This window comes from Erythrolamprus reginae, chromosome 3 (assembly GCF_031021105.1).
Source record: "Erythrolamprus reginae isolate rEryReg1 chromosome 3, rEryReg1.hap1, whole genome shotgun sequence".
NCBI classification, from domain to species: Eukaryota; Metazoa; Chordata; class Lepidosauria; order Squamata; family Dipsadidae; genus Erythrolamprus; species Erythrolamprus reginae.
The window spans coordinates 8,025,716-8,097,804 of record NC_091952.1 but is presented as its reverse complement, the minus strand read 5'-3'; positions in this window follow the sequence as shown (position 1 = coordinate 8,097,804).

The window sequence follows — 72,089 nt, the reverse complement described above, 5'->3', positions numbered from 1 at the left end:
TCATTCATTCATTCATTTATTTATTCATTTATTTATTAAATTTGTATGCCGCCCCTCTCCGTAGACTCGGGGCGGCTCACAGCAGTGATAGAAACAAAGTACAATACAAATCTTATAATACGAAGTTAAAAACCCATAATTTAAAAAAACATGCACACAACACACCATACATAAATTATATAGGCCTAGGGAAGATATTTCAATTCCCCCATGCCTGATAACAGAGGTGGGTTTTGAGAAGTTTACAAAAGGCAATCAGGGTGGGGGCAATTCTGATCTCTGGGTGGAGTTGGTTCCAGAGGGCTGGGGCCGCCACAGAGAAGGCTCTTCCCCTGGGGCCCGCCAAACGACATTGTTTAGTCAATGGGACCTGGAGAAGGCCAACTCTGTGGGACCTAACCGGTCGCTGGGATTCGTGCGGCAGAAGAGGGTCCCGGAGATATTCTGGTCCGATGCCATGAAGGGCTTTATAGGTCATAACCAACACTTTGAATTTTGTGACTGGGAACTTTGTCTCTGTTATTTGTCTCTGGCCCTCAACTACATGAAGATAATCAGAACTGCAGAAAAAACAATGGCTGCCAACCCGTCTTCCATTGTGGACCTATATACTGCACGAGTCAAAAAGAGGGCTGTGAAAATAGTGTCCTCTGTCCTGGTGCTTCTTGACCTTTCAGCGGCTTTCGATACCATCGACCATGGTATCCTTCTGCGCCGACTGGAGGGGTTGGGAGTGGGAGGCACTGTTCTTCAGTGGTTCTCCTCCTACCTCTCCGGTCGGTCGCAGTCGGTGTTAGTGGGGGGTCAGAGGTCAACCTCTAGGTTTCTCCCTTGTGGGGTACCTCAGGGGTCGGTCCTCTCCCCCCTGCTATTTAATATCTACATGAAACCGCTGGGTGAGATCATCCAAGGGCATGGGGTGAGGTATCATCAATATGCGGATGATACCCAGTTGTACATCTCCACCCCATGTCCAGTCAGCGAAGCAGTGGAAGTGATGTGCCGGTGCCTGGAGGCTGTTGGGGACTGGATGGGTGTCAACAAACTCAAACTCAATCCAGACAAGACGGAGTGGCTGTGGGTGTTGCCTCCCAAGGACAATTCCATCTGTCCGTCCATTACCCTGGGGGGGGGGGAACTACTGACCCCCTCAGAGAGGGTGCGCAACTTGGGCATCCTCCTCGACCCACAGCTGACATTGGAACATCATCTTTCGGCTGTGGTGAGGAGGGCGTTTTCCCAGGTTCGCCTGGTGCACCAGTTGCGGCCCTATTTGGACAGGGAGTCATTGCTCACAGTCACTCATGCCCTTATCACCTCGAGGTTCGATTACTGCAACGCTCTCTACATGGGGCTACCTCTGAAAAGTGTTCGGAAACTTCAGATCGTGCAGAACGCAGCCACGAGAGCCATCGTGGGGCTTCCCAGATTCACCCACGTTTCTGCAACACTCCGCGGCCTGCATTGGCTGCCAATCAGTTTCCGGTCACAATTCAAAGTGTTGGTCATGACCTTTAAAGCCCTACATGGCATTGGACCAGAATACCTCCGGAACCGCCTGCTACTGCACGAATCCCAGCGGCCGATAAGGTCCCACAGAGTTGGCCTTCTCCGGGTCCCGTCGACTAAACAATGTCGTCTGGCGGGCCCCAGGGGAAGAGTCTTCTCTGTGGCGGCCCCAGCCCTCTGGAATCAACTCCCCCCGGAGATTAGAACTGCTCCCACCCTCCTTGTCTTCCGTAAACTACTTAAGACCCATCTATACCGCCAGGCATGGGGGATTTGAGACACCTTTCCCCCAGGCTTATTATAATTTATGTTTGGTATGTATGTGCTGTTTGGTTTTTTAAATTGATAGAGTTTTTAGTTTTTTCTTAATATTAGATTTGTGCCTGTACAATATTGTTTTATCGCTTGTTGTGAGCCGCCCCGAGTCTTCAGAGAGGGGCGGCATACAAATCTAATAAATTATTATTATTATTATTATTATTATTACCGACCCGTCGCATCTTAAATTGTTTTAACTCCTATCCTCAAAACGTCGCTACAGAGCACTGCACACCAGGACAACTAGACACAAGGACAGTTTTTTCTCGAACACCGTCACTCTACTAAACAAATAATTCCCTCAACACTGTCAAACTATTTACTAAGTCTGCACTACTATTACTACTAGTTTTTTCTCATCATTCCTATCACCCATTTCCTCCCACTTAGGACTGTATGACTGTACCTTGTTGCTTGTTGTATCCTTAAGATTTTTTATTAATATTGATTGTTTCTTCATTGCTTATTTGACCCCTATGACAATCATTAAGTGTTGTACCCCATGATTCTTGACAAATGTATCTTTTCTTTTATGTATACTGAGGGCATCTGCACCAAAGATATTGACAAAATTGAACGGGTCCAAAGACGGGCTACAAGAATGGTGGAAGGTCTTAAGCATAAAACGTATCAGGAAAGACTTCATAAACTCAATCTGTATAGTCTGGAGGACAGAAGGAAAAGGGGGGACATGATCGAAACATTTAAATATGTTAAAGGGTTAAATAAGGTCCAGCAGGGAAGTGTTTTTATAGGAAAGTGAACACAAGAACAAGGGGACACAATCTGAGGTTAGTTGGGGGAAAGATCAAAAGCAACATGAGAAAATATTATTTTACTGAAAGAGTAGTAGATCCTTGGAACAAACTTCCAGCAGACGTGGTTGGGAAATCCACAGTAACTGAATTTAAACATGCTTGGGATAAACATATATCCATCCTAAGATAAAATACAGGAAATAGTATAAGGGCAGACTAGATGGACCATGAGGTCTTTTTTTGCCATCAGTCCTCTATGTTTCTAAAGGCAAATTCCTTGCGTGTCTAATCACACTTGGCCAATAAAGAATTCTATTCTATTCTATTCTATTCTATTCTATTCTATGTCATCTCCACCCATCAAAAGCTCCTGGATATATTATTTGTACACAGAAAGCATCAATCATTCCCCTCTCAAATGGACATCATTTGTGGAGTCTTTGGTATACTCTGGGATGATTTGTCTTCTTGCAAACATTTCATTACCCCAGTAGGTAACCTCATCAGTGCTGGAAAGGAGTGGGGTTTGCTCTCCATTTAGATACAAGTGGCTTGGTCAAATCAAGGAACAACCAGGGATACTTCCACCAACCTGAGAAAGCCAAGCCTATATTGAGGCAGGACATAAAGTGAAGCAAGTTATAAAGTGAGAACTCCAAACACTTGAGACTTTCGGGGGATTGGACTAGATGGCCTACAAGGTCCCTTCCAACTCTAATAAGTAAAATAGGTCATAAAGCTTTGTGGACTTTAAGAGACTTTAAGAGATGTGAAAAGTGCAGAGGAAATGGAAAATGTCAAACCACAGAACTCACAACTAGTGATGAGCAAACCCAACGTAAAACTTTACGCAAAATTCGGCCGAACCCGAACTCGAACCCGAATGGGGAATCCCTCCCACGAAGAGATTCTGGGGGCAGAGCTTTGACATCACCGGCAGGTTGCTAAGGATGCCAAGGTGATCACTTCCTGGATTCCATGGAATCCAGGAAGTGATCACCTTGGCGTCCTTAGCAACCTGCCGGTGACGTCAAAGCTCTGAATGCCGAACACAACCCCGAACTTTGCCCAAAGTTTGAAAAAATTTCGGGTATGTGTTCGGCATACCGAACACCGCAAAATTCGGTATGGACCCGAATTGTGCAGGTTCAGTTTGCCCATCACTACTCACAGCTTTTCAATTGTAGGCTTAAACACAAACGAGCTACAAGAAACTTATATGCTTTTGCAAGAGACTTGTGAATTTGTCTACAACTAGAAACGGAGGCAAAATATGCTCGCTTTCTTTTAGTATAGCAACCAGGGCTGATCCCTATTGTAACCAATCATAGATGTTTACGTGCTTACTGTGGAGGACTATATAATTATTTGCTTTTCCTTGAGAAGCTGTTCAGATGCTCAGACGTGATTTTCTGCTTTATTGCTCTGAACCTATTTGCACAAATAAATCAAACTTATCTTGACTCCGTGGTCTGAGCCTTTTCCTTCCTGCAACAATATAAGCCTGGCGAAGGACCTTCTCAACTGAATGTCTCTCACTTTCTAATTCACCCATATAATACGTCCATTACAATATTAATCAGGTCAATGAAATTCAGGCTGCTCTTACTTATATTTTAGGCCAGCAGTGTCCACCTTGCGCAACTTAAAGTGGACTTGTGGACTTCAACTCCCAGAATTCCTCAGCCAACCATGCTGACTGGAGAATTCTGGGAACTGAAGTCCACAATGCTTTAAAGTCGCTGAAGTTGGACACCCCTATTGTAATTAGAATACCAGGTGGGATTTTCCCAATTTGTCTAGATCAGTGAAGGGCTGCAAAATTTTTTACTACCACACTGTGGGCGTGGCTTATTGTGTGAGTGTGGCTTGATGGTCATGTGACTGGGTAGGAGTGGCTTGCCAGCCATGTGACCAGTGGGAGTGACTTGACAATCATGTGACTGGGGTTGGCTTAAAGGTCATGTGACTGGGTGGGAGTGGCTTACCAACCAAGATAAGTTTTCAAACTCTTTTTTAGTTGATTTAGTCCCATTATTCGAAGGGCCAGAAAAAGGACAAACGATAGACAGCATTATTTGGTGAGGAGCACAGTAACATTTTAAAGGTTTTCTACTGAACCCTTAAGGTTCAGTATGATAACAGCTTAGGCAAATAGCTCAATTTTCTTGAATTGCTATAAAAGTTCAATTCTAGATTTAAATGATTACAGTGTTTATAGGTAAAAACATACTATTTAATTATTTCCTATTTTAAAAGTAATTAAGGATCTAGGCACTAGAGAAAGGACAATTAAAAAAAACCTATTGAGTATTCAATAAATAGTGCATAACTATTATTACTACCTGTCACAAATAACTTACTACCCCCCCCCCTGCGTGTGTCCCCCAGTGGGGGCAGCAGCCCATTACTGGTCTAGATAGGAATCGGAAATGGTCCTTTAGGGTCATGGTGCCTTCAAACCCCAGACCCAACATGTTTTTTTTATTTATTTATTTATTTATTTATTTATTTATTTATTTATTTATTTATTTATTTATTTATTTATTTATTTATTTATTTATTTATTTATTTATTTATTTATTTATTTATTTATTTATTTATTTATTTATTTATTTATTTATTTATTTATTTATTTTATTCATTTGTCCAATACACAGATACATAGGAAGAAAAATAGACATGTGATAATATAAAAGAGGATGAAAGTGAACTTAGAGGAGAGGATCTATGAAAGGAAGAGAATTTATAAGATAGGTGAAAGAAAGGAAAGACAATTGGAGTACTGTGTTCAGTTCTGGAGACCTCACCTACAAAAAGGTATTGACAAAATTAAACGGGTCCAAAGACGGGCTACAAGAATGGTGGAAGGTCTTAAGCATAAAACTGATCAGGAAAGACTTAATGAAATCAATCTGTATAGTCTGGAGGACAGAAGGAAAAGGGGGGACATGATCGAAACATTTAAATATATTAAAGGGTTAAATAAGGTCCAGGAGGGAAGTGTTTTTAATAAGAAAGTGAACACAAGAACAAGGGGACACAATCTGAAGTTAGTTGGGGGAAAGATCAAAAGCAACATGAGAAAATATTATTTTACTGAAAGAGTAGTAGATCCTTGGAACAAACTTCCAGCAGACGTGGTAGTTAAATCCACATTGACTGAATTTAAACATGCCTGGGATAAACATATATCCATCCTAAGATAAAATACAGAAAATAGTATAAGAGCAGACTAGATGGACCATGAGGTCTTTTTCTGCCGTCAGACTTCTTTGTTTCTATGTAATTGGACAGGGGACAAAAGGCACACCAGTGCACTTACGTACGCCTCTTACAGGGCTCTTAGGAACCTGGAGAGATCAATCGTGGAGAGTCTAAAGGAGAAATGTTGGGGGTTAGGGGTTGACACAATTGAGTCCGGTAATGAGTTCCACGCTTCGATAACTCGATTGTTGAAATCATATTTTTTACAGTCAAGTTTGGCGCGGTTCGTATTAAGTTTAAATCTGTTGCGTGCTCTTGTGTCATTGTGGTTGAAGCTGAAGTAGTCATTGACTGGTAGGACATTGCAGCATATGATCTTGTGGGCAATACTCAAATCGTGTTTTAGGCGCCATAGTTCTAGGCTTTCTAGGCCCAGGATTGTTAGTCTATTTTCATAGGACATTCTGTTTCGAGTGGAGGAGTGAAGGGCTCTTCTGGTGAAATATGTTTGGACATTTTCAAGGGTGTTGATGTCTGAGAGGTGGTATGGGTTCCAGACAGATGAGCAGTAGTCTAGGATGGGTCTGGCAAAAGTTTTGTAGGCTCTTGTGAGTAGAGTGAGATTGCCTGAGCGAAAGCTGCGTAGGATCAGGTTCCCGAGATCTCTTGGGTAAAAAAACAGAAGGAAAAGAAAGGCAGACACTACAAATAGTGAACAATTATGGGGCATGGCAGCTGGTTGATCAAGACTTTCTGATGTTTTCCCCCTCAAAAGATACCTTTCAAGAGTAAAGGAGGATTGCAGAAATGCTTAGATGGATCGGATCTCTCCTAAGTTTTATATTCTCTCTATTATACCTCCAAGGGTGCTATCTCCATGGGGAGGAGAGGAAAGTGCATATTTCTGCATTTAATTCTTTTTTGTTTTGTTTTGTTCATTCACTGCCTCACCACCTGCGCCTCCTTATGATAATCTGAAATGTCTGCTTATGCCCATCAATATATTCATGCTACAATGCTTGAAAATATCTGCAGCCTCCCCATTGTTCACCTTAATTTAAAAAGCCATTGCTCACAAAAAGTGATTCCTTTTCCCAATCTTTCTTCCTCCCCACCCCCAACAGCATGATTTTCTAAATGGCATAATCACAATTAATCAAAATGCCAAAAGACGCCTGGGAGAGCTCTAACCATCAGAATGTACAACAAGTCCATGTTACTCGGGAACGTTTCTGGCATTGGCAGGGTTGTTCTGAGCATTGAAATGTTGCCAACCTATCTGAAAAAAAGGAAGTATAGGTGGTATATTGCTCAACAGTTGTAACTGCGAGAGGGATCTTGGAGTCCTAGTGGACAACCATTGAAATAGGAGCCAGCTGTATGCAGCAGCTGCCAAAAAAGCCAACACAGTTCTAGGCTGCATTAACAGAGGGATAGACTCAAGATCAGATGACGTGTTAATATCACTGTTGTGGTTAGCTCTGGCCCAGCTCCTGCCCAAAGGACTGTGGGTGTGGGGGAGACATCCACATGCTGCAGGCCTGTTTTGCCCCCGGTGGAATCTGCTGATGAAGGCTCCTCTGACCAAGAAGACATGAGTGACAGGGAGGAGGAGAGGGTGGCAGACAGCTCAGAAGGAGATCAATTCTCTAGCTCCTCCTTGGATTCAGAACAAGAGTTAATGATACAGCCACACATGCGGAGAGCGATGCATAGGCAACAACAACTGAGAGAGTATTATCAAAGAAAATGAGGCCACCTGTGGTTGGGTGGGGCTGTGGTAATTAGTGAGGCTGCTATAAATAGCAGCCTGTGGGTTTGGCCATTGTGGAGGATTATCTGATCCTTGTGTTTCGTGCCTGCTTTGCTGACTTTGACTTTTTGTGTGCTGATTTTCCTCTGCTTTGGAACTAAACCAGAGCAAAGTGTGTTTCACTTTGTGAAAGAAGAAGGACTGTGAATTGCCTCACAGCTGCAAGCTAAGTATCACAGAACTGATAAGGGACTTGTACAAATTACCAGTTTGTTTGGAGATGAGTGCTCTTTGCTATACCAAAAGAGGGCTTGGTTTAAGTGAATGTTCATTATAAAGAACATTGCTTTGAATTTTCAAACGTGTGTGTGTCTGAAATTTGTACCTGTGAATTTTTTTGGGGAGTCTACCAGAGAGCCCGACAGAACAATCACTATACAAGGCCTTGGTAAGGCCACACTTGGAATTCTGCATCCATAAGAACATAGGAAGAGCCCTGCTGAATTGGGGCAAAGCCCATCGAGTCCAGCATTCTGTGTCACACAGTGGCCCACCAATTGTCCATGAGGATCTTGAGTAGAAAGAGAAGGCAAGACCCTCCCTTTCCCTTGACCCCCAACAAATGGTACCCAAGGGAATAATAATAATAATAATTTAATAATTTATTAGATTTGTATGCTGCCCGTCAACCAACATAGAGGCAGCACATGGACATCCATTTCAATAACCACCGATACAGTTGGCATCCATGAATCTGTCTAATCCTGCCTTGAAGCTATCAAGACTGACAGCTGTCACAACTCAGAGATGGGGATGTTGTGCACAGATGAAAAGTAAACAACGTGCTACTGTACTGAGCCAATCAGGCTCTGGAATACAAAGCAGCACTCTCTGGTTGGTCATTTCTCCATCAATCAACCAATCATGTGTTGTTTACAATCTCATGTCGGCAAGTAGCATCTCAGGTCAGCGAGTTCTGCAGAAAACCCGCGAAAATCCACAATATATTTTTTCCATTCATATTTTATAAAAGCCCGCGATGCACTGAGTCCGCGAAAGGTGAAACGCGAAGTGGCAAGGGATCACTGTACAGTGGTACCTCTACTTAAGACCTTTTCTAGACAAGAACCGGGTGTTCAAGATTTTTTTGCCTCTTCTTAAAAATCATTTTCCACTTAAGAACCCGAGCCCGGAAAAATTTCCCAAGAAATTTGAGAGCGGTGCGAAGACCCGGCCAGTTTCCTGTCATTCCCCCATTTATCCCGGCCATCTCGGGCTTTTGTGGGCTGTCAGAGGAGCCTTTCGATGGCCCTTAAGGAGGCTTTGGCAGCCCAGAGCTTATGGAGCTTTTTCCTTTCTCTGGGTGCTTGGAGAGGGAATAAACCTCTGCCAGCGCCCAGAGAGAAAAGAAACGCTCCCTTCGCTCTGAGCAGCGACTGTCCTCCTCCTCTTCTTCTTCCTCCTCCTCCTCCCACCCCAATTCCATGCTTTTATTTCTTTCCTAATGGGTTTGCACACATTATAGAAATATAGAAACATAGAAGATTGACGGCAGAAAAAGACCTCATGGTCCATCAAGTCTGCCCTTATACTATTTCCTGTATTTTATCTTAGGATGGATCTATGTTTATCCCAGGCATGTTTAAATTCAGTTACTGTGGATTTACCAACCACATCCGCTGGAAGTTTGTTCCAAGCATCTACTACTCTTTCAGTAAAATAATATTTTCTCACATTGCTTCTGATCTTTTCCCCAACTAACCTCAGATTGTGCCCCCTTGTTCTTGTTTTCACTTTCCTATGAAAAACACTTCCCTCCTGAACCTTATTTAACCCTTTAACATATTTAAACATTTCGATCATGTCCCCCCACCCTTTCCCTTCTGACCTCCAGATTATACAGATTGAGTTCATGAAGTCTTTCCTGATCAGTTTTATGCTTAAGACCTTCCACCATTTTTGTAGCCCGTCTTTGGACCCGTTCAATTTTGTCAATATCTTTCTGTAGGTGAGAACTGAACACAGTATTCATTATTTGCTTTTACATTGATTCCTATGGGAAAAATTGCTTCTACTTACAAACTTTTCTACTTAAGAACCTGGTCATGGAATGAATTAAGTTCTTAAGTAGAGGCACCATTGTACTACCAATATGTACTTGACTAAATCAATCAATCAATCAATCAATAATCAAATTATCACAGATAATCCCCACTATGTTAAAGACCTTGGTATACTAATAACAAAAGATTTAAGTGCCAAAGCCTACTGCAACAATATAGCCAAGAAGGCTTCAAGAGTTGTAAACCTAATCCTATGTAGCTTCTGCTCTGGCAATCTCACACTACTTACCAGAGCTTACAAAACTTTTGCCAGACCCATCCTCGAATACAGCTCATCTGTTTGGAACCCATATCGCATCTCAGACATTAACACCCTTGAAAATGTCCAAAGATACTTCACCAGAAGAGCTCTTCACTCCTCCACTCGAAACAGAATACCCTACAAGATCTAAGTATTGCCCACAAGATCATATGCTGCAACGTCCTGCCTGTCAGCGACTACTTCAGCTTCAACCACAACAACACAAGAGCACACAACAGATTTAAACTTATTATTAACCGCTCCAAACTTGACTGTAAAAAATATGACTTCAGTAACCAAGTTGTCGAAGCGTGGAACTCATTACCGGACTCCATAGTGTCATCCCCAAACCCCCAACACTTTACCCTTAGATTATCTACGGTTGACCTATCCAGATTCCTAAGAGGTCAGTAAGGGGCGAGTACAAGTGCACTAGAGTGCCTTCCGTCCCCTGTCCTATTGCTCTCCTACATCTCCTATACCTTTCTTCTATTCCTATATCTCTTCTTCTATTCTTTCATTGATATGTTCTATTACTATATCTTCTTTTCTATTATTTCTTAGATATATTTCACTATGAGTATCTCCTCTATAACCTTCATCATGTATTTTACTATGTGTATATAGATATATACCCACTAAAACCCTCATTGTGTATTGGACTAAATAAATAAATAAATAAGTAAATAAATAAATAAATAGATAGATAGATAGATAGATAGATAAATAAATAAATAATTGAATGAATGAATAAATAAATAAATAAAACAAATAAACAAACAAACAAATAAATAAATTAAATAGATAGATAGATAGATAGATAGATAAATTAAATTAATTAATTAAATAAATAAACAAATAAACAAATAAATTAAATAAATTAAATAAATTAAATAAATTAAATAAATTAAATAAATTAAATAAATTAAATAAATTAAATAAATAAATAGATAGATAGATAAATTAAATAAATAAATGAATAAATAAATAAGTAAATAAATAAATAAATAAATAAATAAATAAATAAATAAATAAATAAATAAAAGGTCCCTTAGCCCTTGGACATCCAACTAACCCTGTGTGCAACAGGGCAGGCGTGCAGGGCGGGGGAAGGACCCCAAAACCACACGCTTGTCACATTGGAGGCCAGCTCTATGTAAATGAGTTGAGAATTGTAGGTTCTCTCCACGGCAGATGGCTTTGGAAATAATGAAGGCTAAGAAATGCACGCCGGTCCCCTTCCCCTGCCAATCCCCCCTTCTCCTCCCTGTCCATGTTCCGGTTGCCATGGCAGACCATGAGGCTGGAATGGATTCTGCTTATTAAATTTGCAAGCTCTTGTGTACTCAGGATGAATGGGGGCTCAGTGGTGGAGAGAGGCCCAGCAGCCTCCGATGACACTCGGGCTAGTATTATTTTTTTTTATCTTAAAAAAACAGGCACTGCAAACAAAGGCCGCACAGGTCTTATTAATCTATTAACAGCGACCTCAGACAGTTCAGATCTGGGGCCTTTTTAAATCAGAGGGCTTGGTGTTTTTCCAGGAATGCAAATATAACCCAGGTTCTTCTGAGGAGAGTTACCACCAGGAGATGGTTATTTACCAGAGCAACAAGAGGGGGGGGGGCAATAGATTTTGCTTGTTATGAGATAAGTGGAATGGCCTCCCCCACCTCCTCCATCTCTCTCTCGCTCCCTCCTTTAAATATGTCATGCTCTGAGATGCTCTCAAGGAAGTCAAAGGAAATCTTCATAATAGGAAAAGAAGGTCATGCCTTTCCCCGGGTTGTTGAGAAGGTACATTTATTTTATTTTATTTTATTTTATTGGTTTGATTTATTTGTCCATCAAGTATACAGGACAGTAGTTTATATGAGGTTAGTTGGAGGGAAGATTAGAAATAAAGTGAGAAAATAATATTTGACTAAAAGAGTAGTAGATGCTTGGAACAAACTTCCAGCAGACATGGTTGGTAAACCCACAGTAACTGAATTTAAACATGCCTGGGATAAACATTCATTGATTGATTCATTCATTCATTTATGTATTTATTAGATTTGTATGCCGCCCCTCTCTGATGACTCGGAGCAGCTCACAAAAACAAAACAGTATAAATCCAATGATTAAAAAAACAATTTAGAACCCTTAATATAAAAAACAGTCATGTTTATTATATTATTAAAAAACATGTTTATTTTTACGTGAAAGGACCGCCCTTTGCTTGCAGCACCGCTGCGGTGTCCTTTCACGTAAAAATAACAATGTTTATTTTTACATGAAGAATTCCTCCCACGAAGAGATTCCGTGGGCGGAGCTTTGACGTCACCGGTAGGTTGCTAAGGACGCCAAGGTGATCACTTCCTGGATTCCATGGAATCCAGGAGGTGATCACCTTGGCGTCTTTAGCAACCTGCCGGTGACGTCAAAGCTCCGAACGCCGAACACGACCCCGAACTTTGCCCGAAGTTTGGAAAAATTTCGTGTTCGTGTTCGGTATACCGAACACCACAAAACTCGGTACGGACCCAAATTGTGCAGGTTCGGTTCGCCCATCACTAAAAATAATATTTGACTGAAAGAGTAGTAGATGCTTGGAACAAACTTCCAGCAGACATGGTTGGTAAATCCACAGTAACTGAATTTAAACATGCCTGGGATAAACATTCATTCATTCATTCATTCATTCATTCATTCATTCATTCATTCATTCATTTATTAGATTTGTATGCCGCCCCTCTCTGATGACTCGGAGTGGCTCACAAAAACAAAACAGTACAAATCCAATGATTAAAAAAACAATTTAGAACCCTTAGTATAAAAAACAGTCATACATCTCAGACAAACCATACATAAAACATATATCCATCCTAAGATAAAATACAGGAAATAGTATAAGGGCAGACTAGATGGACCAGGAGGTCTTTTTCTGCTGTCAATCTTCTATGTTTCTATGTTTCTATATATACATAACACATAAAGTAATGATAAAAGAAGACAATAGGACAGTAGGATAAGGACGGTAGGCACAATGGTGCGCTTATGCACGCCCCTTAAAGACCTCTTAGAAAAGAAGGAGAGGTCAACTGTAGACAATCTAAGATTGAAGATTTGGGGATTGGGGGAAGAAACAACAGAGTCAGGTAGTGAATTCTAGGCGTTGATCACGCTATTGCTGAAGTCGTATTTTCTGCAGTCTAGTTGGGAGAAGATTAGGAGAATGAACGCCAAACAGATAAAGAAGAAAAAACACGGATGCTACAGCTTAAAAAAGAGAAAGAAAAGTTCAGGATCTGACAGGACCTACCTGAACAATGGGCCCTATCCAACAAAATGAAATTTAATATGGAGACAAGCACTTAGCCAGGAAACCCCCCCCCCAAGATTTAAGTACAGATTAGTGCGATCTGATTCAAAAACAGTAGAATAGAATAGAATAGAATGGAATGGAATGGAATGGAATAGAATGGAATGGAATGGAATGGAGTGGAGTGGAATAGAATAGAAAATAGTATATAATAGGTGTTGTGATTCCGTCTGAGGCTCCTCAGGGAACGGCTGAACCTCTGCCGGCTCCCTGCTCAGAGGGGGGGGATGAGGAACAGGAGGAGGAGGAGGAGGCCCAGGCAGACGGGGAGGAGGAATATCAGGCCAAGGGAGAGGGAGAACAGCCTGAGTCCCCCGGGGTGGAGCTCTCCCCAGCAAGCAGCCTGGAGTCCTTGGATGAAAATGCTCAAGCCATCATCGATCACAGGCAGAGAAGAGCAGCACAACGAAGGGGACAATTAGCCAGGTACTTCCAGTCCTAAATAGGTAACAGCTGGGTTTGGGTGTGGTTCTCCCCAAAAAGGCTGAAAAGGCAGACCCACCCTTCCTGTATTGTGGAGTATTATCTTTGGGAGTCCTGGGACCTGGCTGTGATCTTTGGCGTCTCTGATTCTGGCTTGTGGCCTTGAAGGCTGAAACCTTGGGGGAAAAGGCGTGGGGGCTTATTCTCTACAGTGGTGTGTGTGCCAGCAAGAAGTCTGCTGTATTGTCTGGCCGTCAGGACTCTGCTGTGAAGCCTCATAGCCTGCCTGTTGGGAAGAACAGGTTTTTCTCTGTGTTTATTTTTCAAACTATAAAGTGCTTTTGCTTTTACCAGCGTGTCTGGCTGTTTTTTCCAGTTGGTGTTGAAGTCTGGGGGCACCCAGACAGAACAATAGGACAGGACAGTTTTGGTCATCACAATGCAAAAAGGATGTTGAGACTCTAGAAAGAGTGTAGAGAAGAGCAACAAAAATGGTTAGGGGACTGGAGGCTAAAACATATGAAGAACAGTTGCAAGAACTGGGCACGGCTACTTTAATGAAAGACATGATAGCAGTCTTCTAGTATCTCAGGGGTTGCCACACAGAAGAGGGACTCAAGCAATTCTCCAAAGTACTGGAGGGTAGAACAAGAAGCAATGGTTGGAAACCAAACAAGGAGAGAAGCAACTTAGAACTAAAGAGAAATTTCCTGACAGTTAGAACAATTAACCAATGGAACAGCTTGCCTCCAGAAGTTGTGAATTATCCAACACTGGAAGTGTTTAAGAGTCTACGGAGAGGGGCGGCATACAAATTTAATTAATTAATAATAATAATAATAATAATAACAACAACAACAACAACAACAACAACAATAATGTTGGACAAACATTTGTCTGAAGTAGTGTAGCGTCTCCTGCCCAAGCAGGGGGTTGGACTAGAAGACCTCCAAGGTCCCTTCCAACTCTGGTGTTGTTGCTGTCATCATTATCATTATAACTATCATTATTATCATTATTATCATTATTATCATTATTATCATTATTATCATTATTATCATTATTATCATTATTATCATTATTATCATTATTATCATTATTATCATTATTATCATTATTATCATTATTATCATTATTATCATTATTATCATTATTATCATTATTATCATTATCATCATTATCATCATTATCATTATCATCATCATCATCATCATCATTATTATTATTATTATTATTATTTTTATTATTATTATTGGAATAGAATAGAATAGAATTCTTCATTGGCCAAGTGTGATTGGACACACAAGGAATTTGTGTTTGGTGCACATGCTCTCACTGTACATTTAAAAAAAGATAAATTCGTCAAGAATCAGAAGATACAACACTTAATAGCCGCCCCGAGTCTTCGGAGAGGGGCGGCATACAAATCTAATAAAATAATAATAATAATAATAATAATAATAATAATAATAATAATGCTAGTCTGGTACATATTTTGGCACCTGAATCAAAAAACGTTCACCATCACTCTTATAACACTAGGTGGTCTAATTTGGGTTTTATTTTTAAACCTCAGCACGTTGGTTCCCAACCTTGATCATCTTAAGATGTATAGACTCCGCTTCCCAGAATTCCCCATCCGGCTTTGATCCTTCTGGAGTCTAATTCTTTGCTAAAGGCAACATCTCCCCTTTAAAAAAGAAAAGGAAAGGAAAAAAAACCATTAGAAAGTCGACTGGGAAAATGAAAGCTGTCTGGGAGTTACCAGCGGGACGTTGGTGCACCTTAACAGCACACCAGGGACTAACAAGTCTCACGCCATATAGTGCAGTTTTCATTAAGTCGAATAAATGAGCAATACCCAAAGGCAACAGAAACAAAAGAGACAATTGAAAGAAGTTGGACTTTGACTTAAAATTACTCATTTATTTTAATTGTGTGTTTTTTGCCTCCCCTGGCAGCCTGTGCAATGCAGGTACACTCCTGGGATTCTCGGAGATAGTCTGAATAAGAATTCCATTTTCCTTTCTGGACTTGATTTTATTTTGGCTGTTTCTAATTTTCATTAAGTAGTGTTTTCAGATTGTAGCTGTCGTACAAACAGGCAGTACTTAAAGCTAGGTGATCCAGTACTTAAAGCTAGGTGATTTTGGGCAGGACATTAGGAGACATTGAGTTGTAATTCTGCCTTAAGAATGAAAGGTGACTAGGGAACTTTGGGCCAATCACCAGGAGACAGTGAGTTCTAGTCCCGCCTTAAGCATGGGAAGCCGGCTGGGTGACTTTGGGCCAATCATCAGGAGACAGTGAGTTCTAGTCCTGCGCTAAGCATGAAAACCGGCTGGGTGACTTTAAGCCAATCACTAGAAGACAGTGAGTTCTAGTCCCGCCTTAAGCATGAAAGCCGGCTGGGTGACTTTGGGCCAATCACCAGAAGACAGTGAGTTCTAGTCCCACCCTTGGCATGAAAACCGGCTGGGTGACTTTGGGCCAATCACCAGGAGACGGTGAGTTCTAGCCCCACCCTAGTCATGAAAACCGGCTGGGTGACTTTGGGCCAATCACCAGGAGACGGTGAGTTCTAGTCCCGCCCTAGGCATGAAAACCGGCTGGGTGACTTTGGGCCAATCACCAGGAGACGGTGAGTTCTATCCCCGCCCTAGGCATGAAAACCGGCTGGGTGACTTTAAGCCAATCACCAGGAGACAGTGAGTTCGAGTCCTGCCCTAGGCATGAAAATTGGCTGGGTGACTTTGTGCCAATCATCGGAAGATGGTGAGTTCTAGTGTAGATTTTTGCAATCCAGGCAGACTTGTAGGTTCACCTTAAGAGAGTTAGTGTGCAACAGAAATAAAGTAAGATTGGTCCTCTTAGCTTTTTTAAAAGTATAAATGTTTGTAATGTTTGTAATATAAAGAAAAATCCCCAGTTTGAATTGAAACTGACAAATCAAGTCCACATCTTATCATACACAAGCTATTACTACATTAGCCAAATTCATCCTTGGTTTTATGGCTGCAGTGTTTAAACTTCCCAGTATCAAATCTTAAATTCTGGTTTCTTGTGAATGCTTCTATCCATGCTTCTTTTGAGATTTCCAAGTAATTTTCTATTTCTAATTGTTCTGTACTTCTTTCAATTTTTTTAAAAAAATCTAACATTTAACTCTCAAATGCAAAGATCATCTAGGTTTGACTTACTTATTAAATTTCTGTACCACCAATCACTCTTGCATGCCTCTGAAGGCTTTTACAGAGGCGTTTACAATTTAGAACAAACTTTTAATCAAGAAATATTCCCCCCAATAGTGTCCCACTTTACCAATGTTAAAATCTGGTCATCTCAATTTAGCTTGGTCTAGGATGCTCACAGCTTTCTAGTCGAAATTATGGTAAAGTCTATCCACATGTGGTGCAATTCAGGAGTTTTCATAATGCTGTTCTCAGCTTGCATACAAATTCAACTTAAGGCCTTTTCAGCTGATTGCATCAGTTGCAGCCCTACTTGGACAGGGAGTCATTGCTCACAGTCGCTCATGCCCTCATCACCTCGAGGTTCGATTACTGCAAAGCTCTCTACATGGGGCTACCTCTGAAAAGTGTTCGGAAACTTCAGATCGTGCAGAATGCGGCTGCGATAGCCATTGTGGGGCTTCCCAGGAGATTCCTAGATAGGTTCCACAGAGGCTTCTCCCCGCCTTTTCCAGCCCTGTTTCCTCCCAGGGGATCCCTAGAGAGGCCCCACAGAGGCTTCTCCCCACCTTTTCCGGCCCTGTTTCCTCCCAGGAGACTCCTAGAGAGGCCCCACAGAGGCTTTTCCCCGCCTTTTCCGGTTACCGTTTCGGAATCTTGGGTTTAGAAAAAGGTTCTTGAGAAGAGGCAAAAAAATCTTGAGCATCCGGTTCTTATCTAGAAAAGTTTGTAAGTAGAGGCGTTCTTAGGTAGAGGTACCACTGTAAATAAATAAATATAAGTCCAATTAATAAATTAATAAATAATCTCCGGGGACTACCTGCCTTTTTCTTTCTCAATTTCCTGGTTTTCCTGCTTGGCCTTGAAACCGCCTCACTTTTTGGTCTTTGGAGTGACAAGGCAGGGCTGGTGTGAGTCTATGGCACCATTCCATCAACTCCCACCCAATTAGAATAACAATGAAGTTTGCCACACTTCTGGGAGGAGATATTTGCACTTGCAATTCCCCCCCCCTTCCCAGACTGCTGTCATTAAATAAGTGCCCACAGCTAATAGGCTTTCGAAACTCAAAAGACTGAGCTTTTCTAAGTCCAGCTGTCAATTCAACAGAGTGTTAAAAAGAGAGAGAGAGAGAAAATCTCCTGGTCCATTTTAGGCCCTTTCTCTTTCTCCTCCTTAAGGGGGGGGGGGAATTAAGCCCTTGAAAGAAGAGGCGAAAGGACTCAGCCTTGGTGCAAACGAGTGTGCAATTAATGTGAAACAAAAGGAAATGAATCTATAGGGCTAATTATAGGGGGGAGAAGTCTAAATGAGAGGAGCTGAAAAGAGGGAGGTGGACAGGGTGGGGGGGGGGGGAAAGCCCGGAAGGGGCTACAGCCTTGAAGAAAAGGAAGTGAAAGAGCCAGGATGATTATTTATAAATTTCTAAAAGCAACATGAAGAAACCAAGGTGGAATGGGAGGTTTTTTAGGGATGTCCCTGAAGAGAGATGTTCTTGCATTAAAAACAATTGGATATACAGTGGTACCTCATGATATGAACCCCTTGCCATACGAACAACCCGAGATACGAACCCGGGGTTCGGATATTTTTTGCCTCTTCTTACGAAAGTTTTCCATCTTACGAACCCGCCCCCGCCGCCCGGCTGTCGCTTTTTGAAACAGCCGGGGGGCTTCTCGGCGTCCTCCTGAACCCGAATGCCAAACCCGAACTTCCAAGTTCGGCATTCATGAGGCCGCCGAGAAGCCCCCCGGCTGTTTCAAAAGACGACAGCCAGGTGGCAGGGCTTCTTGAGGGCCTCCTGAACCCAAACTTTTGCCGAACTTCCGGGTTCGGCGTTCAGGAGGCCGCCAAGAAGCCCCGCCGCCTAGCTGTCACCTTTTGAAACAGCCGGGGGGCTTCTCGGCAGCCTCCCGAACGCTGAACCCAGAAGTTCGGGTTTGGCGTTAGGGTTCAGGAGGATGCCGGGAAGCCCCCCAGCTGTTTCAAAAGGTGACAGCCGGGCAGCGGGGCTTCTCAGCGGCCTCCCGAACCTGAACTTTTGCCGAACTTCCGGGTTTGGGAGAATGCTGAGAAGCGCCCAGCTGTTTCAATTGAAACAGCCAGGCGGCGGCGGTTTTTTCCGGGTATTTTTTGTTGCACGGATTAATTCATTTTACATTGTTTCCTATGGGAACAATGAACTTTTCACCTTACGAACCTCCCCTGGGAACCAATTAGGTTCGTAAGACGAGGTATTACTGTATTTCCTCTTTTGCCTTCTGCCTGCATAAACAAAAGAGCTTACAGAATAGAAATTCTTCTTTTCCCCCTTGCTTTTCCTGGGAGGAAAATAATAGGCGTTTCCAAAGCTGGGCCTGTCTTGCAGAGCGTTGACCAAAAAATTGGGAAACTAAAGGGAAAGCGTTTGTTATTTTTTATATCTTTACTTTGCATCCTGGACATAAACTGTTTCAACCTCTACCCTCAAAATGTCGCTACAGAGCAATGCACACCAAGACCAACTAGACACAAGAACAGTTCTTTCCCAAATGCCATCACTCTGCTAAACAAATTTTATTTTATTTATTTATTTATTTGTTTGTTTTGTCATGTACATATTGGTGGTATACAAATATATAATCTCTATATACTATACATGATACTAGTAAAAGAGAAACATTAGGACAAGGGACAGAAGGCACATTGGTGCACATATGCACGCCCCTTATCTACCTACCTACCTACCTACCTACCTACCTACCTACCTACCTACCTACCTACCTACCTACCTATCTATCTATCTATCTATCTATCTATCTATCTATCTATCTATCTATCTATCTATCTATCTGGATTTATATGCCACCTCACTCCCAAAGGACTCTAGGCATCCTTATGTCCCCATGTTGCACTTTTGTGAAGGACAGAGATATTATTATTATTATTATCATTATCATTATCATTATCATTATCATTATCATCATTATCATTATCATTATCATTATCATTATCATTATCATTATCATTATCATTATCATTATCATTATCATTATCATTATCATTATCATTATCATTATCATTATCATTATCATTTATTGGATTTGTATGCCGCCCCTCTCCGTAGACTCAGGGCGGCTAACAACAGTAATAAAAACAGCATATAACAATCCAATATTAAAACAGTTAAAAACCCTTATTATAAAACCAATCCTACATACAGACATAACATGCATAAAATTGTAAAGGCCTAGGGGGAAAGAGTATCTCAGTTTCCCCATGCCTGGCGGCAGAGGTGGGTTTTAAGAAGCTTACGAAAGGCAAGGAGGATGAGGGCAATTCTAATCTCTGGGGGGAGCTGGTTCCAGAGGGCTGGGGCCGCCACAGAGAAGGCTCTTCCCCTGGGTCCCACCAAGCGACATTGTTTAGTTGACGGGACCCGGAGAAGACCCACTCTGTGGGACCTAACTGGTTGCTGGGATTCGTGCGGCAGAAGGCGGTCCCTGAGTTAATCTGGTCCGGTGCCATGAAGGGCTTTATAGGTCATAGCCAACACTTTGAATTGTGACCGGAAACTGATCGGCAACCAATGCAGACTGCGGAGTGTTGATAATCTGAAAACTTGGAGAAGATGGGGGAAAAGGAGAGAAAAGAAAAAGAGGGAAAGAAAGAGAACTCCGCCCTAGAAGCCGGCTAATTTTATAGCAATAGCATTTAGACATACACCGCTTCACAGTGTTTTACAGCCCTCTCTAAGCGGTTTACAGAGGGTCAGCCTCTTGCCCCCAACAATCTGGGTCCTCATTTTACCGACATTGGAAGGATGGAAAGCTTGAGCCTATGGAGATTCAATCAGCCCAACTGCTGGCAGCCGGCGAACAGCAGAGGTAGCCTGCAGTACCGCACTCTCACCACTGGGCCATTGAGGCTCTTCTTTTCTTGAGGAGCGAATAAAAAGATAGGCAGGGAGTGTTTATTTTGCTCAGGTGATAATCAACACACATACTTTGCATTCTTCTCCGGATCCACCGCAGAGTTCAAGAGGTAGAGTCAATGCCAGCAGGCTTTGTAATCTGCCTATACTTCAGGATTTCAATTAGTGCAACAAAGGTGTGTCTATCAACGTGGAGAAACTATGCATTTCTGCAGCCAACGTGGAATGTTGTTCTCTGCCTCTAAAGCTGCCATGTTTCTCCCAATGATGGAGACACCCAGAATAGCAATTATCACTGCAAATCACTTTTGGTTATAAATGGGGGCCTTTCCGTATTGCCATTGTGCACGGGGGTGGGGAGCAGGCAGGATGGGGTGGAAGGCAGTTTCCCCAGCAGGAATTTATTTATTTAGAAGATTGAAGATTGACAGCAGAAAAAGACCTCATGGTTCATATCTATAATATAAATGTAATCTCTTCTTTCTTCTCTTAAAATTTTTTTATATAGAATTTTATAAACTTTTATATACGTTGATTTTTAGTATTTTAAAATTGATAATTTTACATACTCTATAGATGTTAAATAACAAAATACTTCTTTTTTTCTCTTTTAAAATTATAATGATGACTTCCAATTTGAGCGGAGCGACTGTAGCTCCACTAAATGTTGTATGTTATCTTTGTCGTGTTTGTTTTTTGAAAATTAATAAAATATATATATTTTTAAAAGACCTCATGGTTTATCTAGTCTGCCCTTATACTATTTCCTGTATTTTTATCTTAGGATATACGTTTATCCCAGGCATGTTTAAATTCAGTTACTGTGGATTTACCAACCACGTCTGCTGGAAATTTGTTCCAAGCATCTACTACTCTTTCAGTAAAATAATATTTTCTCATGTTGTTTTTTGATCTTTCTCCCAACTAACCTTAGATCGTGCCCACTTGTTCTTGTGTTCACTTTCCTATTAAAAACACTTCCCTCCTGAACCTTATTTAACCCTTTAACATATTTAAATGTCCCCCCTTTTCCTTCTGTCCTCCAGACTCTACAGATTGAGTTCATGAAGTCTTTCCTTCTCCTTCTCCTTCTTCTTCTCCTCCACCCTCCTCCTCTCCTCCTCCCCTCTTCCTCCTCCACCTTCCCTCCTCTTCCCCTTCCCCTCCTCCTCTCCTCCTCCTCCTCTTCCTCTTCCCATCCTCCCCCTCCTCCCCCTCTCCTCCTCCCTCTCCTCCCCCCTCCTCCCCCCAGGTTCTTACAAAGTCTCATTAAGCAGAAAAAAGGCAGTTAGATTTACAACATCTTGGAAATGTGACATATGTGTACTTTAGCCCCTGCTTTATCAGTGAGTACATTAAGGTAGGGTTGTCTTGATGTGTTTGATCCTCATTCTCACTTTCTCTCGATTTGCGTGGGAGGATGCTAGCCGTTTAGGAGATGGGAACAGAAAGTCCATCTGTTCTTCTTCTGCAGTATTTTGCAAATGTCCTTTCTGAGAGTATCCCATTATCTTCTTATTCTCCGGCTAGCTTGCTTGCATGAAAGGCTACCAAAATGTTTACTACCACACTGTGGGCGTGGCTTATGCAGGACGCCCTACATTTTCTTTCAACATCTTACGAAAAGAGACTGAGGGAACTGGGCATGGATAGCCTAGAGAAAAGGAGGGCCAGAGCGGACATGATAGCAGTCTACAAGTATACCGGGGGGATGTCACAGAGACGAGGGGATCACTTTATTCTCCAGGGCACCAGAGGGCCGGACGAGGAACAACGGCTGGAAGCTGACCAAGGAGAGATTCAACATGGAGATAAGGAGGAACTTCCTGACGGTCAGAGCGATCAACCAATGGAACAACCTACCAGCGGATGTTGTGAACTCCAACACTGGACATTTTTAAGAGAAGATTGAACTGCCACTTGACTGGTGTACTATAGGGTTCCTGCTTGGGCAGGGGGTTGTACTCGATGGCCTTCATGGTCCCTTTCAACTCTAACAATAAATAAATATTTCAGTGCAAATTGGGTGCTCTGGGGTGGAGCTCCATTTTCGCTACCCCACTGTGTGCCCCCCCCCCCCCCCGGTCTGGGCAGCAGCCCACCCCTACTTGTATGGAGAAAGAATAGATGGAGTCTTATAAGATCAGGGGACTTCAGTCTAAAACAGAGTTTCTCCAAACGTGATGATACAGTTCTACATAAGAAATTATTGAGTCTATTATCTGCACCTCTATAACGGTCTGGTTCGGTTCTCCAATCCAACAGGACCGACACAGACTTCAGAGGAGAATCAGAACTGCAGAAAAAACAATTGCTACCGATCTGCCTTCCATTGAGGACCTATACACTGCACGAGTCAAAAAGAGGGCGGGGAAAATATTTACTGACCCCCGGAAAAACATTGAGCGCAAGTAAGATTTCTGTGATTTTTTGCCAATGTTTTTCCTTCCGTGCATTTTTTTCTAATACTATATACATTCTATTTCACTTTTTAATTTTTTTTTTAAATTTTTATTTATTTAAAACAAAACAGAACATTAAAAACAGACAAAAACTCACAGATATAAAAAATAGATACATGTATCTCAATTTCCACCAGAAGCACATATGGAGTTGTTACATCCGAATTGTTGTGGTTAGCTCTGTCCCAGCTCCTACTCCAAGGAATGTGCAGGTGGAGGTGGGGGAAACATCCACATGCCGCAGGCCTGTTTTCCTCCCGATGGAATCTGCTGACGAAGCCTCCTCTGACCAAGGAAGTGTGAGTGACAGGGAAGAGGGAAGTTGGCAGACAGTCCAGGAGGAGATCAATCATCTGTATCATCCTTGGATCTGAACAAGAATTAATGACACATTCACGCATGCGTAGAGTGATGCATAGGAGACAACAACTGAAGGATTATTATAAGAGAAAATGAGGCCACCTGTGGTTGGGTGGGGCTGCTGTAATTAGTGCCTACAGATAAAAGTGCAGCCTGGTGTTTTAGCCTCATGGCAGTTTATCTGATTCATTGTTTCGTCAAGATTGTGGTTTTTGTGCTGTTCAAGATTGTGTGTGGACTCTCTGGACTTTAGAATTGGACTCAATTTCCCAGTCATTGGGTGAGCAATTGGATTGCATTTAACCTGCGCCTTGTGTGTACCAGAAAATCCCTTTGACATTTAAAAAGGGATCTGTTTCTGTTTTTCTTTTATAAAAACTTTTGGGTTTTCCTTTTATCGTGTGGTGTGTGTCTTCATGGACTAATTACCCTGTAATTATGGGTGGTTGAAACACACCGGCAGAACACATATTAGAACATTTAAATCTATATTCGCTGTCAAAAGTGTACACTTTATAGAATAAAAAAGGGAAAAGTTTTAGTAAAACAATATTTGGAAGACACAAATTCACATACCTTCAAATTAGAATACAATACAATATAGTATCAATTGCCAAATTCTTAATCCAAATTCTTATTATTTATCTTTTTTCGGTATACATCACTTATCTTGTGCTACCTCCTTTTCTAATTTTGTCATTCTGATTTCAAAGATTGTTTTCTGTTCTCATTCGGGTTCAAAATACTTTTAGCTATCAAAATATATCTTGTCTGTTTGCTTTTTTCGACCAAACTATGCCATCTTTCTTCAGTCCATTTCTTATATTCTTACTTATTCGTGTTTTTTAAACCCTCATTTTAATATAACTGCCCTTTATGAAGAAAGTTCCAAATTCACAACAAAGAAAAATATATATATATTAGTTCATATTATGCCTTAAATCTAATTATAACAATAGCATCTCCATTTTTTTCTAACGGATCGCCAATCTCACCTGTACCGTGTGGAGCCCATCGCTGGATTTACAGCCTTTAAAGAGAAGATGACCAAAGACGGGACTCTTGAGCTCTTGTTTGCGTTCTATAGCCAGGTTGACCTCAACTTATGACCTTCTGAGGGTCTCTGAGTCTGAGACAAAAGGCGGACCACCAACCTTGAGGGACAAATAGGCAGCACTTTTGTTAGATATGAAAACAGATTTGCCTCCAGCTTTGTTCGCCTTGGGGCCTGGAGAGGCCATGATATGGTTAGTGTGTCGAGGTCAAATCTTCATTCATGGGGTTTTATTCTTGTGAACTTCCAAGTCCTGGAGGAGAGAAGACAAAGGCCATTAGTCCATGAGGGACTCACACTGACTGACCTTTTGTAGCTTGTCCATCACAATCTGACATCCTTTAAAACGTCCTCCTTGGACCAAAAGAGAGAGAAAAATGCTGAATGAACAGGAACAGTCACAGAACGATAACAAGCGCCCAACAATATGGTCCAGTCAGGGAGGGGAGGCTTTGAAGTTGAACTTCTCAGGAAGCGTCCACTGTGTTGGTCATCACCTATAAAGCCCTTCATGGCACTGGACCAGAGTATCTGCGAGGCCGCCTTCTGTCGCACGAATCCCAGCTACCGGTTAGGTCCCACAGAGTTGGTCTCCTCTGGGTCCCATCAACTAAACAATGTCATTTGGCGGGATCCAGGGGAAGAGCCTTCTCTGTGGCGGCTCCGACCCTCTGGAATCAGCTCCTTCCAGAGATTAGAACTGCCCCCACCCTCCTTGTTTTTCGTAAACTCCTTAAAACCCACCTCTGCCGTCAAGCATGGGGGAATTGAAACATCTCCCCCTGCCTATGTAGTTATTTGTGAATATGACTCTATGTATGTTTTTATATATTGGGGTTTCTTGTTTTTTAGACTTTTAAAATGTATTATTGTTATTTTAGATTCTAACTATTAGATTTGTTATTATATATTGTTTTTATCATTGCTGTAAGCCGCCCCAAGTCTACGGAGAGGGGCGGCATACAAATCTAATAAATAATAATAATAATAATAATAATAATAATAATAATAATAATAATAATAATAATAATAACAACAACAACAACAACAAAAACAACAAAAACAACAACAATAATAGTAACAACATTGCCAAAAAGGCATTAAGAGCTGTTAACCTAATTTGGTGTAGCTTCTTTTCTGGTAACACTGTACTGCCAACCAGAGCATTTGCTAGACCAATTCTCGAATACAGCTCATCTGTCTGGAACCCACACTGCATATCGGATGTTAATACGAGGGTCGCCCAGAAAGTAATGCACCGCATTTTTTTCATCAACAATTATTTATTGAACACAATGAAACTTACATGCAAGAATGAATAATGTTTCTTCTATACTCCCTATTTTTTCCACGTAATTTCCATCCCATTCTATGGCCTTCCTCCAGCAAGACACAAGGGTGTGTATGCCCTGTCCATACCACTCCTTGTTCTGGTCACAAAGCCATTTCTGCTCTGCCAACCAGTCTTCTAATGGCCTCACCCTCTGCGCTGAGTGACTAACCATACTTCTGTCGACTGCAGGTTCTCCATATATTGTACACAAATGTTTGTGAATGTTCCCAACAGTTTCTTTCTCCGCAGTGAGAAATTCAATGACACACTGCTTGTAATGTACATCACTTACAGGCGCCATTTCAAAACACTGCTGCGGCTACGCTATCTGTCGGAAGAAATGCTAAATTTACACATGCAATCCTGACAGTTCAAATAATGTATATCTAAAGTTTTGCATTTTTATCATTGCTGTAGACTGAGGGGGAAAAATGGTGCATTACTTTCTGGGCGACTCTCATATTTTGTGTTGTGGTTGGCTCTGGCCCAGCTCCTGCCCCAAGGACTGTGGATGTGGGGGAGACATGCACATGCTGCAGGCCTGTTTTGCCCCTCCGGTGGAGTCTGCTGATGAAGGCTCCTCTTACCAAGAAGACATGAGTGAAGGGGAGGAGGAGAGTGGGGCAGACAGCTCAGAAGGAGATCAATTATCTGTCTCCTCCTTGGATTCAGAACAAGAGTTAATGATACAGCCATGCATGCGGAGAGCGATGCGTAGGCAACAACAACTGAGAGATTATTATCAAAGAAAATGAGGCCACCTGTGGTTGGGTGGGGCTGTGGTAATTAGTGAGGGTGCTATAAATAGCAGCCTGTGGGTTTGGCCATTGTGAAGGATTATCTGATCGCTGTGTTTCGTGACTGCTTTGCTGACTTTGATCTTTGTATGCTGATTTTCCCCCACTTTGAAACTAAACCAGAGCAAAGTGTGTTTCACTTTGTGAAAGAAGAAAGACTTTGAATTGCCTCACAGCTGCAAGCTAAGTATCACAGAACTGATAAGGGACTTGTACAAATTACCAGTTTGTTTGGAGACAAGTGCTCTTTGCTATACCAAAAGAGGGCTTGGTTTATTTGAATTTTCGGTATAAAGACCATTGTTTTGAATTTTCAAACGTGTGTGTGGCTGAAATTGTATCTGTGCATTTTTGGGAGGAGTCTACCAGAGAGCCCGACAGAACATTTTGGAACACTACAAAGAATAAAAACCCTTCCATTGCGCACCGTTCAGCCAGAACTGAAACAGCTTCTTGGGAGAAAAGTACAGTGGTACCTCGACATACGAGTTTAATTCGTTCCAGACCCGAGCTCGTAAGTAGATCAACTCGTATCTTGAACGAATTTTCCCCATATGAATTACAGTGATCCCTCGAGTTTCGCGTCCTCGAGCATCGCGAAAGGGCTATATCGCGAGTTTTCAACCCGGAAGTAAACAACACCATCTGCGCATGCGTGCCCTTTTTTTCTATGGCCACGCATGCGTAGATGGTGGAGTTTCCCCAGCTGGGAAGCAATAAGAGCAACGGGGTGGGCGGGGGGAAGGCCGGGCGGCACGCGCGCGGGGGCCGCTTCCCAGGTGGGAAGCAATAAGAGCAACGGGGTGGGCGGGGGAAGGCCGGGCGGCGCGCGCGCGCGGGGGGCCGCTTCCCAGGTGGGAAGCAATAAGAGCAACGGGGTGGGCGGGGGAAGGCCGGGCGGCGCGCGCGCGCGGGGGCCGCTTCCCAGTTGGGAAGCAATAAGAGCAACGGGGTGGGCGGGGGGAAGGCCGGGCGGCGCGCGCGCGGGGGCCGCTTCCCACCTGGGAAGCAATAAGAGCAACGGGGGTGGGCGGGGGAAGGCCGGGCGGCGCGCGCGCGGGGGCCGCTTCCCAGGTGGGAAGCAATAAGAGCAACGGGGTGGGCGGGGGAAGGCCCGGGCGGCGCGCGCGCGGGGGGCTGCTTCCCACCTGGGAAGCAATAAGAGCAACGGGGTGGGCGGGGGAAGGCCGGGCGGCGCACGCGCGGGGGGGCCGCTTCCCAGCTGGGAAGCAGCGAGAGCAATGGGGTGGGCGGGGCGAAGGCCGGGCGGTGCGCGGCGCGGACAAGTGGCAGCAGCGAGGCGGCGGGGAAACCCCAATCTTCGGCTCCTCGTTGCTACGGTGGAAGTAAAAACACCATCTGCGCATGCGCAGATGGTGTTTTTACTTCCGCACCGCTACTTCGCGAAAAATCGATCGTCGCGTAGGGTCCTGGAACGGAACCCTCGCGATGATCGAGGGACCACTGTAATGTAAATAATTCTAATTGGTTCCAGACCTCAAAAAAGTCCCAAAGTTAGCCTAAATTATGAAAAAAGACATGTTTTTAATTAACAAATGTACATGCAACACGTATAAATAAACAATAAAGTAAATAATGAAAAGAGAAATGTACAAAATACAATAAGAAAATGCATAAAACACGGTACAGTAACCTTACCTTGGTGACAGACGAGTGCGGCTGTGTACTGTAGGCTATGTTAACAACACTTTCTTAAACTATCATAAATGTAAACAAAACAACAATTCCATAGTTAAATGGTATAAAACTGTAAAAATATACACTTTCTGACACGACCGAGACGAGACTTTGTTTTGCGTGCTAACACATGCAAATGGCTGAGATAACCAGAAGCAAGGGGATTCTGGGTCAGAGAGGCGATGCGCCAACTAGGGGTAGCATCCTGAAGCTCGGCTCATATCCCGAATTTGAGCTCGGGTGTCGAACAGAAATTTCGATCGCGTCGCGGCTTGTAACTTGGAATACTCGCATGTGGAGCAGCTCGTATCTAGAGGTACCACTGTAAAATGTTTTCAAAGGGGGAAAACAAGCTAAATATGAAGATGGGAACAATAACAGCAGTTTCCTTGCAAAGTAGGTTAAATTGGGGTATTTACTTCCCTGTTTTCTATTACTGAACATCCAAAATATATTATTTAAGTCTACAGTATATATGCATGTCACATGTGTACATACATATTAGACACAGGCACATAAAATATACATTATCTACTATATAAACAGTATGTGAGTGTACACACACACACACAGCTCTTCTAAAATTATACACATTCAACCTCATTTACTATGATTGGAAAAACATACCCAAAGCCCAGAACGGAAAAAAAGAAAAAAAAAAGTCAAATTTTTTCTACCGGTACTGTGTAGCTGACCATATCCGTAGGAGCCCATCACTGGTGGAAACTAAATAAGGAGAGAAGTAACTTAGAACTAAGGAGAAAGATCTTGGGGGAAAGATCAAAAGCAACATGAGAAAATATTATTTTACTGAAAGAGTAGTAGATCCTTGGAACAAACGTCCAGCAGACGTGGTTGGTAAATCCACAGTAACTGAATTTAAACATGCCTGGGATAAACATAGATCCATCCTGTTCTGCCGGCATGTCTCAACCACCCGTAATTACAGGGTAATTAGTCCAGGAAGACATACACCACACGATAAAAGGAAAACCCAAAAGTTTTTATAAACAGAAAAACAGAAACAGCTCCCTTTTCAAATGTGAAAGGGATTTTCTGGTACACATAAGGCACAGGTTAAATGCAGTCCAATTGCTCATCCAATTACTGGGAAATTGAGTCCAATTCTAAAGTCCAGAGAGTCCACAAACACAATCCTGAACAGCAAAAACCACGATCTTGACAAAACAATGAATCAGATAAACTGCCATGAGGCTAAAACACCAGGTTGCACTTTTATCTGTAGCACTAATTACAGCAGCCCCACCCAACCACAGGTGACCTCATTTTCTCTTGTAATAATCCTTCAGTTGTTGTCTCCTATGCATCACTCTATGCATGCGTGGATGTGTCATTAATTCTTGTTCAGAATCCGGGGATGATACAGATGACTGAACTCCTCCTGGGCTGTCTGCCAAACTCCCCTCTTCCCTGTCACTCACGCTTCCTTGGTTAGAGGAGACTTCGTCGGCAGATTCTACTGGGAGCAAAACAGGCCTACGGCATGTGGAGGTCTCCCCCACCTCCACCTCCACATTCCTTGGGGCAGGAGCTGGGCCAGAGCTAACCACAACACATCCTAAGATAAAATAGAGGAAATAGTATAAGGGCAGACTAGATGGACCAGGAGGTCTTTTTCTGCCGTCAATCTTCTATGTTTCTATGAGAAATTTTCTGAAAGTCAGAATGGTTGATCAGTGGAACAGCTTGCCTCCAGAAGTTGTGAATGCTCTGACACTGGAAGTTTTTAAGCAGATGTTAGATAACCATCTGTCTGAAGTAGTGCAGGGTTTCCTGTCTAAGCAGAGGGTTGGACTAGAAGACCTCCAAGGTCCCTTATTATAAGTGGAGGTGGAGGGAAGACCAGGAAGTGTGCTGGCAGCCCGGGAATTGTGTCTCCCCCTTTTTTTCCAGCCCAATATCTGAAATGTACAAAAAAAGGGAAAGAAAGGAAAGAGAAGGCAGCTGTAGAGAACAGGCCGTCTGCTCCCGTGAGGTCAAGGGGCCAAGGAATAATTTGTTTAGCCTTCACAATGCACGGTTTGAACAGACTCCCCGGCGAAGGGAGACGGAAGCTGCTTTTGGGCTGAGGGATATTACACAAAGGGGGTGGGGTGGGGGAAGTTGAGACGATGCGGAAGCTGGAGTGGGGCGGTGGGAGGGGGGGGGAAGGATGCGTTAAATGGATTAGAAATGTACCCTGCCACAATCTGCTGTTTAATTGATGTGTGGGAGAGGGAACGAATGCGAAGTATTTTTCTAATGACATTAGGGATGGGGTTTAAATTGAGCAATGGCTTTCTTTCTTTCTTTCTTTCTTTCTTTCTTTCTTTCTTTCTTTCTTTCTTCCTTCCTCCCTCCCTCTCCCTCCCTCCCCTTCATCCCTCTTTCTTTCTTTCTTTCTCTTCCTATGTCTCTCTCTCTTTCTTCTCCCTTTCTCCCCCTTCCCTTCCCTTCCCTTGTCTTTTCTTTTCTTTACTCATTTTTTTCTCCCTTTCTCCCTTCTTCCCTCCCCTCTCCTCCCCTCTTCTTTCCTTTCCATTCCTTCCCTTTTCTTTTTTCATTTTCTTTCTTTCTCCCTCCCTTACTGCTTCCCTCCCCTCCCTTCTTCTTTCCTTTCCTTTTCCTTCTCTTTTTTCATTTTCTTTCTTCTTCATTCTTTCCTCCCTCCCTCCCTCCCTCCCCTCCTCTTTCCTTTCCTTTTCTTTTTCCTTCTCTTTCTTCTTTCTTCCTCCCCTTCCCTTCTCTTTTATCATTTTCTTTCTTCTTCCTTCCTTCCTCCTCTCCCCTCTTTCTTTTCCTTTCTTTCCATTTCCTTTTCTTCCTCCTGCCCTTCTTGCCTTTTTTCTCCCACTTTTATCATCAAATACTTTTCTTTAACTTCTCCTTTAAAGTGTTTTTCTCTTTTCTCCTTCCTACATGTGGCATTATATATTCGCATCCCTTCGTATTTCTGCTATTTTTTCTCCTGGACTGATTCCGATTCTGGAAGCATTTGTTTAAAAATGCACCAATATTTTAAATGCTTCTAAATTGCACAGCTGGAAAAACAACTGTTGGCATCGGGCTTGGAAAGCAGGCTAATGTTTGTTCTTTTTTATAATCCCTCTCAAAAATATGTTGTTTTATTATTGTTGTTAGCCGCCCCGAGTCTTCGGAGAGAGGCGGCATACAAATCTAATAAATAACTAAAATAAAATAAATAAATAAATAAATAAACTTCCCTCCACTCTTAGGAAGGGCAAAATTCCAGACTAAAGAGGAGCAGGGTTTTTGATACTTCATATGAAACTGAGACCGCATGGAATCTGGTGCCTTTTGACAAAGGAGAAACTTTTGCAGGAGAGGGACTAACCCCTGCAATTAATTAATCAATCAATCAATCAATCAATCAATTCATTCATTCACTTATTTATTTATTTATTCATTCATTCACTCACTCACTCACTCACTCACTCACTCACTCACTCACTCACTTATTTATTTATTTATTTATTAGATTTGTATGACGCCCCTCTCCGTAGACTCGGGGTGGCTCACAACAGTAATAGAACAATTCATAACAAATCTAATAATTTAAAAACATTTAAAAATCCCCATTATTAATCAGACATATATACAAACATACCATACAAAAATTGTATAGGCCCGGGGGAGATATCTCATTTCCCCCATGCCTATTGGCAAAGGTGGGTTTTAAGGAGTTTACGGAAGGCAAGGAGGGTGGGGGCAGTTATAATCTCTGGGGGCAGCTGGTTCCAGAGAGTTGGGGCCGCCACAGAGAAGGCTCTTCCCCTGGGACCCGCCAAACGACATTGTTTAGTCGACGGGACCAGGAGAAGGCCAACTCTATGGGACCTAATCGGTCGCTGGGATTCGTGCGGCAGAAGGCGGTCCCGGAGATATTGTGGTCCGATGCCATGAAGGGCTTTATAGGTCATAACCAACACTTTGAATTGTGACCAGAAATTGATCGGCAACCAATGCAGACTGCGGAGTGTTGGTGTGACATGGGCATACCTGGGGAAGCCCATGATTGCTGTCACAGCTGTATTCTGCACGATCTGAAGTTTCCGAACACTTTTCAAAGGTAGCCCCATGTTCTCCTCTTAAATATATGCTTAGTAAGACAGACAGGACAGGATAAGAGATGAAATGAGGGGAGAGGAGAGGAGAAAAGAGAAGAGAAGAGAAGAGAGAATGGGAATAGAGAATAGAATAGGAATAAGAATGGGATGGGATATTTTGGGATGGAAGAGGAGAGGAGAGGAGAGGAAAGGAGAGAAGAGAAGAACAATGGGAATAGATAATAGGAATAGGAATAAGAATGGGATGGGATGGGATATTTTGGGATGGAAGAGGAGAGAAGAGGAGAGGAGAGGAGAGGAGAGGAGAGAGAATTGGAACAAATAATAAGAATAAGAGTAGTAATGGGAATGAGATGGGATGGGATGGAAGAGGAGAGGAGGGAAGGGAAGGGAAGAGAAGAGAAGAGGAGAGGAGAGAGAAGGAGAAAACATAATAAAGTTATAACTGCAGAAGCAGATTATCTCAAGGGCCGCCTTCTGCTGCACGAATCCCAGCGACCAGTTAGGTCCCACAGAGTGGGTCTTCTCCGGGTCCCGTCAACTAAACAATGTCGCTTGGTGGGACCCAGGGGAAGAGCCTTCTCTGTGGCGGCCCCGGCCCTCTGGAACCAACTCCCCCCAGAGATTAGAATTGCCCCCACCCTCCTTTCCCTTCGCAAGCTACTTAAAACCCACCTCTGCCGCCAGGCATGGGGGAATTAAGATTCCTTCTCCCCCATGGCCTTTACGTGTGTATGGTATGTTTGTATGTATGTTTGGTTTTTTATATTAAGGGGTTTTTTAATTTGCTTTTAGTATTGGATTATTACCGTATATTGTTTATGATTGCTGTTAGCCACCCTGAGTTTTCGGAGAGGGGCGGCATATAAATCCAATAAAACTAAACTAAACTAAACTTTTTGGATGAAAAGCAAAACGTTTGCAAAGAACACCCCCCCCCAAGAAAATCCAGTTGTCTTTTAGCAAAAGCCCCCTTGGAATGAGAGAAAAGCACCTTCAGATGGTGGAGTGTGCAGAGAGGAGCAACAAAGACAACAGGAACACGGGCTGGACTAGAAGACTTTCCATATGCTCCTATGTTCTGTGTTTAGATAGCAACCGACCCCTTGCAACCCACTCCTAAAGAAACGGGCACCAGTAAAACTTGTGTAGGGACATCTTGAGTCACACAGGTGTAATACCAAGGCATGCCTGTCGCTACTCACGCTTTGAGTTGAGCAAATATCTTCACGGTTGAAACTCTTACTCAACACCGCTCGGCGGTGCCAAACAGATGGCCTATGCTTCTAGAGAAGAAGCCAAAAACAACAGCAGCCCTACATGGTAAATTCCGAAGCCCTTGTGGAGTGATTTCAACTCGCAGTGGGAGGTTGACGCGAGGCCTCTGGGACACACGCGTTTCGGCAACCGGTTAACAAGGGAAGCGAAAATGGCTGCCAACAATCCACAGGGCGACAGCACTACATTCTCATGCCAAAACAGAAGCATGGAAATGGAATGCAGTTGTTGTGACACCAGCCAACCAACACAAATCTGCTTCGTTTGCATCATATATTAAAATTTCTGATCTTTGAAAAACAATTAAATTATAGTCCTCAGAAAATACAAATAACTCAACTTCGGATCGACCGTTGGCACAAACAAATCTGCTTTGTTTGCATCATATATTAAAATTTCCGATCTTTGGAAATTTTTTATTTTTTTTAATTATAATCCTGAGAAAATACAAGTAACTCAACTTCGGATTGACTGTTGGCACAAACAAATCTGCTTTGTTTGCATCATATATTAAAATTTCCGATCTTTGGAAATTTATTTTTTTAAAAAAATTATAATCCTGATAAAATACAAGTAACTCAACTTCAGATCAACCATTGGCACAAACAAATCTGCTTCGTTTACATCATATATTAAAATTTCTGATCTTTGAAAAAAAAATTAAATTATAATCATCAGAAAATACAAGTAACTCAACTTCGGATTGACCATTGGCACAAACATGTTCTCCACAAAGCTTCTGTTACATAGGGAGATGAAAGGGGGAAAAACCAGTGAATACTGAGGAAAGTGTGATGTTGTGGACTGGATAAGTGACGGATTGGTAAAAAAGGAAATCAGATGTTAATTTGGGGGGACGTGAATCTAGGAGGGACGCTGTAGTTCAAGGGAAGAATATTACAAGTGGAAGCTTGTCTGTCTGTCTGTCTGTCTGTCTGTCTGTCTATCTATCTATCTATCTATCTATCTATCTATCTATCTATCTATCTATCTATCATCTCTATCTATCTATCTATCTATCTATCTATCTATATCTATCATCTCTATCTATCTATCTATCTATCTATCTATCTATCTATCTATCTATCATATCTATCTATCTATCTTTCTATCTATCTATCATCTATCTATCTATCTCTCTATCTCTCTATCTATCTATCTATCTATCTATCTATCATCTCTATCTATCTATCTATCATCTATATCTATCTTTCTATCTATCTATCTATCTATCTATCTATCTATCTATCATCTATCATCTATCTATCTATCTATCTTATCTATCTAATCTATCTATCTATCTATCATCTATCTATCTATCTATCTATCTATCTATCTATCTATCTATCTATCTATCTATCTATCATCTATCTATCTATCTATCATCTATCTATCTATCATCTATCTATCTATCATCTATCTATCTATCTATCTATCTATCTATCTATCTATCTATCTATCTATCTATCTATCTATCTATCTATCGTGTTCCTTCTGCGCCAACTCAGGAAGCTCAAACTGCCCAAGGAGCTGCTGATACAGTTCTGCAGAGGAATCATTGAGTCTGTCATCTGCACCTCTATAACTGGTTTAGTGCTGCAACCCAACAGGACCGACACAGACTTCAGAGGAGAATCAGAACTGGTGGCGCTTGAGGAAAAACTGTCCTTGTGTCTCGTTGTTCCGGTGTGCAGTGCTCTATAGCGTCATTTTGAGGGTAGGAATTGAAACAATTTATGTCCAGGATTTGAGGGGTCAGTAAATATTTTCACCGCCCTCTTTTTGACTGGTGCAGTATACAGGTCCTCAATGGAAGGCAGGTTGGCAGCAGTTGTTTTTTCTACAGTTCTGATTCTCCTCTGAAGTCTGTGTCAGTCCTGTTGGATGCAGAACCAACAGAACCAGTTATAGAGGTGCAGACGAACTGCAACAACATAGCCAAGAAGGCTTCAAGAGTTGTAAAGCTAATCCTACATAGCTTCTGCTCTGGGAGTCTCACACTACTTACCAGAGCTTACAAAACTTTTGCCAGACCCATCCTCGAATACAGCTCATCTGTTTGGAACCCATATCGCATCTCAGACATTAACACCCTTGAAAATGTCCAAAGATACTTCACCAGAAGAGCCCTTCACTCCTCCACTCGAAACAGAATACCCTACGAGAGTAGACTTTCAATCCTGGGCCTAGAAAGTTTAGAACTAAGATGCCTTAAACAAGCTCTAAGTATTGCCCACAAGATCATATGCTGCAACGTCCTGCCTGTCGGCGACTACTTCAGCTTCAACCACAACAACACAAGAGCACACAACAGATTTAAACTTAATATTAACCACTCCAAACTTGAGTGTAAAAAATATGACTTCAGTAACTGAGTTGTCGAAGCGTGGAACTCATTACCGGACTCCATAGTGTCATCCCCAAACCCCCAACACTTACTGACCTCTTAGGAATCTGGATAGGTCAACCATAGATAATCTAAGAGTAGATTATCTACGGTTGACCTATCCAGATTCCTAAGAGGTCAGTAACGGGTGAGTACAAGTGCACTAGAGTGCCTTCCGTCCCCTGTCCTATTGCTCTCCTATATCTCCTATTCCTTTCTTCTATTCCTATATCTCTTCTTCTATTCTTTCATTGATATGTTCTATTACTATACCTTCTTTTCTATTATTTCTTAGATATATTTTACTATGAGTATCTCCTCTATAACCTTCATCATGTATTTTACTATGTGTATATAGATATATACCCACTAAAACCCTCATTGTGTATTGGACAAAATAAATAAATAAATAAAATAAAAAACTGGAATCAGCAGCTCCTTGGGCAGTTTGAGCTTCCTGAGTTGGCGCAGAAAAACTTCCCTGTCTATTTCCACCACCACCCTCCCTATTGTAGAATTATTCATGGCTAATTCCCTGCTTCTGCAGCAGGCAAGCAACATGATTATCTGCCTCTTTGGATAAAGGCTGAAGTAAGCCAGGAGTTTGGAGGGTCCCAGAAGGAACCAGGCCCCCTTCCTTTTTTAAAAAATATCCCAGCCTGTCTCTCTCCGGGCCATATGGCTTGCTGCCAATTAGTTGAGCCACTCTGGGAAACAGGTTATTCTTTTAATTAGATCAGCTCAGGGACGGGGCAGCCGGTGCTGAAAACAGAGGTTGTGTTTACATTTGTAGTAGGCACCAAGGAGTTTAAACCGTGTTCTTTGTGGGGGTTGGAAGACTGCATCCGTGTTCTGGTTCACAGAGGGGAAGCTTGGGCAGGGGATGATGGGAATCCTGTCTTGGCTGCCATGTTTGGGGGTGTGTGTGTCTCAGGCCAGAATATCTCCGGGACCGCCTTCTGCCGCACGAATCCCAGCAACCGATTAGGTCCCACAGAGTTGGCCTTCTCCGGGTCTCGTCAACTAAACAATGCCATTTATTTATTTATTTATTATTTGGATTTGTATGCCGCCCCTCTCCGAAAACTCGGGGCGGCATTTGGCGGGACCCAGGGGAAGAGCCTTCTCTGTGGCGGCCCTGACCCTCTGGAACCAGCTCCCCCCAGAGATTTGAACTGCCCCCACCCTCCTTGCCTTTCGTAAACTCCTTAAAACCCACCTTTGCCATCAGGCATGGGGGAATTGAAACATCTCCTCCGGGCCTGTATAGTTTATGTATGGTATGCTTGTATGTATGTTTGCTTTTAATAATGGGGCTTTTAGCGTTTCTTTTAAATTATTAGATTTGTTATATATCGTTTATTATTGCTGTGAGCCGCCCCAAGTCTAGGGAGAGGGGCGGCATACAAATCTAATAAAAAAAACTAAAAAACTAAAAAACTAAAAAACTAAAAAACTAAAAAACTAAAAAACTAAAAAACTAAAAAACTAAAAAACTAAAAAACTAAAAAACTAAAAAACTAAAAAACTAAAAAACTAAAAAACTAAAAAACTAAAAAACTAAAAAACTAAAAAACTAAAAAACTAAAAAACTAAAAAACTAAAAAACTAAAAAACTAAAAAACTAAAAAACTAAAAAACTAAAAAACTAAAAAACTAAAAAACTAAAAAACTAAAAAACTAAAAAACTAAAAAACTAAAAAACTAAAAAACTAAAAAACTAAAAAACTAAAAAACTAAAAAACTAAAAAACTAAAAAACTAAAAAACTAAAAAACTAAAAAACTAAAAAACTAAAAAACTAAAAAACTAAAAAACTAAAAAACTAAAAAACTAAAAAACTAAAAAACTAAAAAACTAAAAAACTAAAAAACTAAAAAACTAAAAAACTAAAAAACTAAAAAACTAAAAAACTAAAAAACTAAAAAACTAAAAAACTAAAAAACTAAAAAACTAAAAAACTAAAAAACTAAAAAACTAAAAAACTAAAAAACTAAAAAACTAAAAAACTAAAAAACTAAAAAACTAAAAAACTAAAAAACTAAAAAACTAAAAAACTAAAAAACTAAAAAACTAAAAAACTAAAAAACTAAAAAACCAAAAAACCAAAAAACCAAAAAACCAAAAAACCAAAAAACCAAAAAACCAAAAAACCAAAAAACCAAAAAACCAAAAAACCAAAAAACCAAAAAACCAAAAAACCAAAAAACCAAAAAACCAAAAAACCAAAAAACCAAAAAACCAAAAAACCAAAAAACCAAAAAACCAAAAAACCAAAAAACCAAAAAACCAAAAAACCAAAAAACCAAAAAACCAAAAAACCAAAAAACCAAAAAACCAAAAAACCAAAAAACCAAAAAACCAAAAAACCAAAAAACCAAAAAACCAAAAAACCAAAAAACCAAAAAACCAAAAAACCAAAAAACCAAAAAACCAAAAAACCAAAAAACCAAAAAACCAAAAAACCAAAAAACCAAAAAACCAAAAAACCAAAAAACCAAAAAACCAAAAAACCAAAAAACCAAAAAACCAAAAAACCAAAAAACCAAAAAACCAAAAAACCAAAAAACCAAAAAACCAAAAAACCAAAAAACCAAAAAACCAAAAAACCAAAAAACCAAAAAACCAAAAAACCAAAAAACCAAAAAACCAAAAAACCAAAAAACCAAAAAACCAAAAAACCAAAAAACCAAAAAACCAAAAAACCAAAAAACCAAAAAACCAAAAAACCAAAAAAACCAAAAAACCAAAAAACCAAAAAACCAAAAAACCAAAAAACCAAAAAACCAAAAAACCAAAAAACCAAAAAACCAAAAAACCAAAAAACCAAAAAACCAAAAAACCAAAAAACCAAAAAACCAAAAAACCAAAAAACCAAAAAACCAAAAAACCAAAAAACCAAAAAACCAAAAAACCAAAAAACCAAAAAACCAAAAAACCAAAAAACCAAAAAACCAAAAAACCAAAAAAACCAAAAAACCAAAAAAACCAAAAAAACCAAAAAACCAAAAAACCAAAAAAACCAAAAAACCAAAAAACCAAAAAACCAAAAAACCAAAAAACCAAAAAACCAAAAAACCAAAAAACCAAAAAACCAAAAAACCAAAAAACCAAAAAACCAAAAAACCAAAAAACCAAAAAACCAAAAAACCAAAAAACCAAAAAACCAAAAAACCAAAAAACCAAAAAACCAAAAAACCAAAAAACCAAAAAACCAAAAAACCAAAAAACCAAAAAACCAAAAAACCAAAAAACCAAAAAACCAAAAAACCAAAAAACCAAAAAACCAAAAAACCAAAAAACCAAAAAACCAAAAAACCAAAAAACCAAAAAACCAAAAAACCAAAAAACCAAAAAACCAAAAAACCAAAAAACCAAAAAACCAAAAAACCAAAAAACCAAAAAACCAAAAAACCAAAAAACCAAAAAACCAAAAAACCAAAAAACCAAAAAACCAAAAAACCAAAAAACCAAAAAACCAAAAAACCAAAAAACCAAAAAACCAAAAAACTAAAAAACTAAAAAACTAAAAAACTAAAAAACTGCCTACAGCCACGCCCCCAAGCAGTCGCGATATCAGATAATCTGAAATGTCGGATTATCAAAGGGCAGTTAACCAAGACTCTAGTCTACTGTATATTAATTTCTGCTCCTTAGATTTCGGAGTCAGGTCATGAGCCCAAAACCAAGCATTGCTTCAATACAGTTTTTTCAAATATTTAATGTAAAAAACATCAGCTAAGGAAAGGACACAACTGCTTTAAGGTTAGCAGACCGATGTCCTACATGCAAAGTGGTTTTTTTAAGGTCAAATCCACAGCAGAGAGATGATTCATCAGCTTATTTAAGTGGGAATGATATCATCAGTCCGGTTTTATTCATCAGCTTGGTCATAAGCTACCATGTTATTGAAAGTCGAAGGATGACGATCGAGAGCAGATTAGGAGACGGGAAGTTTTGCCAGACCCATCCTTGAATACAGCTCATCTGTCTGGAACCCATACCACATCTCGGACATCAACACCCTTGAAAACGTCCAAAGATATTTCACCAGAAGAGCCCTTCACTCCTCCACTCGAAACAGAATATCCTACGAAAATAGACTAACTATCCTGGGTCTAGAAAGCTTAGAACTACTGCGCCTAAAACACGATTTAAGTATTGCTCACAAGATCATATGCTGCAACGTCCTACCAGTCAATGACTACTTCAGCTTCAACCTCAACAGCACAAGAGCACGCAACAGATTCAAACTTAATATTAACCGCTCCTAACTTGACTGTAAAAAATATGATTTTAACAATCGAGTTGTCGAAGTGTGGAACTCATTACGGACTCAATAGTGTCAACCCCTAACCCCCAACATTTCTCCCTTAGACTATCCACGATTGACCTCTCCAGGTTCCTAAGAGGTCAGTAAGGGGCGTACATAAGTGCACTAGTGTGCCTTTCATCCCCTGTCCAATTGTCTTTCCTTTATCTCATATATCATATATATTTTCTTCCTTTCATATATCTTCTCCTCTATTTTTACATATTATCTTTATATATATTACTTCATGTCTATTCTCTTCCATATGTATTGTGTATTGGACAAATGAATAAATAAATAAAAATAAATAAATAAATAAAAGTTTTCAAGAAAAGTTTGTGAACAGATTTGCCTGGGATGCAGAGGTGGGTCCCAGCTGGTCCTTCCTCCGATTTTCCCCACAACGCCCCTGTGAAATGAGTTGGCCTGAGATACAATAACTGGTCAAGGTCACCTAGATGGCTTTCGTGGCTACAACAGGACTAGAACTCACAGTCTCCTAGTGATTGGCCGAAAGCCACCCACTTGACTAATAGACCATTGGTTGCCGATCAGTTTCCGGTCACAATTCAAAGTGTGGGTTATGACATATAAAGACCTTATTGGATTCAGACCAGACTATCTCCAGGACCACCTTCTGCCGCACGAATCTCAGCGACCGATTAGGCCCCACAGAGTTGGCCTTCTCCGGATCCCATCAATGAAACAATGTTGTCTGGTGGGACCCAGGGGAAGAGCCTTCTCTGTGGTGGCCTCAGCCCTCTGGAATCAACTCCCCCCAGAGATTAGGACTGCCCCCACCCTCCTTGCCTTTCGCAAACTCCTAAAAACCCACCTCTGCTGCCAGGCATGGGGAAATTGATTCCCCTCGGCCATCCCATTTTATGTATGGTTTGTTTGGGTTGTATGATTGTTTTTAAATTAAGGGTTTTAACTGTTCTGTTTTTAATCATTGGATTTGAATTGTGTATTGTTGCTGTGAGCCGCTCCGAGTCTTCGGAGAGGGGTGGCATACAAATCTAATAAATAATAATAATAATAATAATAATAATAATAATAATAATAATAGACAAGGGATTAGTCTATTAGACCTCTGAGGTACCTTCTATTCCCTCAGACCTTGGAGTCACACTTCTGGTTGAAATTGTGACTCGGCTTCAGAGTTTTCCAGTGATGTCCCTTTCTAGACCCATGTGCCATAACAAATGTACTGATGTGCTTTCATCCTTGATTAAGGGATGATTAAGGGACTGGAAACCAAGACTTACGAAGAGAGACTGAGGGAACTGGGCATGGATAGCCTAGAGAAAAGGAGGGCCAGAGTGGACATGATAGCAGTCTACAAGTATACGAGGGGATGTCACAGAGAGGAGGGGATCACTTTATTCTTCAGGGCACCAGAGGGCCGGACGAGGAACAACGGCTGGAAGCTGACCAAGGAGAGATTCAACATGGAGATAAGGAGGAACTTCCTGACGGTCAGAGCGATCAACCAATGGAACAACCTACCAGCGGACGTTGTGAACTCCAACACTCTGGACATTTTTAAGAGAAGATTGAACTGCCACTTGACTGGTGTACTATAGGGTTCCTCCTTGGGCAGAGGGTTGTACTCGATGGCCTTCATGGTCCCTTTCAACTCTAACAATAAATAAAAATAAATAAATAAATAAATAAATCCTTAGATAGCTGCAATTCACCCTAAAAGGTGAATGAGCCGGGGGTGGTGCAGTGGCTAGAGTGCAGCACTGCAGGCTACTTTAGCTAACTGCCAGCTGTAGTTCAGCAGTTCAAATCTCACCACTGGCTCAAGGTTGACTCAGCCTTCCACCCATCCGAGGTGGGTAAAATGAGGACCCACCTAATTTTATACAGCTGCCTCCGAACTAATTAGTCGACTGATTAGTCTCCGAATACAATTCAAAGTGTTGGTTATGACCTATAAAGCCGTACATGTCTTCTGTCTTCTGCCTCTTACATCGCAGCGGCCAGTTAGGTCCCACAGGATCGCCCTCCTCCAGGTCCTGTCAGCCAGACAATGTCATCTGGCAGGGCTCAGTGGAAGAGCCTTCTCTGTGGCAGCCCCGGCCCTATAGAATGAGCTCCCCCTGGAGATCCGTACTGCCCCCAACTTCCCTGCCTTCCGTAAACTTTTAAAGGCACACCTCTGCTGGCAGGCCTGGGGCCATTGAAATTTTAACATCTTGCCCCACCCAATGAATGAACGTGTGATGTATGATGTATGAATCTGTTGTTAACTTTTAATTATGGGGATTTTAATTTGAAAATTTTTGTTAGATTTCTACATGTTACATAAGAACATGAGAAGAGCCCTGCTGAATCAGGCCAAAGCCCATCGATTTCAGCATTCTGTGTCACACAGTGGCCCACCAATTGTCCATGGGGATCTTGAGCAGAAAGAGAAGGCAAGACCCTCCCTTTCCCTTGACCCCCAACAAATGGTACTCAAGGGAATCCTGCTTGCCTCAACCAACATAGAGGTGGCACATGGACATCCATTTCAACAACCACCGATACACTTGGCATCCATGAATCTGTCTAATCCTGCCTTGAAGCTATCCAGGCTTACAGCTGTTACAACCTCTTCTGGAAGGAATTCCATAAACCAAGGACCCTCTGGGTGAATAAATATTTCCCTTGATTTGTCCTCACTTTCCTACCTATGAGCTTTTGGGAGGGCCCCCTCGTCCTAGTATTGTGTGATAGAGAAAATATTTTTCTCCATCCACCTTTTCTATCCCATGCATGATTTTATACACTTCGATCAAGTCACCTCTTCAACGCCGCCTTTCAAGGCTGAAGAGACCAAGGCGTTGCAACCTGGTTTCATAAGGGAGATGCTCCATTTCCTTGATCATTCTTGTTGCCCTTTTTTGCACCATTTCCAGTTCCATTATATCCTTCTTGAGGTGCGGTGACCATGTTGTAAACCACGTTTGAAGACTTCTGACTTAAACCGTCTTGCAAATGACCAAGTACAGCCACAAGGAATTAAATCTGTAGAAGCTTTAGCGACTTATGAGCCATTTCCCTTTCTCCTGCAGAAGTTGGAGATGGAGGGAGATGACATGAGCAGTTCCAGGACCTGTAGTAATCTCAGGACTGGGAAGCTGATGAGATGATGGATTTTCTTTCTCTGTTTTGTTTGTTTGCTGTCTTTTGTTGGTTTTCTGGAAGAGAACTTTGAATTAGTTCATGCTGTTCCCTGAATATTCTGAGCCAGTGATTGTTCATTAAACTTTTAGAGGTATTGTGTTGAGTAAATACAATTATAGCATTAGCAATACTACTTTTATTTATTTATTTATTTATTTGTCATACAAATATAGTATTGTATTGTAGTATGTTTAACATAATATAAGTATAGAGATAGAAAAGATAAAAAAGACATTAGGACAGGGACGGTAGGCACGAAGGTGCACTTATGCACGCCCCTTACAGACCTCTTAGAAAAGGGGAGAGGTCTATTGTAGATAATGTAAGGTTGAAGATTTTGGGATTGGGGGAAGAAACAACAGAGTCCGGTGGTGAATTCCAGGCGTTGACCACTCTGTTGCTGAAATCGTATTTTCTGCAGTCTTGTTTGAAGCGGTTTACATTTAGTTTGTATCTATTGCGTGCTCTTGTGTTGTTGTTGTTAAAGGTGCAGTAGTCGCTAGCAGGGAGTACATTGTGATGTATTATTTTATGGACAACAGTTAAATCAGTTTGGAGGAGGTGTAGCTGTAAATTTTCTAAACATAATAATTGAAGTCTGGAGGAGTAAGGTAATTTGTTGGGTGAGGAGGAGTGGTGGAGTATTTCTGGGCTCCTTCAAACTTAGACTTATATATACCACTTCACAGTGTTTACAGCCCTCTCTAAGCGTTTTACAGACACAGCCTATTGCCCCCCACAATCTGGGTCCCTATTTTACCCACCTCGGAAGGATGGGAGGTTGAGTTGAACTGTTGGCAATCACAGAATTAGCCTGCAATACTGCTTTCTAACCACTACATTAAAACGGCTCTCGGTAATAGAACATAGGCAAAGAGAACATAGGTAAACTCAATAATGTTAGCATTCCACATTGGGTAATCAATGTTAGAATGCCAAACTTCAAACAGAGTATATGTGGCAGTGGTGGTTGCTCAGCCAATAACACAAACCTGTTGTGGTTAGCTCTGGCCCAGCTGCTGCCCCAAGGACTGTGGATGTGGGGGAGACATCCACATGCTGCAGGCCTGTTTTGCCTCCGGTGGAATCTGATGATGAAGGCTCCTCTGCCAAAGAAGACATGAGTGACAGGGAGGAGGAGAGTGTGGCAGACAGCTCAGAAGGAGATCAATTATCTAGCTCCTCCTTGGATTCAAAACAAGAGTTAATGATACAGCCATGCATGCGGAGAGCGATGCATAGGCAGCAACAACTGAGAGATTATTATCAAAGAAAATGAGGCCACCTGTGGTTGGGTGGGGCTGTGGTAATTAGTGAGGCTGCTATAAATAGCAGCCCATGGGTTTGGTCATTGTGGAAGATTATCTGATCGTTGTGTTTCGTGCCTGCCTTGCTGACTTTGACCTTTTGTATGCTGATTTTTCCCAGCTTTGGAACTAAACCAGAGCAAAGTGTGTTTCACTTTGTGAAAGAAGAAGGACTGTGAATTGCCTCACAGCTGCAAGCTAAGTATCACAGAACTGATAAGGGACTTGTACAAATTACTGGTTTGTTTGGAGACGAGTACTCTTGGCTATACCAAAAGAGGGCTTGGTTTAAGTGAATTTTCATTATAAAGAACATTGTTTTGAATTTTCAAACGTGTGTGTGTCTGAAATTTGTACCTGTGCATTTTTGGGAGGATTCTACCAGAGAGCCCGACAGAACACAAACCAATATAGTAAAGGTATAAATATTAGTCACAATATATACAATAGACCACTGATGGCAAACCTTTTTTTCCTTGGGTGCCAAAAGAGCGTGCTAGCAGAGTCCAGCGCAATTCTGCTACTTAGTAATGGGCAGTCCAAATTTTTACTGCCACACTGTGGGTGTGGCTTATTTTGTGGGTGTGGCTTGCTGGTCATGTGGCTGGTAGGAGTGGCTTGCCAGCCATGTGACCAGGTGGGAGTGGCTTGAACGATCAGTGTCGTTCACTTGGATGACAATTTGCTTCGCGTTTCCCGCGCTCTCCTTCCTGGGTGCCCCCCCTGCCTCAGGCTGGGTAGCTAGACGAACGGGGGCTGCCAGAAGTATAAATGTTGCCAGCGCCACTTCCAACCACGCGAGGCCAGGAAGGAGGAAAGAGGAAAAAAGCAAGGAGCGCAGACGCAGCAGCAGGGGAAAAAAGGAGAGCTGAGCCGAGACCAATAATCTAGGAAGTGACAGCCGCGAATCAGCTGGAGCTGTGTATGCATTTTCATTTCATCTGCGTTCCACCCCATCCTGCCTGCTGCCCACACCTGCTGCTACTACACCTGTTCTGTCTGGGTTCCCCCAGACCTCAACACCAACTGGAAAAAACAGCCAGACACTCTGGTAAAAGCCAAAAGTATTTTATAACTGGAAAAAATAAGCACAGAGGAAAACCTGTTCTTCCCAACAGACAGGATATAATACGGTACAGCAGGGTCCTGATGTCCAGACAATACAGCAAGCTTCTTGCTGGCACACACCCCCAAGGTTTCAATAGTCAAAGGCACAAACCAGGATTCCAAGACGCCAAAGTTCACAGTCAGGTCCCACGACTCTCAAAGATAAAACTCCACAAGCCAGGAAGGGTGGGTCTGCCTTTTAGCCTTTCCCAAGAGCACCACACCCAAACCCAGCTGTTGCCACTTTAATGCTGAAAGTATTTAGCCAATTGATTCCGTCTCTGAGTAGCTCTTCGTTGTCGCAGATCAATTATGGCTTGTGCACTTTCCTCTAAGGAATCCAGGCTGCTTGCTGGGGAGAGCTCCCCCTGGTGGGACTCTGGCTGTCCTCCCTCTTCTTCAGCCTGGGATTCCTCCTCCTCGTCTGTCTGCACCTCCTGTTCCTCAGCCTCTCCCTCTGAGCTGGAAACCGACAGAAGGTCAGCCGTTCCCGGAGGGGCCTCAGACGGAACCACAACATACACCTGGGCAGGTAGTAAAATAATTCATGGACCCGTGGCACCCCTGGTTGTCTGTGCACAATTTCGCTACCTGCCCAAGTACAGTAGCGCTGGACTCTGCTAACACTCGGGGGCAAGTACACGTCACCGTTCTACCTTAGCAGCCAATCTCTGGCCCACACACATAATTCAATGCTTGGGGAGGGAAAAAATAGCTTCCCCCACCCCCCGGAGGTCCTCTGGAGGCCGGAAATGGCCTGTTTCCCAACTTCTGGTGGGCCCAGTAGGCTCGTGTTTCGCCCTGCCCAGGCTCCAAAACTTTCCCTGGAGCCAGGGGAGGGTAAAAACAACCTCTCCCATTCCCTTGGAGGCTCTCTGGAAGCCAGAAACACCCTCCCAGGGCCTCTGTGCAAGCCAAAAATCAGCTGGATGGCTCACACATGCATGTCGGAGCTGAGCTAGGGCAATGGCTTGTGTGCCAGCAGATATGGCTCCACATGCCACCCGTGCCATAGGTTCACCATGACTGCTATAAACATTGACTTTTAGAAACATAGAAACATAGAAGACTGACGGCAGAAAAAGACCTCATGGTCTATCTAGTCTGCCCTTATACTATTTCCTGTATTTTATCTTACAATGGATCTATGTTTATCCCTGGCATGTTTAAATTCAGTGACTGTGGATTTACCAACCACATCTGCTGGAAGTTTGTTCCAAGGATCTACTACTCTTTCAGTGAAATAATATTTTCTCATGTTGCTTTTGATCTTTCCCCCAACTAACTTCACAAAGATAAGGTTCACCATGACTGCTATAAACATTGACTTTTCTAAAGAAAAAAAAATCCACTCCAAAAATTCACCTATAGTCACGGCCTCCAGAGTGAAACAGAGTCAAGGGTTTGTCTCCACTGTCTCTAATTTTCCACCCCGGCAAAAATCATGTGGAAGACAGAAACAAGGTTGTAATTTAAAATTCAATTTCCGATTCCACCTCTATTCACAGGCGCTGCCTCCGAACGGCGCTTTCATTAAAAGGTTTAATAGATTTTATGAGAGTTGTCAGTTGCAAAAAAAAAAAAAGGGGGGGGGAACGATGGAGCAAACGCATTCTCCCTGCTTCTGGAAATTCAGATGGCAGAGTGGTAAACAAATTTACCATGGAAATGCAAACAGGAGGGGTGGGGTGGGGGGACATTTCCACCAGCCATATATAGTCTCATACGAGGAGCAAATAAACTACATCTGAATAGCTTCAAAAGCTTGCCGTTTGTTCGTAGGCCTGACACCATTGGTGCTTTCAGCCTTTTGGGCACGATGCTTCACTGGAACAAGGAAGATAAGGGGCTTCATTCAATAGCTAGGTGAGGGTTGTGTTTGTGTGGTGTTTGTATAGAGATCAGGATAGAAACATAGAAGACTGACGGCAGAAAAAGACCTCATGGTCCATCTAGTCTGCCCTTATACTATTTCCTGTATTTTATCTTACAGTGGATATATGTTTATCCCAGGCATGTTTAAATTCAGTTCCTGTGGATTTATCAACCACGTCTGCTTGAAGTTTGTTCCAAGGATCTACCACTCTTTCAGTAAAATAATATTTTCTCACGTTGCTTTTGATCTTTCCTCCAACTATCTTCAGATTGTGTCCCCTTGTTCTTGTGTTCACTTTCCTATTAAAAACACTTCCCTCCTGAACCTTATTTAACCCTTTAACATATTTAAATGTTTCGATCATGTCCCCCCTTTTCCTTCTGTCCTCCAGACTATACAGATTGAGTTCATGAAGTCTTTCCTGATACGTTTTAAGCTTAAGACCTTCCACCATTCTTGTAGCCCGTCTTTGGACCCGTTCAATTTTGTCAACATCTTTTTGTAGGTGAGGTCTCCAGAACTGAACACAGCATTCCAAATGTGGTCTCACCAGCGCTCTAAATAAGGGGATCACAATCTCCCTCTTCCTGCTTGTTATATCTCTAGCTATGCAGCCAAGCATCCTACTTGCTTTTCCTACTTCCCGACCACACTGCTCACCCATTTTGAGACTGTCAGAAATCACGACCCCTAAATCCTTCTCTTCTGAAGTTTTTGCTGACACAGAACTGCCAATGCAATACTCAGATTGAGGATTCCTTTTCCCCAAGTGCAATCTCTCAGTTGTTGTTGCCTATGCATTGCTCTCCGCATGCGTGGCTGTATCATTAACTCTTGTTCTGAATCCAAGGAGGAGCTAGATAATTGATCTCCTTCTGAGCTGTCTGTCACACTCTCCTCCTCCCTGTCACTCATGTCTTCTTGGGCAGAGGAGCCTTCATCAGCAGATTCCACCGGGGGCAAAACAGGCCTGCAGCATGTGGATGTCTCCCCCACATCCACAGTCCTTGGGGCAGGAGCTGGGCCAGAGCTAACCACAACATTACCTCACTATAAAGCCTGGAATGCAGAACCTGACTCTGTGGTTTCTTCCCCCAACCCCAAAATCTTCACCCTTAAATTATCTACTGTTGTCCTCTCACCTTTTCTAAGAGGTCTGTAAAAGCCGTGCACTATTGTGCCTACCGTTCCTGTCCTGTCCTATTATCCTTTTTTATCACTTCTTTATACTTTGTTATGTTAATACAAACTGTAACTTTATACTTGTTTGACAAATATAATATAATAAAAATAAAATAAATAAATAAATAAAGTATACACATACACACGTCCCACTATTTTCATACCTATAGTATGTACTTCTACACTGGCTAACAACTTGACTTGCAGTCATTTGGTTGTCTCTGCTGCCACCCTGTGTTTAGAAAGGGCAAAGCATCTAAAAAAAGAGACGAGCCCGTGAAAGCTTTAAAAATGATAAAAACCCGAACTCCCCTAAAGGTTTACTTCTCTCTCTCTCTCTCTTTTTTTGAAAAATATTTTTATTGACATTTACATTTGAAAATAACAGAAAAAGAGACATATATACAAAATTTAAACATGACAAAATAATACAACTACACTACATAACCTCTAGGGTTATTATACAGCTAATTATACAGACAACAAGTCCATGCTTGTGTAATCTGTTTCATTAATATATTTACATTATTCATTGATATAATTGTTCCATTTTAATATAGTTGAGAATCGTCATCTTTACACTACTGAATTAATTGTTTACTGGTTTATTTTGCTTTCTCTTTTCAAGCCAATTATATAGTTTGTTCCAAATTTCATAATATTCCAAGTCCTCCTTTTCATTTATTTATTTATTTATTGTTTATTTGATCAAGTTTCTATTCCATACGGAGCCATATTGGAGGGCAAATGCTCCAACACTGGAAGTTTTTAAGAAGATGTTGGATAACCATTTGTCTGAAGTGGTGCAGGGTTTCCTGCCTAAGCAGAGGGTTGGACTAGAAGACCTCCAAGGTCCCTTCCAACTCTCTTATTCTATTCTATTCTATTTTGGGTGGGGGCAAAAATGTCCCATGATCTTCATTTTCCTCGCTGTTTAACATGGTCAGTCTCCTTTGATTATACAGGGGAAACTCAGAAAATTAGAATATCGTGCAAAGGTTCATTTATTTCAGTAATGTAACTTAAAAGGTGAAACTTAATATATGAGAGATGCTCATAACATGCGAGGCAATGTAGTTCAAGCTGTGATTTGTCATTATTATGATGAATATGGATATATGTTTATCCCAGGCATGTTTAAATTCAGTTACTGTGGATTTATCTACCATGTCTGCTGGAAGTTTGTTCCAAGGATCTACTACTCTTTCAGTAAAATAATATTTTCTCATGTTGTTTTTGGTCTTTCCCCCAACTAACTTCAGATTGTGTCCCCTTGTTCTTGTGTTCACTTTCCTATTAAAAATACTTCCCTCCTGAACTTTATTTAACTCTTTAACATATTTAAATGTTTCGATCATGTCCCCCCTTTCCCTTCTGTCCTCCAGACTATACAGATTGAGTTCTTGAAGTCTTTCCTGATACATTTTGTGCTTAAGACCTTCCACCATTCTTGTAGCCCGTCTTTGGACCCGTTCAATTTTATCCATCTCTTTTTGTAGGTGAGGTCTCCAGAACTGAACACAGTATTCCAAATGGGGTCTCACCAGCACTCTATATAAGGGGATCACAATCTCCCTCTTCCTGCTTGTTATACCTCTAGGAATAGGAATAGAAATAATAGAAATAGAAATAGAATAGAATAGGAATAGGAGCATTATATAGAACAGAAGAGAACAGAAGTGAACAGAATAGAATAGAATAGAAAAGAAAATATGGAGTGGAGTGGAATGAAATGGAATAGAACAGAATAGAATAGAAGATTGTAATGAATAGAATAGAATAGAGTCAGATGGGACTTTGAAAGTCTTCTAGTCAAAACAAAGAAGAAAGAAAGAAAGAAAGAAAGAAAAAGATGAAAAAGAAAAAGAAATAGAAATGATAGATTATCATCTTTCTGCTGTAGTCCATCACCCCTAACATGTGAGAGGAAAGCTTTTTTTAAAAAAAATGCTTCAAGATACGGTAGCTGAAAACGGTGTTGATTTAGAACCCGTGGCATTTGCTGAGCCTGTAGCTATAAATGGACTCTAGTAAATAAGAGCTGTAAATTAACCCATGCAGAGATGGACCACGGAGGACGTCATACACGTTCCTTCTTTTTCTCCATCCACTTCAAGACTCAATTATCCCAGCCTCTAAAGGGCTACTCAAGCCATTAGGAGCAAGCGGTCCAGCAAATTATTTACTCCTTAATTAGTACCCGCCACCTTTCCTGGGGCTCTTCCGATTTTCGTAGGAGCAGAGGGATAGTTTTGCTTCCAACCAAAGTTGGCCAATACCCTAGTCTTTATCTCAGTGATAGACTCTTGGCCAGCCTGGCACTGCCCAGATGTGTTGGAACTCAAGCATCCCAGAACTTCTGGCTTTGAGAGACTGCAGTCCAACACATCTGGAGGATGAGATTGGAAATGTTTTGCCTTTAGATCAACATAGCAGTATAGAATATAGAATAGAATGGAATGGAATGGAATAGAATAGAATAGAATAGAATAGAATAGAGCTGGAAGGGACTTTGGAGATTTTCTAGTCCCGTGATGGCAAATTTATTATTATTATTTATTGGATTTGTATGCCGCCCCTCTCCACAGACTCGGGGCGGCTAACAACAATGATAAAAAACAACATGTAACAATCCAATTTAATAAAACAACTAAAAACCCTTATTATAAAAACCAAACATACACACAAACATACTATAACTTGTAATGGCCTAGGGGAAGGAATATCTTAACTCCCCCATGCCTGGCGACAAAGGTGGGTCTTAAGTAATTTGCGAAAGACAAGGAGGGTGGGGGCCGTTCTAATCTCTGGGGGGAGTTGATTCCAGAGGGCTGGGGCCACCACAGAGAAGGCTCTTCCCCTGGGGCCCGCCAAATGACATTGTTTGGTCGACGGGACCCGTAGAAGGCCAACTCTGTGGGACCTTATCGGCCGCTGGGATTCGTGCGGTAGAAGACAGTTCCGGATGTACTCTGGCCCAATGCCATGTAGGGCTTTAAAGGTCATGACCAACACTTTGAATTGTGACTGGAATTCTATGGTACCTGCTGAATTTCACCCCTGGAATAAATCCCAGAGTACTTTAGCTTCTTTGTTTTCTATTGCTTTTTCCATCTTATGTTCCCACTACTTCTTGCTTGGAGATAAATATTGTTGTTGTAGTTGTTATAGTTGTTGTTGTTGTTATTTAAAGTCTATAGGCCATCTGACTCCCTAACAATATGTGTTCTCAATTTCTGGCTAAATAAGAACAGACAGCAGAGCAGATATTATAAAAGAATTTCTTTCTGGAGATCTTTCTGTGCTTGAAGATTTTGTGAAGATGACAATATTTGTTCCCCATTCATCTTCAACAGCTTTGTTTTGCACTCTTTGGTCCTTAAATCTTTTTCATCTGAATCTCCTTGCTATAATTTCATCCATAAACTCATGCTTAGAGCAGCGATACAATTATTGTAGAAACCGAAGAGTATTAAAAGCAGAGGGATGGTGGGTGAACCTGGTCCTTTTGTTGCATCGGAAAAAATATCTTCCGAAGGAAAAGAGCCAAGCGTAAGTGAAAGCAAAGTGAATTTCACTTACAATAGAACGCCATGATATGTTTTCCCCCCATTACTTTTTAAAGAAAAACATTCAGATCTGAGCCAATTTGCTACTCATGCTCGACTGAACTTAACACTTTTAAACCAGCGCACGTCAACAGAAAGATTTCTAAAGCTGTGTTAGGCCAGGTATCTCGCTCACAATAGAAAGGATGGAGACAAGGATAGCAGTCTACAGGTATACGAGGGGTTGCCACAGAGAGGAGGGGATCACTTTATTCTCCAGGGCACCGGAGGGCCGGACGAGGAACAACGGCTGGAAGCTGACCAAGGAGAGATTCAACCTGGAAATAAGGAAGAACTTCCTGATGGTCAGAACGATCAACCAGTGGAACAACCTATCAGGGGATGTTGTGAACTCCAATACTCTGGACATTTTAAAGAGGAAATTGGACTGCCATTTGGCTGGGATGCTATAGGGTTCCTGCTTAGGCAGGGGGTTGGACTTGATGACGTGCATGGTCCCTTCCAACTCTAACAATAAATAAATAAATAAACAACCTTTCTGAAAACTCTAGTGCTCCTCCTGTGGTTTCCTAAAATTGCCAGATTTTAAGGTTCCAGTCAATCGGAAGGACTGACTTGTGACAAGAGACCTGCATTGATTCCACTTAAGCCCCAACACTGGGAGTTTTTAAGCAGATGCTGGATGGTGTTGTGGTTGGCTCTGAGCCAGCTCCTGCTCCAAGGACGGTGGGGGTTGATGTGGGAGAAACCTCACATTAATCAGAGGCCGGTTTTACTGCCAACACCTTCCGACAGTGAAGCTTCTGTGTCAGGGGAAGATTCTGGGAGTGAAGCAGGATCGGATGAGGAGGTAATTGCAGGCAGCCCATTAGCTAATTATCCCATTAGTGAGCCATCATCCTCATTATCATCCTTAGATTCAGAAGAGGGGGCATTCATAGATGCTCACAGAGGCAGGTTGATGTCAAGAAAGGAACAACTGTGCAAGTATTATAGGAAATAAGGGAGACCACCTGTGGCTGGGGCAATTAGGTTAATGGGGCTGGTGATAAATTACCAGCCTTGTTGTCTCTCAGCATGGGAGATTATCTGTTTTGTGAGAGAGAGACTTGTAGTTTGTTTCAGGATTTACAAAGACATTTGTGAACTGCTTCAGGATTTTTCAAGGACTTTGGGGAACAATTCACAGCTAAGTACAGCATGAGGACTCTTGAAGGGAGATGGCTGTGATGTCGTCACAGCTGCCTTTTATCTGCTTTGCTTTTGTTTTATGTTTTTCACAGCATTCAAGGCTTGTGGGTTGTGGGAGAGCACTTTGGCTGATTAAAAGTGCGTTTGGACAGTATTTTCGTTTTGATAAACCAACTTTGTTTACTTTACAACCGTGTGTGTTTGAATTTTTACTTTGGACTTAATTGGGGGCTCGTAACGTGAAGCCCAGGATAACAGATAACCATCTGTCTGAAGTAGTGTAGAGCTTCATGCCTAAGCAGAGAGTTGGACCTGAAGACCTTCAAGGTCCCTTCCTAGTCTGTTGTATGTTGCAGCTGCTGAAGAAGCCAGTGCAGTCCTGTTTTTGTTCAGTCACTAAGGCAGGATGTTGTAGCATATGATTCTGGGAGTTGAAGTCCACAAGTCTTAAACTTGCCAAGTTTTAAGACCTCTGCTTTATAACCTTCATCATGTATTTTACTATGTGTATACCCACTAAAACCCTCATTGTGTATTGGACAAAACCAATCAATAAATAAAATTAGTTCAATTCATAGCTGGCTTTCATGCCTAAGGTGGAACTACAACTCATTGCTCTTACTTTCCAGCCTTAACCACTCAACCAAACTGTCTCTCTTTCAAAATTCATAAATAGATTCATAAATCTATAGAGGAGAAACTAAAAAAAATTAGAATATCGTGCAAAAGTTCATTTGTTTCAGTAATGCAACTTAAAAGGTGAAATGTAATATATGAGACTCATTACATACATGCAAGGCAAGATAGTTCAAGATGTGATTTTTCATAATTGTGATGATTATGGGGGTCATGAGATCCCCAAATCCCCCATCTCAGAAAATTAGAATATTACATGCAATCAATAAAACAAGGATTGTACATAGAACAATATCGGACCTCTGAAAAGCATAAGCACACATAAGTACTCAAGTATTTGGTTTGGGACCCTTTTGTAGCAATTACTGACTCAATGCGGTGTGGCATGGACACTAACAGCCTGTGGCACTGCTGAAGTGTTATGGAAGACCAGGATGCTTCAATACCGGCCTTCAGCTCTTCTTTATTGTTTGGTCTCATGTCTCTCATCATTCTCTTGGCAATGCCCCATAAATTCTCTATGGGGCTCAGGTCAAGCGAGTTTTCTGACCAAATTAAGCACAGTAATCCCATGGTCATTGAACCAGGTTTTGGTGCATTTGGAAGTGTGCGATGATGCCAAGACCTGCTGGAAAATTGAAGCCAGCATCTCCATAAAGCTCATCTGCAGAAGGAAGCATGAAGTGCTCCAAAATCTCCCGGTAGACTGCTGTGTTGACCCTGGACTTAATGAAGCACAGTGGATCAACAACATCTGGAAGCTGACCAAGGAGAGATTCAACCTAGAAATAAGGAAGAACTTCCTGACGGTCAGAACGATCAACCAGTGGAACAACCTACCAGCGGACGTTGTGAACTCCAACACTGGACATTTTTAAGAGAAGATTGAACTGCCACTTGACTGATGTACTATTGGGTTCCTGCTTGGGCAGGGGGTTGAACCCGATGGCTTCATGGTCCCTTTCAACTCTAACAATAAATAAAATAAATAAATAAAAATAGGAATGTTTTCTCCCTATGAACGAACATTCGCAGATTTGCAAATCTTTCAATTTGTTTTATCCAACCACCACATGGTGGCAGTGAAGACCTATATAGAAGAAGGAAAAAACCAACAACTTCCAGATGACTTCCTGTTATTTAAACTATTTCTCTCATGATACATACTAATTCATATCCCTTTCACACACCACAAGGATCTGTCCTAGGGCCATTAGTCTTCAACATCTTCACAAACAATTTAGATAAAGGAAAACAAGAAGAATTCATCCAAATTTGCAGATGGCATTTTAGGAAGTTAGCATACCCACCCCTCTCCTAGAAAAATGAAATATTTTGGGAAATATTAACAAAGGCAGAATATTATATTTCCCTGGATTGAGGGAGGGAGAAGTATGTTTTTAGGCAGGAAACAGTCTTGCACTTAGCCCCCACCATCCTCAATAGCAATAACAATAGGAGGAGAATTTTCTCCGCTTCCACAAAGCATTGAAGGTATTCCTCTTTGGTTCCGCAGATTGAGACATCCTTGTTCTGGGACTCAGCAAGAGGGGAGGACATTGGAGAGGTTGGGAAGGTTTTTAACAAGTTTTGTGGTTTTATTAGTTGTGTTTTAGCTAAGTGTGTGCATTACCTGCTGTCTGTCTTTCTTAGTTGTATATGGCTTGCTGTTATGCCCTTTCTTAAAAGGGCATTATAAATAAATGTTTATTATTGTTATTGTTACTATTACTGTTACTGTTGTTGTTACTGTTACTGTTGTTACTGTTACTGTTACTGTTGTTGTTACTGTTAGTGTTGTTGTTGTTACTGTTACTGTTGTTGTTACTGTTACTGTTACTGTTGTTGTTGTTGTTACTGTTACTGTTACTGTTGTTGTTGTCATAATTTTTTTTAAATTTTTTCTCCAGCATAAAATAAAAAACAATACACAGTTTCCAACACAAAATCAAGCTTATTATCAAAAATATACAATTTTTTCTTTTTTCTTTGTAATCATTTAGTGGAGTCTCATATATCTCTTTCTTTCACAAAAGGACTGTACAAACATATAATACCTTATATATTCAAAAGCCTCTTAAAAATATAGCTTTTCTCCATCTAATAATAAAACATTACAATAACCTTTACATTAATTGCTGATTATGATTATGGTTATGGTTATGATTATTACAGCCCTCTCTGAGCAGTTTACAGAATCAACCTCAGCCCCCCAACAATCTGGGTCCTCATTTGACCCACCTCAGAAGGATGGAAGGCTGAGTCAACTTTGAGCCGGTGGTGAGATTTGAACTGATGAACTACAGCTTGCAGTTAGCTGAAGTAGCCTGCAGGGCTGCACTCTAACCACTGCACCACCTTGGCTCTTCACCCTGCCATTCCCGTATAAGATGCACTCAAATTTCCAGCGTCTTTTGGGGGTGGTGGAAGGTGTGTCTTATACGTAAGAGAACCTGGCTTCCTCATTGACTTTGCTTGTCAGAAGGTCGCAAAAGGGAATCATATGACCTTGGGACATGGCAACAGTCATAAGTTTGAACCACTTGTCATGAGTCTGAATTTTGATCATAGGGATGCTGTGATGGTTGTAACTGTGAAAAATGGTCTTAAGTCATTCTTTTTTCAATGCCGTTGTAACTTTGAATGGTCCCCAAATGAACTGTTGTAAGCCAGGGAATATACCGTATTTTTCAGAGTATAAGACTGCACCGGCATATAAGATGCACCTTAGTTTTGGGGAAGGAAAATAGGGAAAAGAATCTGCTTACCAGATATTCACTCGGTTAAGCATCCTTAGTCTGGTCAGCTTCAGCACATTATTTTATTCCCCAGTTAAGGGCTTTAAAAAAGCTTTATTCTGAGAGAGCAACAATGAAAGAGCTTGCAAGTCAGTAAGAGCTAGGAACATCATTAGCACCTAGAAAGAAACATTCTTGGAGCAGTTAGAGCAATGGAAAAAACCCTGCAAAGACTTAGGGCTTGGAAAACATTCTTCTTTGCAGAGAGTAACAATGAAAGAGCTTGCAAGCGGGTAAGAGCTGGGAACATTGTTAGCACCTGGTTAGGGCTGCAAATAAACATTTCTAGCAAATAGAGAATTAAAAAAAATCAAAGAGAGGGTTTGGAAAACATTATTTGCAGAGGGTAACAGTGAAAGAGCTTGCAAGCGGGTAAGAGCTGGGAACATTGTTAGCACCTGGTTAGGGCTGCAAATAAACATTTCTAGCAAATAGAGAATTAAAAAAAATCAAAGAGAGGGTTTGGAAAACATTATTTGCAGAGGGTAACAGTGAAAGAGCTTGCAAGTGGGTAAGAGCTGGGAACATTGTTAGCACCTGGTTAGGGCTGGAAAGAAACTTACTCAGAGCAAGTTAGAGTAATAAAAAAACCCTGCAAAGTCTTAGGGCTTGGAAAACATTCTTCGCAAGAGAGTAACAATGAAAGAGCCTGCAAGGTAAGAGCTGGAAAGATCGTTAGCAGCTAGTTAGGGATGGGGGGGGGAAGCTACATTCAGAATATAAGACACACCCAAATTATCAGCCTCTTTTAGGGAGGAAAAAGGTTTGTCTTATACACCGAAAAATACAGTGCCTGTTCTATTAGATGGGGAATCATGGTTCGGTTGACTTGTTTTGTACATTTTGGGGGTCAATTTTGCTTCATATGGGATTGCTTGATTTTTTTTTTACCTGCACCTGTAGGACTTCTGTGCATGGAAAGAGTTCGCTTAGTGTTCTGCCGGCGTGTTTCAACCGCCCATAATTACAGGGTAATTAGTCCAGGAAGACACACACCACATGATAAAAGGAAAACCCAAAAGTTTTTATAAACAGACAAAAAGAAGCAACTCCCTTTTTAAAATGTCAAAGTGATTTTCTGGTACACACAAGGCACAGGTTAAATGCAATCCAATTGCTCACCCAATAACTAAAGTCCAGAGAGTCCACACACAATCTTGAACAGCACAAAAACCACAATCTTGAGGAAACAATGAATCAGATAAACTGCCATGAGGCTAAAACACCAGGTTGCACTTTTATCTATAGCACTAATTACAGCAGCCCCACCCAACCACAGGTGGCCTCATTTTCTCTTGTAATAATCCTTCAGTTGTTGTCTCCTATGCATCACTCTACGCATGCATGGATGTGTCATTAATTCTTGTTCAGAATCCAAGGATGATACAGATGATTGATCTCCTCCTGGACTGTCTGCTAAACTCCACTCTTCCCTGTCACTCACGCTTCCTTGGTCAGAGGAGACTTTGTCGGCAGATTCCATCGGGAGCAAACCAGGCCTGCGGCATGTGGATGTTTCCTCCACCTCCACATTCCTTGGGGCAGGAGCTGGGCCAGAGCTAACTGCAACACATCCTAAGATAAAATAGAGGAAATAGTATAAGGGCAGACTAGATGGACCAGGAGGTCTTTTTCTGCCATCAATCTTCTATGTTTCTATGAGAAATTTCCTGAAAGTCAGAATGGTTGATCAGTGGAACAGCTTGCCTCCAGAAGTTGTGAATGCTCTGACACTGGAAGTTTTTAAGCAGATGTTAGATAGGAGCTGGGCCAGAGATAACCACAACACTTATTTATTTATTTAATTTATTTATTTATTACTTAGATTTGTATGCCGCCCCTCTCTGAAGACTCGGGGCGGCTGACAACACGTGGAAACAAATCATAAATAATCTAACAAATTTAAAATTAAAAGATTTAGAGAGCGAAATTGCAACAGCACTGGCATAAATGACATATGACCAGTTTTCACACCTATGACCACTTCAGCATCCTCATCCCCACCACAATCACGTGATTCTTATTTATCACAGACGATGTCTCCCAGAGTCACATGGTCCTCTTTAGCGACTAACTGACAAGCGAAGTCAAGGGGGGTGGCAGATTCGCTTAACAACAATGACCCTAAACAATTCTAGCGATTCACTTAACAACCACGACGAGGAAGGTCATAAAACGGGGCAAAACTCAATCAACGACTGGTTCGCTTAGCGACAGAAATTTTTCGGCTCCGTGGCGGTTGTAAGTCGAGGACTATGTCTTTTGGCTTCCTTTTTGTTCCGTTTGGATGCCTACATTTCATTCTGGAGAGCAGCTCTTGAGGAGAGCTGTCAGGTGGCAGAAGGCGGCCGATAAATCATCATCAAGCAGAATCAGATGGCAGTTTGTAAACATGCCAATGTAATGAAAGGAATTTGAGGATTATTGATGTCATTGAAGTAAATATGACCTAAAAGTGAACACGAACTATTCGCTTGAGGTTTTAAGATAATCTGAAAAATACAATGTGGATTCTTCATAGAAACACATAATAATAATAATACAGTAGTCGAGTTTCGAGGTGATGAGGGCATGAGTGACTGTGAGCAATGATGGATCTATGTTTATCCCAGGCATGTTTAAATTCAGTTACTGTGGATTTATCTACCACGTCTGCTGGAAGTTTGTTCCAAGGATCTACTACTCTTTCAGTAAAATAATATTTTCTCACATTACTTCTAATCTTTACCCCAACTAACCCCAGATTGTGACCCCTTGTTCTTGAATAAAAATACAGAATAAAAATAGAGATTAAAGAAGATTAGAAGATAGGGGAAAAAAATAAGAAAATAGTTTGTTCCAAGGATCTACTACTCTTTCAGTAAAATAATATTTTCTCACGTTGCTTCTGATCTTTCCCCCAACTAACCACAGATTATGCCCCCTTGTCCTTGTGTTCACTTTCCTGTTAAAAACACTTCCCTCCTGAACTTTATTTAACCCTTTAATATATTTAAATGTTTCGATCATGTCCTAATCTAACTAATCTAAAACCCCAAATCCTTAAAAACCAACCATTCTCATTTTAGACAGTCAGATATACATTCCATTCATCGGCTGGGGGTTGATGTCTAATGGCCCCAGGCTTGTCAGCATAAGTGGGTCTTTAGGCTCTTGCGGAGGGTGGAGAGGGTAGGGGCAGTGTGAATCTCTGGGGGGAGCTGATTCCAGAGGGCTGGGGCCCCCACAGAGAAGGCTCTACCTCTAGGCTCTGCCAAGTGATATTTTCTAGCAGACAGAATCGGGAGAAGGCCGACTCTGTGGGACCTGACCGGTCGCTGGGACTCTTGCGGTAAGCGGCGGTCCTGTAAGTAATCTGGTTCGATGCTATGTAGGGTCTTTAGAGGTCATAACCAACACTTTGAATTATGTTCAGAAACCAATTGGGTGCCAACGCAGCTCGTGGAATGATGGGCATATCTAGGAAGGCCCATGACTGCTCACGCGGCTGCATTCTAACAACTATCATCAGTATGCGGATGATACCCAGTTGTACATCTCCACCCTATGTCCAGTCAATGAAGCAGTGGAAGTGATGTGCTGGTGCCTGGAGGCTGTTGGGGTCTGGATGGGTGTCAACAGACTCAAACTCAACCCTGATAAGACGGAGTGGCTGTGGGTTTTGCCTCCCAAGGACAATTCCATCTGTCCATCCATCACCGTGGGGGGACGGAATCATTGACCCCCTCAGAGAGGGTCCGCAACTTGGGCGTCCTCCTCGATCCACAGCTCACATCAGAGAAACATCTTTTAGCTGTGGCGAGGGGGGCGTTTGCCCAGGTCCGCCTGGCGCACCAGTTGCGGCCCTATTTGGACCGGGAGTCACTGCTCACAGTCACTGCTGCTCTCATCACCTCGAGGCTCGACTACTGTAATGCTCTCTACATGGGGCTACCTTTGAGGAGTGTTCGGAAACTTCAGATCATGCAGAATGCAGCTGCGAGAGCAATCATGTGCTTTCCTAAATATGCCCATGTTACACCAACACTCCGCAGTCTGCATTGGTTGCCAATCAGTTTCCGGTCACAATTCAAAGTGTTGGTTATGACCTGTAAAGCCCTTCATGGCATTGGACCAGAATATCTCCGGGACCGTCTTCTGCCGTATGAATCCCAGCGACCAGTTAGGTCCCACAGAGTTGGCCTTCTCCGGGTCCTGTCAACTAAACAATGTCATTTGGAGGGGTCCAGGGGAAGAGCCTTCTCTGTGGTGGCCCTGGCCCTCTGGAACCAACTCCCCCCAGAGATTAGGACTGCCCCCACACTCCTTGCCTTTCATAAGCTCCTTAAAACCCACCTCTGTTGTCAGGCATGGTGGAACTGAGATATACCTTCCTCCTAGGCCTATACAATTTATGCATGGTATGTTTGTGTGTATGCTTGGTTTTTAATAAGGGCTTTTAGTAATTTAAATATTAGATTTGTTTTATGCTGTTTCTTATTATTGTTGTTAGCCACCCTGAGTCTACGGAGAGGGGCGGCATACAAATCTAATAAATAAATAAATTCTGCACGATCTGTAGTTTCAGAACGCTCTTCAAAGGTGGCCCCATGGGAAGAGCATTACAGTAGCCAAACCTTGAGGTGATAAGGGCGTGAGTGATTATGAGAAGAGACTCCTGGTCCAGATAGGGCAATGTCCTTCCCCCTGTGCATGCACACAAACTCCCACTCTGCTCCACCCTGCATATGTGCATAGGCCTCACAAAAGCCTCTGGACTTCCGGTGGGCCCCTTGGTCTGTTTTTCATCCTCCACAGGGTTCTATCCTGATTGGTTGTCCCGTTTAAGCATGAAGCTTGTAACAGCGTCAGCCAAGCCGTTGCCGGGCAGAGAAAGTCTAAATACCAGAACCCTGCACTTGTAGCCAGTTCGCACCTAGATACTTTAGTAGCAGCTCCAGCGTATAGAGTCTACCCAATTGAAAAGAATAAATACTCTTCGGTTTCACCCGTCTCGGATCCATTTATTGCAGTCTCAAAGATGCTTTTTTTTTTTCTCTTCCAAAAGGCAACTGGATGTGTTTAGTTGAATATAAAATGTCTGATGTTTCGGTGCAATTCCAAGAAGTACTCTCGAAAATGCAAAATATATGAGTCAGTTAAAACTTTATTCAATATAAAAAGAAGCGATGGCATGGCTTTGTGATGAGGCAGAAAGTAAATACCCCAATTCAACCTACTTTGCAAGAAAACTGCTGTTATTGTTCCCATCTTCATACTTAGCTTGTTTTTTCCCGCTTGAAAACATTTTGCTTTTCTCCCAAGAAGCTGCTTCAGTTCTGGCTGAACGGTGGGCAATGAAAGGGTTTTATATTCTTTGTAAACCTCAGTCAAATCAGTCAATATATGAGGGTCGCCCAGAAAGTAATGCACAAATTTTTTTTTCTCAGCCTATAGTAATGGTACAAATGCGAAACTTTAGATATACATTATTTGAATTGTCAGGAGTGTGTGTGTAAATTTTGCATTTCTTCAGACAGATAGCGTAGCTGCAGCAGTGTTTTGAAATGGTGTCTGTAAGTGATGTACGTTTGAAGCAGCATGCCATTGAATTTCTCACTGCAGAGAATGAAATTGTTGGGAACATTCACAAATGTTTGTGTACAGTTTATGGAGAATCTGCAGTCGACAGAAGTACGATTAGTCGCTGGGCACAGAGGGTGAGGCCATTAGAAGATGGTTCAGCAGAGCTCCAAGGCTTTGTGACAGCAGTAAAAGACCTCATAGTCTGCCCTTGTACTATTTCCTGTATTTTATCTTAGGATGGATATATGTTTATCCCAGGTATGTTCCAATTCAGTTACTTTGGATTTACCAAACATGTCTGCTGGAAGTTTGTTCCAAGCATCTACTACTCTTTCAGTCAAATAATATTTTCTCAAGTTGCTTCTGATCTTTCCCCCAAGTAACCTCAGATTGTGCCCCTTTGTTCTTGTGTTCACTTTCCTATTAAAAACACTTCCCTCCTGGACCTTATTTAACCCTTTAATATATTTAAATGTTTCGATCACGTCCCCCCTTTCCCTTCTGTCCTCCAGACTATACAGATTGAGTTCATTAAGTCTTTCCTGATAAGTTTGATGCTTAAGACCTTCCACCATTCTTGTAGCTCGTCTTTGGACCCGTTCAAGTTTATCAATATCTTTTTGTAGGTGAGGTCTCCAGAACGAAACACAGTATTCCAAATGAGGTCTCATCAGTGCTCTCTGTACAGCGAGAGCACAATCTCCCTCGTCTGATATGCAATTGACATTTTTGACTTTTTTGACCTTCAGACATGCAGGATTAAAGACGACAGCTTTAAAATAATTTGCAAACTCGGGTTTTTCTGCCAGGGGCGCTTCTTCTTCATCAAGACAGAAGTCTCCACTTGGCTTGCTTGCTCACCCCTTATTAAATTTAGCAACCAAAATATTTCACAAGAAGTGTCCTCCACTCCTCTGCTCGTGACAGAATACCTTATTCCGATAGACTTGAAATCTTGGGCATAGATAACTTAGAAGTATGTAGGTGAGGTCTCCAGAACGGAACACATGATAGGTAGGTAGATAGATAGATAGATAGATAGATAGATAGATAGATAGATAGATAGACAGACAGATAGACAGATAGACAGATAGACAGACAGACAGACAGACAGACAGACAGACAGACAGACAGACAGACAGACAGACAGACAGATAGTGTTCTGTCGAGCTCTCTGGCAGAATCCTCCCGAAAATTCAGATACAAATTTCAGACACACACATGTTTCAAAATTCAAAACAATGTCCTTTATAATGAAAATTCACTTAAACTAAGCCTTCTTTTTGTATAGCAAAGAGCACTCATCTCCAAACAAACTGGTAATTGGTACAAGTTCCTTATCAGTTCTGAGATACTTAGCTTGCAGCTATGAGGCAATTCACAGTCCTTCTTTCACAAAGTGAAAGACCCTTTGCTCTGATTTAGTTTCAAAGCGGGGAAAAAGCAACAAACCAAGGTCAAAGTCAGTAAAGCAGTCACGAAACACAATGATCAGATAATCCTCCACAATGGCCAAACCCACAGGCTGCTATTTATAGCACCCTCACTAATTACCACAGCCCCACCCAACCACAGGTGGCCTCATTTTCTTTGATAGTAATCTCTCAGTTGTTGTTGCCTATGCATCGCTCTCCGCATGCGTGGCTGTATCATTAACTCTTGTTCCGAATCCAAGGAGGAGAGAGATAATTGATCTCCTTCTGAGCTGTCTGTCACACTCTCCTCCTCCCTGTCACTCATGTCTTCTTGGTCAGAGGAACCTTCATCAGCAGATTCCACTGGGAGCAAAACAGGCCTGCAGCATGTGGATGTCTCCCCCACATCCACAGTCCTTGGGGCAGGAGCTGGGCCACAGCTAACCACAACAGATAGATAGATAGATAGATAGATAGATAGATAGATAGATAGATGAGAGATAGATGAGTGAGAGATAGAGAGATAGATAGAGATAGAGATAGAGAGACAGACAGACAGACAAACAAACAAACAAACTTGAAGACTTGTGGACTTCAACTCCCAGAACTTCTCTGCAGACTTCTGCCCTCTGCCATTCTGGACAAATGGTTGTCTAGTCATGTCTTGAAAACCTCCAGTGATGGAGCTACCCAGGATGTCTGGGATTAATTGTTCTCACTGTCAGGAAATTTCTCCTTAGTTCTAGATTAGTTCTGTTTTCAATCACGTTCCACTTGTTCCTTCTTGTCCTGCCTTCAAGTGCTTTGGAGAACAAGTTGACTCACTCTTTTTTTGTGACAGGCCCTCAAGGGCTAGCAGACTTTATTATATCACTGCGTGTGAAGAATAGTTTAAGCAATTAAGTATGTCGAGTTTGAGGAAAAGAAGGACCGGGGCGACATGATAGTTGTCCTATGACATCTGAGGGGCTGCCCCAAAGAAGAGGGAGCCAAGCTGTTCTCCAAAGCACCTGAAGGCAGGGCAAGAAGCAATGGGTGGAAACTAAACAAGGAGAGAAGTAACTTAGAACTAAGGAGAAATTTCCTGGTATTGAAAGGTGCAAAAAAGGGCAACAATAATGATCAAGGAAATGGAGCCCCTCCCTTATGAAACCAGGTTGCAACGCCTTGGTCTCTTCAGCCTTGAAAGTCGGCGTTTAAGGGGTGACTTGATCGAAGTGTATAAAATCATGCATGGGATAGAAAAGGTGGATAGAGAAAAATTATTTTCTCTATCACGCAATACTAGGACAAGGGGGCACTCCCTAAAGCTCATAGGTAAGAAAATGAGGACAAATCAAGGGAAATATTTTATAATATGTAAAGAGATACCTTGCTCTTGAGTTAAAATGGTATACAAGAAACACCCCCGGTTTGGTGGGGTGGGTGGGTGTTGAATGCTTGTCTGGTGGTGGGCACTAATCACAAAGCACCTGTTTTGTATCGTGTGTGTGTGTTTATATATATATATATATATATATATATATATATATATATATATATATATAAAATTAATAAAAATATTAAATATAAAAAGTTGTAAATCGAGGACTAAACAGTTCACTTGAACGATGATGATCGTTCAAGACACTCCCACCTGGTCACATGGCCAACAAGCCACTCCTACCCAGTCACGTGACCATCAAGCCACACCCACAAAATAAGCCACAGCCACAGTGTGGCAGTAAAAATTTTGGCTGCCCATTACTGTCCACACCCATTTGCACTCCTCAGGAGACCCTGACAACAAAGAGAAACCTCCAAGTCGCCTCAAGGACTCTCTAAAAGGATGCAAATACCAGCTGTCTCCAAGGAGTATCAACCCTTCCATTTCCCACCATCCAGTCCGAACTGAAGAAGCTTTTTGGAAGAGGAGCAAAAAGTCTTTAACGAAAAACCACAAAGTTTGGTTGCCTCTTAAAATAAAAAAGCACTTTTGGGACTCATAAGGACCAATAGTTCTTATCTGATTCATTGTTTCAGCAAACAATCATCTTGATTTTCTCCCAAATTGTTAGGAGGTTGAGTTATTATATTCATCGGATAATGCAAATAATGCTTCCTCCAATTTAACCGCCATTAGCCGTCTCGGAGCAAAAGCAGCTACAATTGCATTTTACGCTAGCGCTACAATCCCCAAGTAAGTGCAACTGCGTGAATTATGTGTTCTCGAAGGTTATTCCCCTAACAGCTTTTTCTTAAGCAAAGCGCTCCTGACCAATTAAGGCTGGGGAAAAAGACACGTTCAAAACACCTTGGCTTGATGGTTTTCGTATCATTAAATTGAGACTGCTTGCCGTGTCGCCTTTGTTAGGAAATTCTCAGAAACAGCAGAACACAGTTGGGAACAAAGAACGACCACAAAGGCTGGGCCCTGGATGGTTTAAATAGGATTCAACAAAACTCACAGCATTTAGCTGGAAATTTAGAAAAATACATGGATCCAGAAGTTAATCAAAGCTGGACAAAAACATGGCCTAAATTAATCTGTTCTGGACAGATCAGCTCTGAACTTTAGCTGACAATTTAACGTTTCCCCTTAAGAACAACGGATACAGAAAAATTTTGTTGCAGTTGGTGGGGAATAGCAATGGCCCTTAGACTTATATATCGCTTCACTGTGCTTTCCAGCCTAGTTCTGTGTTAGCAAAAACTTCAGAAGAAAAGGATTTAGGGGTAGTAATTTCTGACAGTCTCAAAATGGGTGAACAGTGCGGTCAAGCGGTAGGGAAAGCAAGCAGGATGCTTGGCTGCATAGCTAGAGGTATAACAAGCAGGAAGAGGGAGATTATGATCCCGCTATATAGAGCGCTGGTGAGGCCACATTTGGAATACTGTGTTCAGTTCTGGAGACCTCACCTACAAAAAGATATTGACAAAATTGAACGGGTCCAAAGACGGGCTACAAGAATGGTGGAAGGTCTTAAGCATAAAACGTATCAGGAAAGACTTAATGAACTCAATCTGTATAGTCTGGAGGACAGAAGGAAAAGGGGGGACATGATCGAAACATTTAAATATGTGAAAGGGTTAAATAAGGTTCAGGAGGGAAGTGTTTGTAGTAGGAAAGTGAACACAAGAACAAGGGGGCACAATCTGAAGTTAGTTGGGGGAAAGATCAGAAGCAACATGAGAAAATATTATTTTACTGAAAGAGTAGTAGATCCTTGGAACAAACTTCCAGCAGACGTGGTAGATAAATCCACAGTAACTGAATTTAAACATGCCTGGGATAAACATATATCCATCATTGCTCACAGTCACTCATGCCCTCATCACCTCGAAACTCGACTACTGTAATGCTCTCTACATGGGGCTACCTTTGAAAAATGTTTGGAAACTTCAGATCGTGCAGAATGCAGCTGCGAGAGCAATCATGGGCTTTCCCAAATATGCCCATGTTATACCAACACTCCGCAGTCTGCATTGGTTGCCGATCAGTTTCCGATCGCAATTCAAAGTGTTGGTTATGGCCTATAAAGCCCTTCATGGCACTGGACCAGATTATCTCAGGGACCACCTTCTGCTGCACGAATCCTAGCAACCAGTTAGGTCCCACAGAGTGGATCTTCTCCGGGTCCCGTCAACTAAAGAATGTCGCTTGGCGGGACCCAGGGGAAGAGCCTTCTCTGTGGTGGCCCCGGCCCTCTGGAACCAACTCCCTCCAAAGATTAGAATTGCCCCCACCCTCCTTGCCTTTCGTAAGCTGCTTAAAACCCATCTCTGCCATCAGGCATGGGGGAATTGAGGCCCTCTTCCCCCTAGGCCTTTACAATTCTATGCATGGTATGTATGTATGTATGTTTGGTTTTTTATATTAATGGGTTTTTAATTGTTTCTAACATCAGACTACTATTGTACACTGCTTTATTGTTGCTGTTAGCCGCCCCGAGTCTCCGGAGAGGGGCGGCATACAAATCAATCAAATAAATAAATAAATAAATAAATGAATGAATGAATAAATAAATAAATAAATAAATAAATTGGCTGAGTGACTTTGAACCAATCACAGGAGATGGGGAGTTCTAGTTCCACCTTAGACATGATTGACCAGCTGGATGACTTTGAGCCAATCACAGGAGACTGGGAGTTCTAGTTCCACCTTAGTCATGATTGATCAGCTGGATGACTTTGAGCCAATCACAGGAGACTGGGAGTTCTAGTTCCACCTTAGCCATGATTGACCAGCTGGATGACTTTGAGCCAATCACAGGAGACTTGGAATTCTAGTTCCACTTTGTTATGCCGGGCTATTGGCAATTAGCCCCCAGTGAGTTTGGAGTAAGTTTCAAACACATACATACAGTCAAAAGGAATAAAACAAGTTTTACATCAGTCTTGAAATGCAAGCTCCGAGAGGAATCAAATTACTCTCACCCGAAATTCCTTTGATGCGGAAGCATGCCAAAACAAAGGAGTAGATAAGATAGCTGTAAATCCACTCAGCCACACATGCCAAAAGTCCTCAAGAGTTCTTTGACCATGAAATATCCCAAAGTTCACTAAATGTCCTTGAATACGCTGTAGCAATCGTCTTTCAGAAGTCTTTCTTTCACAAACGGATAAACACCCACAACCCATGCTTCCCAGCACCCATATTTATCACAAACTCATTAACATAATTACCCCTTGAACAGGTGTGCTCACTTATCTTCTGAGACGCCTGCGCAACTGTTCCCTTCGTGCCACAAGCTTGCACACACGGGCATCCACAAGTGGGTCCTCCTCCGATTTTGATGACTTACTAATTGGAGCACTGACTGGTGGGCTGGCTGTACCCATCTCCCTATCTGTTTCCTCTCCCCCACTGTCTGCCTCTGATTGTGCACCAACTTCACTGTCCGATTCTGCTGGCAACAAAACAGGTCTCTGATAAACCGAGGATTCCCATAAATCAGCATCAAAATTCCCCACTGCAGGAGCTGGCCCAGAGCCAATCACAACACCTTAGCCATGAAAGCCAACTGGATGACTTTGCACGAGTCCCTCTCTCTCAGTTCACCTCACCCTACGCAGTTGTTGTTGTAAGGAAATTGTATTGGCAGTTCTGTGTTAGCAAATACTTCAGAAGAAAAGGATTTAGGGGTAGTGATTTCTGACAGTCTCAAAATGGGTGAACAGTGCAGTCAGGCGGTAGGGAAAGCAAGTAGGATGCTTGGCTGCATAGCTAGAGGTATAACAAGCAGGAAGAGGGAGATTATGATCCCGCTATATAGAATGCTGGTGAGACCACATTTGGAATACTGTGTTCAGTTCTGAAGACCTCACCTACAAAAAGATATTGACAAAATTGAACGGGTCCAAAGACGGGCTACAAGAATGGTGGAAGGTCTTAAGCATAAAACATATCAGGAAAGACTTAATGAACTTAATCTGTATAGTCTGGAGGACAGAAGGAAAAGGGGGGACATGATCGAAACATTTAAATATATTAAAGGGTTAAATAAGGTCCAGGAGGGAAGTGTTTTTAATAGGAAAGTGAACACAAGAACAAGGGGACACAATCTGAAGTTAGTTGGGGGAAAGATCAAAAGCAACATGAGAAAATATTATTTTACTGAAAGAGTAGTAGATCCTTGGAACAAATTTCCAGCAGACGTGGTAGATAAATCCACAGTAACTGAATTTAAACATGCCTGGGATAAACATATATCCATCCTAAGATAAAATACAGAAAATAGTATAAGGGCAGACTAGATGGACCATGAGGTCTTTTTCTGCCGTCAGTCGTCTATGTTTCTATGTTTCTAAGGAAATTAGTAGGAGAAGGTCATGTTAGTATTGCTCACCACTTTAAGTAATTTGTATAAATAATAAAGGCAGAAAAAATAATTAAACATTAAAAAAAAAACATCCTCGCCTATAAGCTGCTCTATTTCTGGGATACTTGAGTTTGCAGGGAATCTAAATTCAGGTAAACATTCATCCAGAGACAGCTTTGCAGAAAAACACAATGTTTTTCCTTGAATGATAATAACATCGTTATCATTATTTTATTTTAATAGCGACTTTTAGGTCAAGAGCTAAGAAACTACTTACAGGCTCACCTGTTTCTATGCCATTCACTTTGTTTTGTGTTGCTCCGTGCACAACCCACAATAAAAGTGAAGCGAGAGGAATATATATTTGTTAACCATGGAATATATGAATAGAGAGAAAAAAAAAAGTACAGTATGGAATTATTATCATTATTGGTTTCCGCATTGAATTTTTGGTATTTTATTTTATCTTCTTTTTTTATGCTAGGCACTCTCCCATCTTGCTGTTCATTTTGGGGGAAATTTCAAATATTGGCTAGTTAAAGCAACATTCTGTGTTTATTTAGTCTCCAATCCATGGAAGGAGGGGGGGGGGGTTGTCTCTATTTTCAGTGTCAGCTGCAAGGTTTACATTTCACTGGATGTCAGCTGTCAGCAAGAGCTGTCATGAGCAAAGAAAAGGGGACAGATTTAAAGAAAATTACTGAGCAACATTAGTGGGCTAATGTTAAAAAAAACCCCAAAAAACCAAAGAATGCTGGAGGTGAACATGTTTAGCCTTCTGAAAGAATATCAAAGAGGAAAGACACTGCGTCTTTAAATTTCAAAATGAAGGGGGAAGAGTTGAGATGGAGATGGAGAGAGAGAGGGAAGAGATACAGATAGACATGATAGATAGATACAGACAGAGGAGAGAGAGAGAGGTAGAGATGGAGAGAGAAAGATACAGATAGACATGATGAACAGATATATTGACAAGAGATATAGATAGATAGATAGATAGATAGATAGATAGATAGATAGATAGATAGATAGGCAGGCAGGCAGGCAGGCAGGCAGGCAGGCAGGCAGGCAGGCAGGCAGGCAGGCAGGCAGGCAGGCAGGCAGGCAGGCAGGCAGGCAGGCAGGCAGGCAGGCAGGCAGGCAGGCAGGCAGGCAGGCAGGCAGGCAGGCAGGCAGGCAGGCAGGCAGGCAGGCAGGCAGAGGTGATTGGCTCAAAGCCCTCCCAGCTGGCTTTCAAGCTGAACTAGAGCTCACTGTCGCCTGGTGATTGGCTCAAAGTCCTCTCAGCTGGCTTTCAAGCTGAACTACAGCTCACTGTCTCCTGGTGATTGGCTCAAAGTCCTCTCAGCTGGCTTTCAAGCTGAACTACAGCTCACTGTCTCCTGGTGATTGGCTCAAAGTCCTCTCAGCTGGCTTTCAAGCTGAACTACAGCTCACTGTCTCCTGGTGATTGGCTCAAAGTCCTCTCAGCTGGCTTTCAAGCTGAACTAGAGCTCACTGTCTCCTGGTGATTGGCTCAAAGTCCTCTCAGCTGGCTTTCAAGCTGAACTACAGCTCACTGTCTCCTGGTGATTGGCTCAAAGTCCTCTCAGCTGGCTTTCAAGCTGAACTACAGCTCACTGTCTCCTGGTGATTGGCTCAAAGTCCTCTCAGCTGGCTTTCAAGCTGAACTAGAGCTCACTGTCTCCTGGTGATTGGCTCAAAGTCCTCTCAGCTGGCATTCAAGCTGAACTAGAGCTCACTGTCGCCTGGTGATTGGCTCAAAGTCCTCCCAGCTGGCTTTCAAGCTGAACTAGAGCTCACTGTCTCCTGGTGATTGGCTGAAAGTCCTCCCAGCTGCCTTTCAAGCTGAACTAGAGCTCACTGTCTCCTGGTGATTGGCTGAAAGCCCTCCCAGC